Source organism: Humulus lupulus, chromosome 1 (assembly GCF_963169125.1).
Source record: "Humulus lupulus chromosome 1, drHumLupu1.1, whole genome shotgun sequence".
Lineage (NCBI taxonomy): Eukaryota > Viridiplantae > Streptophyta > Magnoliopsida > Rosales > Cannabaceae > Humulus > Humulus lupulus.
In genome coordinates this window covers 237,750,748-237,822,836 of record NC_084793.1, presented here as the reverse complement: position 1 = coordinate 237,822,836, position 72,089 = coordinate 237,750,748, and the positions used below count along the sequence as shown (strand labels likewise).

The window sequence follows — 72,089 nt, the reverse complement described above, 5'->3', positions numbered from 1 at the left end:
CAGAGGGTGCGGCCTAAGTTGTCGGCCCTGATTATTATGTGATATGAATGTTAAAGTGGTTGATTACATCCATGATTCTGAATATATGATAAATGGTTAAAGTGGATTATTTGATGAGAGTTCATGCTTATTGAATTTACTATCTGTTGTTATTGTTTATGTTGCACATCATGTTTTCTTGCTGGGCCTCGGCTCACGGGTGCTACGTGGTGTAGGTAAAGGCAAGGGCAAACTTGATTAGCCTTGATTTGGAGAGCTCTGCAAGCGGAATGTACATGGCCAGCTGCTCAGCCGCCACAATTGAGGTTTAGGCAGGGACGCGAGACCCATAAATTGTTCATTTTGCCTTAGTATGGTTGATAGATGTCTGTAATTTTTTGGGAGTCTGTAATCCAACTATTAAACTCTGTTTCTTTTGGGATCCCATGTATATAACTGCTTAATTTTATAAAATGAAACTTTTGAGACCAAAACCTTTTTAACCCTAGCTCATACATGTTTATTGACACGTTTTTAAATTAATGACTTGATTAACAAGCCTTGCACCTTTATAAGTACACAGTTTAGCGGTCTTGGCTATCCATGGAGTTGCCCGCGGATAGGGCAGCCGCTAGGAAACTTGAGTATCAGGCTCCCAGATACGTCATGATGGACGACAAAATCTATCACAGGGGGTTGTCCATGCCATATCGTTGACGCGTATCCGGAACATAAATGAGTGCAATCATGCACAAAGTGCATGAAGGATTTTGTAGAGATCACACGGTTGGACTCAGCTTGTGCAAAAAGATCCTAAGGCAAGAATATTTATGGCCAACAATGAAGAAGGATTGTGTTGATTATGTCCACAAATGTGAACAGTGCCAAAGGTACGTGAAGATCCCATGAGCCCCTCCAACGGAAATAACCCTGATAACCAGTCCCTGGCCTTTTGCAATATGGGGAATCGATCTAGTAGGATCGCTCCTGACCGGGAAGGGTGGTGTAAAATACGCCATTGTGGCTGTCGACTATTACACCAAGTGGGTTGAAGCAAAAAAAATGAGCACCATCACATCCAAAGGGCCCTGGATTTCATCATCAACAACATTGTGTGCTGATACGACCTCCCTCACAAAATCGTGTCCGACAACGGGAAGCAATTTGATAGTGTTTACCCAAAAATGGCTATTGATGATGTGGCAAAGATTTTTCACACGTGGATTGACACGTGGCGGAATTGAAGGGCAAAGGTGTCGTTCTGCTATCGATCAGAAGCACACCTCATCGTCAGTGTTGATTTTCGATAAGACCAGGCTTCACGATCAGCCTGATTTATTTCCTTATTAAGTTGTAATCTAATATTAATTGCATTTTAATATTTCTTCATAATTATCCTTGATACGCGATTATTAAGGAAAGATAGGACACGTTAGCATGTATAACCCTCCTTGAGCCTATAAATATGCATGAAATAGCTCAAGGAAGGGACTTTTGATTCATTAGCTTTTTTGCTGAATATTGAGAGAGGAAGAGCTATAGTGATTGATCATCATTCTATTGTAATCCTTTCAAGGTTTGTGATACTAAAAGAACCCGAGTTCTTTGATCACAACTTTGAAGTTCAATAATAACAATACACTAAGTGGACGTAGGTTGTTACCAATCATTGGGGCCGAACCACTATAATTCCTTGGTGTTTTTTCCCTTTCCATTAGATTATCTTTTCAAGTGTCGTTCCATATTTTGTCGTATATTTGACTCCGTGTCGTTCCATATTTTGTCGTATATTTGACTCCGTGTCGTTGGCCAATTCGAGGGTCAACATTCTGGTGCTTTCATTGAGAGCTTGTGAAAGAATATAATGGCAAAAACATCCAAGAGGATCGGACAGGCTGCTGGCGCTGCATCATCCCAGCCTCCTCCCCCAAATGTGGCTGAGGACGAACCACATTTGGAGTTTGATGAGGAGGAGTAAGATTCTGAAACATTGAAGGCAACGCTGGGGGTGTTGCAGGATGAGTTGGCCAATCTGAGGGCCAATCAAGAGAATGCTGCAGAGATAATGGCGTCGCAACAAAGAAAAATAGAACGCCAGCGTCAGGAGCTGAGCGAGCGACAAGCTGAGATGGATCGTCGATAGAGGGATGCCATGGCTGCCCTTGAAGCAGGCCTCCTGCTGGCTAGGAATCAGGCTGTGCCAGCCTCCTAGCCAGATCAGCCACCAAACGGGCCGCCTCAAAAGGTTCCCAATCCTAGTCCTCCGCTCCAGCCAGAAAGCCCTCAAAGGCCGAAGCAACCGCCTGTGGTTGAGGATGATGTCCCACCTAGGGATCCTGAGCAGTAGCCTCCGTCTTAGGCTGGTCGAGGAAATCTCCAGTGCTCGAGGCAGAATAGGGGTGGGCAACCGCCCCGCAGCCCTAGACGCCCAGGGGATGAAGAGTCGAATCTACCGAGCATGGGGCAGCGTCCTTCGGCCAACAGGAGGAACTCCAAGATAGGCTCTGCAGTCAGGGTCCTCCCACGACTAACAATGCACAGGGACCCACCGACCAGCGTAGGCCTCCCCCTGACGCTCGAGAAATGCCAGCTCGAGGAGGCAACAAAGTGAATAGCCAGTCACACCGTAGTAAGCCACAATTCAGAGATGGCCACGACTACAATGAAGCCGATTCTGGCAGAAGAAATGCTGGTCGGAGAAACGAACAAAGAGGTGGAGGCAGGAGCCCCCCACCTAGAGAGGACCGACCAACGGGCCATAATGCTAGGGGCAGCCCAAGCAGCAGAACATCTTTAGTCGGCTGGGAGCCAGCGAGCAGAGACGAAGAGACGATGATCTGAGGGACGTACTTAACGACCGCCGTGAAAGGCACGATGAGTACGTTCCCCCGGCACCAGTGGCCCCAGCAATCCCAGAAGCTGTTTAGGCTCAGATCGATGCCCTGAACCAGGCGGTACAGCAGCTGGTCGGGGGGCGAACATTCCACATTGAGTACGATTGAAGGAGAGGCACCCCCTTCGTACAGAGGATTGTTGTGACTGAAACCCCCAGCAAATTCAAGATGCCAACACTGCCAAATTTTGACGAGTATGGAGACCTGGTATCTCACGTTAATAAGTTTGAGATACAAATGGATATACAAAAGGTGTCAGAAGATGCCCACTACTGCATCTTCCCTGCAACACTTTCTGACACCGCCCAGGAGTGGTTCTTCAAGTTCCCTCCTGCTAGTATAGTATCATGGGAAATGTTCGTAAAGGAGTTTTACATACAGTTCTATGCGGGTCGCGTGAACCCCACTGAGGCCAACCAGTTGGTCGAGATACACGAGAAAGAGGGAGAGCCCTTGAAGGAGTATGTTCAGCGCTTCATGCGAGCTGTAGCTGGAGCCAAGCTGTGGGTGATGAAGGTAAGATGATGGCCCTAACTGCTGGGGTTAGGTGCCATTCACCCCTCTGGAGCAGCCTCAGAAAGAATGGGGTAAGGAGCACCCAAGAGTTCTTAGATCGAGCTGATCGGTACATCAAGCTCGAAGATGCGATTGCCAATGAAGGGAAATCACCAACAAAAGACAAGGGGCCCAAGGAAGAACCCGCCAAAGCCGCCAATGGGTCAGAAAACCCAATGGCAACTGCAAAGGCAACAGGAATGGCAATGGTAGAAATGGTGGAAAGTGGGTGAATAATGAACCCTCGACCTCTGAGAGTAAGTGCCCCAAAGGGAATCGGTATGAACCAAGATGCACCAACTACACTGACCTTGTCGAAAGCCGAGCTGAGGTATACCAGGCGACCATCTCAAACGTGCCTTACAAACGACCCGCACCTATAAGGAAAGCTATCTCCAAGAGCGATACAACAAAGTTTTGTCGTTTTCACAACGACTACGGGCACGACACCAACGAGTGTAACCAGCTGAAGGATGAGATTGAGTTCCTGACAAGGCAGGGACATTTAAGAAGATATGAGCGAGCCATAAGAGGTTCTCAGCGAAAGGCTTAAGGTGGCAACGAGTAGGTGCCTGCACGCCAACGCTCGCCACCTTTACAGCCAACTCCTATGGCAGGCACTCTACTCACCATCTGTAGAGGCCCGCATCTTGCAGGAGATAGTGGGAAAGGAAGGGAACGATATGCTCGAACCCTGCGCTACGACCAAGACATCGAGATGATGAGTGTCGAGGATCGAGCACCAAAAAAGGTTCGAACAGAGGAGGGACTTAAAACCTTCTCTGACGACGACGCCCAACACGTACGATTCCCACACTCCGATCCCCTGGTCGTGGACGTACAGATTGCCAACATGATGGTGAAAAGGGTGTTGGTTGATATAGGAAGTTTGGTCAACATCCAATACAAGTCTTCACTCGAAAGAATGAAGTTGTCCATGAAGGACCTGGAGCCATGCAACCAAACCATTTATGGTTTCTTCGGAGAAGGGCTCGCCCCAACAGGGTCAATTAGACTCCCAATTACAGCAGGCACCACACCTGCTAATAGGACATTACTCACTACTTTTATAGTAGTTGATTGTCCTTTGGCATACAATGCTATAATTGGGAGACCAATTTTGGTCGACCTGCGAGCCGTCACCTCGATATGGCACCTCACCATGAAATTTCCAACAGACGCAGGAGTAGGTTGCGTATTGGGAAACCAGAGGGAAGCGAGGGAGTGCTACAATGCCTCGATCACCAAGGCGAAGAAGGGTGTATCGAGAGATGTTCGCGGGAAAGAGTTGCAAATGGCGACTGATGCTCAAGCCCACTCGGGTGATAATGTCACCAAATAGGGTATTTCCCAAAGCGAGGATAGGGATTTAGATCCTCGCTTTGGGGATTTTGAAGAAGAAGTAGGGCCCATCGAGGACCTTGAAGAGGTCCAACTCGATGAAGAAAATCCGACCAGGGTTGTGAAAGTTGATAAAAACTTAGAGACAACAACAAAACAAGCACTGGTGGAGTTCTTAAGGAGGAACCAGGAAGTCTTTGCCTGGTCGCACAAAGACATGGTCGGGATAGATCCTACAGTCATCAGCCATGTCCTAAACATCAACAAGAGTTTTCCACCAGTGCAACAAAAAAGAAGGCTGCTCGACAAAGATAGATCAAGGGCCTTAAAAGAAGAAGTCGAGAAGCTGAAGGAGAATGGGTTCATCAGGGTGGCATTTTATCCATCGTGGGTCTCTAGTCCCGTACTAGTGCCCAAGCCAAATGGCAAGTGGCATACGTGCGTGGATTTTACAGACCTAAATAAAGCTTACCCCAAAGATTGTTTCCCACTCCCAAGGATCGAACAGCTGGTCGATGCCACTGCACAACATGAGATCCTCTCATTCATGGATGCGTACTCTGGGTATAATCAGATTAGTATGCATCCCCCTGATGAGGATCACACTAGCTTTCTGACTGATACAGGGCTCTACTGTTACAAAGTGATGCCCTTCGGTTTGAAAAACGCTGGTGCGACTTACCAGCGACTCGTCAACCACATGTTCAAGGAGCTGATTGGCACAAACATGGAGGTCAACGTCGATGACATGCTGGTCAAGTCAAAGAAAGCAAAAGGGCATGTAAGGGATTTGCAGGAGTGCTTCAACGTCTTGAACAAATATTAGATGAAGCTAAATCCCCTTAAATGCTCCTTCGGAGTAGGATCAGGGAGGTTCTTGGGATTTATAGTTAACTCGAGAGGAATTGAAGCCAATCCCGAGAAATTAAAGCCCTGGTCAATATGAAAATCGCCAGCAAAGATTAAGAAAGTTTAAAGCTTAACCGGAAGAATTGCCACTCTTAGTAGATTCATTTCAAAGTCAACAGATAAGTGCGTCCCATTCTTTAATCTACTTAGGGGCAATAAAAAGTTTGAATGGGCGGAGGAGTGCGAACAGGCATTTCAAGCACTAAAAACACATATGGTGCAATCACCCATCCTGTCAAAGCCGGTCGATAAAGAAACTTTGTTCATCTACCTGGCGATCACGGAATACGCTGCTAGTGCCTTTTTAGTAAGGGTGGAAGAAGGCGTGCTGAAGGTTGTTTGCTATGTAAGTAAAAGGCTAATTGGAGCAGAACAGCGGTACCCGCCTATCGATAAGCTAGCCTATTGCCTAGTTTTGGTCTCCAGGAAGCTGCAGCCTTACTTTCAAGCTCATCCAATTACGGTTTTGACCGACCAGCCTCTTCGACAAGTCCTACAAAAACCAGAGGCTGTAGGTAGATTGTTAAAATGGGCAGTCAAACTTAGGTAGTTCGATATATCTTACTTGCCGCGAGCAGCGATAAAAGGACAAGCCCTGGCTGACTTCATTGAACTTACGAATGGCGAGCAGATTGAAGAACCTAATGAGGCTGAATGTCAAAACCAAGCTCCCACGTGGAAATTATTTACAGATGGTTCTTCTAACGAGTGCCACGATGGGGGCAGGAGTGATATTGATAACGCCGGAGGGGCATCGATTTCACCGCGCAATCAGGTTTGACTTCACTGCTTCTAACAATGAGGCCGAGTATGAAGCACTACTCGCTGGATTGTGGTTAGCCAGGGACATGAATATAAAAGTGCTTGACATCTATAGTGATTCTCAGCTGGTGGTGAATAAGTCATGGGAGAATACCAGGCGCGAGGTTTAAAGATGGTTGCCTATCTAAACAAAAAGAAAGATCTATTGGCTCAGTTCGACAAATACAGTCTCCAGCAAGTACCTCGCAATCAAAATTCCAATGTGGACGCTTTGACCAAATTAGCGAGTGCGAAGGATGTTGATACACTGAATATAGTGCCGGTTGAGCGGCTAACAATGCCAAGCATCAAAGCAGAAGAGACTGCTATGGTGATCCAGATGACGGATGCATGGATGACACCATAGTATCTAACGTAAGGCACATTACCAACAGACAGAAAAAAAAAGCCAGGACCCTTCAGCGACGGGCTGCTGGGTATATCCTGGTCGATGGAATCTTGTACCACAGGGGATATTCAATGCCACTCCTCAGGTGTATTTCAAAAGAGAAGGCCGAAGAGTTGATGAAAGAGGTACACAAAGGCTTTTTTGGAGACCACGCTAGGGGGCAAAGCTTGTCAAAAAAATATACTGAGGCAAGGATACTTTTGGCTCACAATGAATGGAGATTCGATGGAGTTTGTACAGAGGTGCGACAAGTGCCAGAGGTTCTCCAAAGTCCCGCGAGCAGCCCCTAATGAGATTAAACAGATGTAAAGTTCGTGGCCGTTTACAGTTTGGGGCATAGATTTGATCGGATCTTTGCCTATTGGGAAGGGCGCCGTCAAGTATGCCGTGGTTGCTGTCGACTATTTCACTAAATGGGCTGAAGTCGGGCCACTCACAACCATAATGACCAAGAAGGTTTTGGATTTTGTGATCAAAAACATCCTTTGTCGCTATGGATTTCCAAGAAAGATCGTCTCAGATAATGGCACCAAGTTTGATAGTGATTTATTCACGGACTTCTACGAACGACATCGCATTATCAATAGCTTTTCTTCAGTCGCTCATCCCCAAGCGAATGGACAAGTTGAAGCAGTCAACAAAATGTTGAAGGATATAATGAAGAAAAGACTAGAAGAAGCTAAGGGGGCGTGGCCAGAACAATTTCCTGAAGTACTTTGGTCGTACAGAACATCCCACCGAACAACAATGGGTCATACTCCATTCTATTTGGCTTATGTATATGAGGCTATGTTGCCTATTGAATTAGATCCGCCTTCGTATCGCAGAATAATGTACGATCAAGGTTCGAACAGCCAACTATTGATGGAATCCCTGGACTTGATCGATGAGAAATGTGAATAAGCCCAACTCCGAGTGGCTGCATACCAGCAAAAATTCACCCGGTATTTCAACTCTAAAGTGCGAGAAAGAAAGTTCTGCGTTGGAGATCTTGTACTCCGAAGAGTTTTTCTAAACACTCGCGACCAAGCTGCTAGAGTACTCGGACCTAATTGGGAAGGGCCATACCAGATTGAAGAAGTCCTTCACCCAGGCACCTATAAACTTGCTCGTTTAAACGGAGATCTCGTTCCTCGCTATTGGAAAGGAGAACACCTACGCAAGTATTACCAATAAACAATTCTTCTTAAAGAATTGGCTTGTATTAATTTTACTTTTTACAAGTTTTGAAAAAGGGTTGGTCATTTTATGTGACTGATCGCTTATAAGTGTAAGATCTTATTGATCACTCGTACAGACATGTTTTGTCCATTTATTACGAGAAATATAAGGGACTGTGCGTAGCCAGTCATTTCTTGCCAATTATTGTATTTATTACAAGTATTTGCTCATTACGTGTGTTGTTTTGCTGTATTACAATTTCAATTATTTTGCTCCGAGCAGTATTGTTCAAACAGGTTTTGGTCAAGGAAAGTGACCAAGGACTTAAAGCTCCTCGATCACTTGGGGGGCATATAAGGTACAAGTAAGCAAAAAGTATGTAAACACATGAGCAAAATAAGTGAAAGCATGCTAGGGTACTTAGAGTATTTTTCAAAATTTTGTATTTTGTTAAATCAAACCAAAGTGCTATGCTAAGTTCGGTCATGCAAACAGATGTTATAATAAAATGAAAATGTATTATAATATCAAAAACATATTACTTTACACCGCGAGCAGTATTGCTCGGATGTAATTTTTTGATTAAAAGGAAAATAGCTGCCCACGTAGCAATAAAAAATTAAAGTCTTTACATCACGACCAGTAGGTCATGTAATTAAAAGTTTAAAAGATAAAAAGGAAAAAGACTAAGAGGCTGGAGTGTCTTGAGGAGCATCCTGGTCGACAGCTGCGCCAACTTCATTGTCTGCACCATCTATCCCTGTTGCCAGAGAGATCTCCGGGGAAGCAGGTACTTTAGCCCTCTCTTCTTCCTCTAGGCGAATGGCACACTGAGACATTAGAGTCCGCCTCAGGCGTTCTGACAGATAGTTGAAGTTACCCTCCCGGTTGTGCTTCCAGAACTTGTAGAAGCAAAGATGAGTGGCTTCCTTGTACTTCTCCAAGTTCTTGGCTTCAAGTTCCTCAAGGTCTATCACGCGCTTTTCCAGCTCCTCCGTCTCCTACCTGCTCTCAATCAAATCAAGCTAGAGCTGTACGGATTGTTGGTAGTTGGGTTTGGCGCTTTCCCTAATTTTTTCTTTGTCTTCGTTGGATTTCTTCAGGCCGTCACGAACCTCCAGTAGCTCCTCGGTCAGAGTGGCTTTTTGCTTGAGCAGTTCCTCTTTCTGCTTAGACAGCTCCGTACTCTTCTCAAGCAACTCTTCGTTCTGTTTAGTTAGCTCATTGTTCTTCTAGAGCAACTCAACATTTTTCCCTTCGAGCGCTTTCTTAGCCTCAGCAAGCCTGGTGTCGAAATTTTTGGCCCGGGACACCATCGCCCCCGCACGACACCAGCCAGTGGTCATGGTCAGTAATCCATGTAATCAGATAAAAAAGGGTAAGGCGATGGCAGAAAATCAAAAATAAATTATTCTGCATCAGGAGGTAACTTACGCTAAATATCTCATTCAGCCTTCGGTTTAGTATTTGGTCAGGCTCCATGGAAATGGTTTCGGTAATGGCCTCTTGACTGCATTTATGTTTGGAGAGCTTGTATATCCTCTTCCTGGCTGAGCTGACCACGATGCTGGACAGGGAGCCTTCGGGCTGAGTGCGTAGCGTTTGGCTGGTAGGGACCTGAGGAGTAGGGTGTTGGTCGACGGGTGTTGAAGGAGTGGAATGCTGGTCGACCGGAGGAGTTGAGGCCGTCTGCTCGAGTGGCGATGGAGGTGGTGTGTTCTCCTTCGAAGGGACAGTGGCTAGAGGGTCCTCGGTTCGGGCCTTCTTTGAGGCGGTTTTGCTGCTCTTCCCTCAAGACCTCTTGTTGTCCTTTTTCTTACCAGAAGATGCAATGGCAGCCTTGTAATGCTCGAACACGTCTTCAGATGACATATCTGCACAAAAGGAAACAACACGAGCAATGAGACAAGATATTTCTACGGGGCTAAAAATGAAAGTGAATAGATTATAAGTAAAGTACACGCGCTACAACTACTGGTCGCTACATTACTTACTGAACTACTTACTGCCTGGAAGAAATCTAAACTTAAGATTGGAGTATACTTAAAGTTGCCGTCCCCGTCAAATAAGTGACAGGGAATTGGCAAACTATATAAGAGTGAAAGATCAGCACCGTTCTCATCTGAAGATTCGTCGATGAGAGCGGGGGGTTCAGTGGCCTTCTTTTTTCCTTTTCCCTTTGGGGTAGGGGGAGTAGTAGTCCGCGAGTGCTAGAAGGTTCCCTGATTGTTACTCCAGTGGCCCTCCTCGGAAGGGGTTGTTCGACGTCTGGGTGCTGCTCGGCAACCTCTTCGCCAGTAGCACTCCCCGTTGTTGACTCCCTCACATCCTGATGAGGGGCCAAAAGGCCGACCAGCCTAAGGTTAGCCTCTGTGACCAGATGCTTGACGCTTTTCTCCACGTCATTCATACTGGCCAAGAGGGCTGATCTTAACTCCATGTTTGGAGTGGGGTCTAGTCGCAACCGTGGGCCTGAAAGGCACTAAAAATCTAAGAAAATGTAGAGAAAAAATTAAAGAAAGATTAACGAACAGTGGTACAAAGGTGTTACCTCCTTGAGTTAAGGCCAGATTGTTCGCGACCATGTTAGTCATGAGGAAATACTCCTGGTAGTACCTCCCCACGTTCGATATGTGAGTGGTGTCGGTCAGGAAGGTGCACCCTATTTCTTGATGACAAAAATGAAAAAACCTCGTACCTTCTTGGTTGGGGTTAGACTTGAGGTCGAACAGATAATTAACCACATGGGGTGTTGGCACATGCCATTTTTTGTGGGTATAAAGGATATAGAGTACTGCAAGCATTCTATACCCATTGGGAGTTATTTGGAAAGGGGCGACCTCGAAGTAGTTGGCCACCCCTTGGAAGAATTGATGAAGAGGCAAGGTAGCCCCTCCTTCAATATAATATCTCGACCAGGCGCTGAAAGTGCCTCTGGGCAAGTTCGCCCATTGGTCTTGATTGGGCCAAACTAATGTCACCCCGGGAGTCCATATTTTCTAATGTAGTTGGCGATCATCCTGATCGTCACCCAGCTTTCAGGTACAACATACCATTCACCATCTGGTTGAATGGAATTTCAGGGCTGAGCATGAGTTTGGATATTAGGGTCCGAAATATTTTCTGCTCGACCACTAGTTGAGGCAATTTCAGCCCGAGGAACAGGCTAATTTGAAGGATTAGCAGTTTTCTTTTTCTGGGCTGTAGTTTCTGCTCGAGCCATATTTTGGATGAGGATGGATGGAGTGTTTGAAGTGGCACGAGAAAAGGGAATTTTTGGTATTAGCGATAACAGTTGCTCCTCGTCCTCAAGCAGCTGAGCAAGTAGGTCGTCGTCGATGGATCTTTCTCCTCCCCACGGTTCTTGCATAAAAGCTGCGAACAGAGAAAGGGGGAGATAAGACTTAAAGCTTAGAAGCTTGTATTGAACGTTGTAATAACGTTGCTCGCGTATACGACCAGTAGCATTCTAACAGAAACACTAAGTTCTATACGAGCATTTTGAAAAACAGATTGAAAAGCGAAAGTAAAAAGTTTTTCAAGAAAAAGCTTTTTCGACTCCGAAGGGGCGGGAAAAACCCAGTTTTTCACCTAGCTTAAAAATAGAATTTTTACTTCGATTTTACGCCCTAAATCTACAATCTCGACTACCAAACTGGCTCCTAACTCCTACGGAACAATATTTTACTACCCTATCAATCATTTGTCAACATGCAAACAATCCCCATACATTTTCAGCCAAGAACACAAAAGGGTTCAGAGATGAAAGCAAGCATAAGGCAGTTTCGTATGGTAACTCAAAAGACAAGAAAGTTCGTGAAACTTACTCAGATAAGGATTGAAGTCCGAAGATGAAAGCTTTTGAACGTCCGAAACGTAGAATTTCTGGGCTCTGGAGCACGAGTTCCTCAATATTCTTCAAGAAGTCAAAAATAGGTAAAAGATAAAAATGATAACTTGGGGGTTATTTATAAAGACTAAGGCACGTTAAGAGAGGTAATCATGAGTTTCTTTTTCTGAGCATGGGGAAGTGAAATGGTCGTCGGACACATTCTTGGGAAACCGAAAAGACCTGATTAGATATGATTGGTCACCTTTTTCGAGAAAGCATGTGCAGTTCTGACATATTTCGTGGGGTATTCGAAGAGTCGGTTTCCTAAGTTTACTTATTGCTGGTCGCGATAAATAAACTTGGGGGGCAAATGTTTTCCCAAAAATGGCTATTGATGACATGGTAAAGATTTCTCACACGTGGATTGACACGTGGAAGAATTGAAGGGCAAAGGTGTTGTTCGGCTATCGACCAGAAGCACACCTCATCGTCAATGTTGATTTTCAATACGACCAGGCTGATCGTGAAGCCTGATATATTTCCTTCTTAAGTTGTAATCTAATATTAACTGCATTTGAATATTTCTTCATAATTATCCTTGATACGCAATTATTAAGGAAAGATAGGAAACATTAGCATGTGCAACCCTCCTTGAGCCTATAAATATGCGTGAAATAGCTCAAGGAAGGGACTTTTGATTCATTAGCTTTTTTGCTGAATATTGAGAAAGAAAGAGCTATAGTGATTGTTCATCATTCTATTGTAATCCTTTCAAGGTTTGTAAAACTCAAATAACCCTAGTTCTTTGATCACGACTTTGAAGCTCAATAATAACAATACACTAAGTGGACGTAGGTTGTTACCAATCATTGGGGTCGAACCACTATAATTCCTTGGTGTTTTTTCCCTTTCCATTAGATTATCTTTTCAAGTGTCGTTCCATATTTTGTCGTATATTTGACTCCATGTCGTTGGCCAATTCGAGGGTCAACTGATAGTGTCCACTTCACCGATTTTTGTGAAAGACATGGCATCATCAAAAGCTTCTCCACGGTCGCAAGGCCTCAAGTAAATGGGAAAACAGAGGCCGTGAACAAGATTTTAAAGGGGACATTAAAGAAAAAACTACAAGCCTGCAAGAGCAAGTAGCCAGAAGAATTACCCCGCGTCCTATGGGCCTACCAGACCACAGAAAGAACGTCGACGAGACATACTACCTATTCGATGGTGTACAGATGTGAAGCAGTCATCCCAGTAGAAACAACGGTCCAGTTTCACTGACAGGACAAATATGATCCAGTCTAGAACCACGCCTTACTCCAAGAATCTTTAGATCTCATTGAAGAAATCCCAGAAGAATCACAGGTGCAGTTGAAGATGTACCAGGGAAAGATCGCCAGACACTGTAACTCTAAATTTAAGAGCCAGGCATTCAAAACCAGCGATCTAGTCCTTAGAAGAGTCTTCCCTGCAACCCAAGATCCAGGAGTGGGGGTTCTAGGACAAAACTGGGAAGGAACCTATTAAGTCCAAAATGAAGTATGTCTGGGAACTTATTGCTTAAGGCGACTAGACGGAACGGAGGTCCCAAGGTCCTGGAACGCAGAACACCTCTGCCAGTACTATCAGTAGTCGGGAGGATCTGATTCTGTTTTTCCTTCCTAATTTTTCTTTTTTTTAACAATGTATGCCCCGGGGCGATCTCTTATTTAAAAAAAATGGTGTGTACAAAACATCATAATAAATGTTGTAAGGAAAGAAAAAGTTCACACCCATCTCAATTTTTTACACAAACAAGTGACCTAAGACTACACTCTTCAATCACTTGGGGGGTATGGCCATCTATACAAGTAAGTCCAGGAATAAAGACAAAACATGATGCAAAGCTCAAAGCTTAGTCCTTATCCGGGCTCGTATAGACCAGGGGTGCAAAACCCAACTCCCCAACAAAATAGGATGAAAGGCTAAAAGCCTGGTCCTAACCAGGATGTACATGGTCTGGGGGGTTCAAAAACCAATAGGACGCAAGGCTCAAAGCCCAGTCCTTACTCGGACGTATGGTTCGGTGGTTCAAAACACAATTCCTAAAAATTAGTTGACCTAACGTGGTCTCAAATAACCAAATCCATATTCATGTTTCCTTTATAATGGCCCAGAACCATTAGAACATGAGTCTTAGGTTTAAGTTGTTTAAAATTAGTCTTATAAACGACGCATGCCGTTGGAACCTGATCCTTAGTTTCGAAATATGCTAATCAACTAATCTCCGATGGTCTAGACCGTTGGAACCTGAACACCATAGTCATGACAAATAAATTAGACGATAGTTATTAGCTCCTTAACGGTCCAGGCCATTGGAACCTGGACATCAGGTTTAGAATGAGTTAAATAATTAAGCCATATCTAAAAGAAATCTCTAATGTTCTAGGTCGTTGGAGCCTGAACTATAAAGTTAGGGTAAATAATTAAATTTATATTGATAAGTCCAAAATGGTCCAGGTCGTCAAGACCCAAAAATGGGTCTCAGGACAGGCTAAATACCTTCTACAACATTTCCCTAGTGGTCCCGGCCATTGGAACCAGGACCTAACATTCGACCCAGATTCATGCAGAGTGATAAAACACATAGTGAAATTTGAGGCAAGATAGACGAATGTAAAATGGAAATCCAACTCCCCAACAAAATAGGATGAAAGGCTAAAAGCCCAGTCCTAACCAGGATGTACATGGTCTGGGGGGTTCAAAAACCAATAGGACGCAAGGCTCAAAGCCCAGTCCTAACTCGGACGTATGGTTCGATGGTTCAAAACACAATTCCTAAAAATTGGTTGACCTAACGTGGTCTCAAATAACCAAATCCATATTCATGTTTCCTTTATAATGGCCCAGAACCATTAGAACATGAGTCCTAGGTTTAAGTTGTTTAAAATTAGTCTTATAAATGACGCATGTTGTTGGAACCTGATCCTTAGTTTCAAAATATGTTAATCAACTAATCTCTGATGGTCTAGACCGTTGGAACCTGAACACCATAGTCATGACAAATAAATTAGACGATAGTTATTAACTCCTTAACGGTCTAGGCCATTGGAACCTGGACATCAGGTTTAGAATGAGTTAAATAATTAAGCCATATCTAAAAGAAATCTCTAATGTTCTAGGTCGTTGGAGCCTGAACTATAAAGTTAGGGTAAATAATTAAAGTTATATTGATAAGTCTAAAACGGTCCAGGTCGTCAAGACAAAAAAATGGGTCTCAGGACAGGCTAAATACCTTCTACAACATTTCCCTAGTGGCCCCGTCCATTGGAACCAGGACCTAACATTCAACCCAGATTCATGCAGAGTGATAAAACACATAGTGAATTTTGAGGCAAGATAGACGAATGTAAAATGGAAATCATAGTACAGAAAGTAAAATCAATATATAAATACGAACGATAAAAAATTTATTGGACGCATCCGCTTCCATAAAATAATACAATTACAAAAAACAGGAAGGAAGCCCTAACTAAAATACAAAGGCCCAGACCTAGGCTTCGTCCTGAACCGGGACATCTGGAGTATTCTGACATTCTTCATCCACAGCTAGAAGCTTTGCATCAGCTTTCTCCTTGGCCTCAAATTCAGCCATTTTTACAGCTGGATCCAGATAGACGAGGAGATTCATTCTTTTCATGGAGTCAGGCCATGTAAATGGCCTCATCAAAAGTGGCCTCTAGTAATGCATCAGCTTGCTCCTTTGCTTGGCAAGCCTCCTCGCTCCGCTTCATCTTTTGTTGAACCATGCCATCCAAGGCTTGGTTCCGGGACTCAAGGTGTGCCAACTTCTCCCGCTCCTAGAAAATTTGGGCCTCAGCTGCTTCCAAAAGCACCTTGATTGAAGCCTCTAAGCCACGAACAGGATGCAACTGCGCCTCCAAGTCGTCCACCAAATTTTTATGGTCGACGTCCTTCCTGGAAAAAACTTCCTCATGCTGGGCTTGAATCCAAGCAGCCTCCTCACAGTCATCCTTAATACGGGCAGCTTCCTTGGCCAAGGCCTCCTTAGCAGCTTCCTGCTAGTTAACGACCCCCTCCAGCTCCATCTGAGCCGTCTCCAGCTTCATCTCCATCTCTGCCACCAGATCCGCATTCCTATGGGCCATTAGGGCATCCTGGAACAAACCAAAGTTAGAAAACATACAGGCAATAAGTATGGTAAAACCGTCGTGGCCTAGTGACGAATGGCCTGGGAGACAAACAGGATATCTTGGCTGGCCAAGGTAGCGTACCGCTTTAGCTGGAGGGTGGACATGGTAGTTCCCACCTTGGTCGACAAATCTGCAGCAAGGGGAGCCGTATCCTGCCCTAACTTAGGCCGGAACCCGATCTCAGCTAGAAATTGTTCCATGATTTGTTGGGGAGCATTGAAGGCCTCCGGGCATTCAGTGAACTCCACCTTCTGCTGGATGGTCAGGGCATGGTACACCTCATTCCGTTTGTCCTGACCATCGTCCCAAGACCGGGACACCATCTTCGTCCTCTACCCCTGGAGGATCAGATCCCTTTCTTCATGAAGGGCTGGGTTGATGGGAAGCTCGGGCGCATCTGGAAACTACTACGTGACAATCAGGCTCTCCCATGTGGAATGTTCCTCGGCTAAGGGAAGATCCTTGGTCCTGGCCCACTTCAGGGACTCTGCAACAGTAGAGTTGGCTTTCCTCTCGGTTACCACTTCTTCCCCGGAAGGCTCCTGATCCAAATTGATAACTTGGAGAGGAGTAGACGGGGGCAGGACCGTTTCTGCGGGCGCTGCCGGGAGGGAACTCGCAGCTGGAGCGCACTCAAAAATTTCGGGACTGGCCTTAAATCCCCGAAGATCAGCTATATGACCCTTTTTTGGGTCGGGCCCTTGGCGGCCCTCTTCGCCGAAGCCTTGGCTGCAACCACCCTGGCCTTGATCATCTCCTTCATCTTGGCCATGGGGTTGGACATCTCCGGATCACCTGAAATAAACAAACAAAGAAACTGATCAGCTAAATATACGAATGGGGATAAAAGTCAAAAAATAAGGAAAACATTAATATAAAGTCCTTCGGGACAAACCCTTATCTAAAGAATGGGTACGACTCAACTCCCCTAAGGCAAAAGAGTGAATTCGGTCTCCCATGTCATCTAGGTCCATAAAGTTACTGTATTGTAATAACCAGGATGAGTACATGAGGGTCAGTGTATCTATGAAAATGGGGTAAGGAAGCCCCACTTTATTGATGACCCCGGTAAAATAGTCCCGGTACTGTTGCCTATTCCTAACTTAGTCCTCAAAATAAGGAGCATAAGTTAAAATTGGAGGCGAGTTACCTTGCCCCAAAATGCTAGCTTCGGGAATTCCAATGTTTGGCTGCCTCCCGTCGAGAATGGCGTCCAGTTCTTTGGATGTGGCCCACTCCACTTGTCGCGCCTGCTCTTTCTTCTTCTTCTCCGCGGCCTCCACAACCTCGATATGAACCAGGGCCAGCTCCTCCCTCAGGGTGGGATCCCTCTCACATTGTAGCCCCCGGAAGTTAGGGGTATCTATTAACAGGTTGGTGGCAAGCATCCTGACCAGCCGAAGGTTGTCCGTAGTCACAAAACCCCCAACGTCCAGTTCCTCAGAGCTAAGGGTGGCGTAGTATTTCTTGCGGTCCAGGATGGACTTACTGAGTAGAGTCTGGGCGTATGGACCTGTTTTCCAAGAACGTGAGTGGGGAGCAGACAAAACTAAGAAACTAAGTAAACAAGCAAGAAAAACGACTTACCCACACCTTGGAAGTCCAGCACCAATGAGGAGTTCTTCTCCAGAAGGAACCCAGTTGTCATAAACCAATAATATCTGACATGTGAGGGGTGCTTCCAGGTGTTGAATGGAGCTAGATAGTTACCACGATATTTCAATTTGTAAAATCCGTCCCTAGTCTTGTCCTTAGAGTTAAGTTGCGGCTCCAGCTTGTAAAAATACAGCATCTCTGCGGGGGCAGGCGCTAGGATCTCCTTCAATACGCAGAATATGCACCATCCTGTGAGCAACTTATATGCTTGGGGCCGAAGTTGGAATGGCATGATCCCCACGAACTTAAGGAAACACACGAAGTAATTATGGAGCAGGAGAATAGCTCTCGCACTGATGTGGCCTATGCTCCAGGCCCCGAACTCACCCACGCCAGTATGGGCCTTCTTCTCCTTCTAGGCCAGTCGGTTGTAGAAGAGTCCTGGAGTCGATTCCACTCCCAGATGTTTCTCCAGAGCATCCAACATCTGGTAGTTTTGGAACTCGTTCTTCTCCCCATCCATTTCCCATACATTGCCTGTGGAAGCTTGTGACCTTCCAGGACTATGGGGCCCAAATGAACGTAATCTTCCGGATGTAGAATGACACCATGACTCATGATCAGGGACCTGGAAGCGACAAAGAAAACAAAAACCAAGCAGTTAGCACCAAAATTGAAGAAAATTGGTTAAGGTACATGGGTTCTCCTAAAACTGCTTGGAGAAGTCCCCTTTGGACCCAGATCCAGGACTAATAAAGATCCCAACATCTTTAGTCCAGAACTAAAAATCAGAGGTTTTTTATAACTCTCCCAAGTCAACCTTGGGACGCCTGAATTGATCCGGGACAACTAGACAGGAATTATCTCCTAGAAAATCTACAATTCAAACCTACACTATCCTACCTAGAACCACCATACACAGTGGTCACAACCCTAACAGTTTTATGGTCACAAGAATAACATTACAATAAAAAATAATAAGTAGAGAAAGAAAAAACGACCAGAAAACTTACTGAGAGGTGCTGGGTTTGAAATTTTTAAAGTCTCAAGCGACAAAGTCGGTAGAATCTTAGCCTTAAATCTGAGAAGGTGATACATCAATTCGTCAGCTGGCTGAACCAGAACTAAACTGTCGGATGGCTGAACAGCAAGAGGTCTGGTCGAAAACATACGAACACGAAAATGAACTAATCACCTGAAAAGTTTGTTGGAAAATTGGGACCTAAAAAGCTCTCTTTTTTGCTCTGAATATATAGATCGTGTAAAGTTCGAAATGAAATTGTCGAGGTATTTATAGGGCAGAAATCCACTATTTGATCCAACAGTCCATAGTGGGGATCCCAAGAGTTTCCTCATCCAACGGTCCCAGATGAAGTAGAGGCTTTAATTAGCCAAATCGAACACTGGATCGTGTATTCATCAATCCACGATCCACACCTACCTGATCCAACAGTCTATGTTGAAAATCTCAAGGCTATCCCTATCCGACGGTCCCAAATGGTGCAGAGGCATTAAACAGCCCACTCAAGTACCCTATCAACCTTGCACGTGCAGACGGGACACCTCAGAAATTACGCTGACACCCATCAGTCACTTGGACAATAAAAATATTTTTTTCCAGATCTAGGAGGCGCGAGTGGTATAGACGCACTAGCTACTTGAAGACACGTGTGTAAAATGTTGTGAATTTGAAAGGACGGGGATCGCCCAAGTGGCCCCCAAGTAAATGAACCCATCTTCTAGGAAACAAACCGGGATATTTGGATTAGATCCGGGAGAGTAAGGAAAGTGTCCACCCTGCAAACACGGATGAAGACTTGGGGGGTAAATGTTATCCCTGTTTTCCCCTCGAGATGTGTGGCATGACGCAATGGGTCCATGGGCTCCCTTGAAAAGATCCGGGTCCATCCTGAGTCTGAGGAATAGGGAAGAAGAAAGTCCTAATGGCCCGATCGTTGAAGAGCCCAACAACATTCGATGGACGCGACCATAACAAGGGAAATGGGACCAAGACGCAGGCCCGAACCATATTCCCACTCCTAACCTACTTGTATCCCCCAGATTGCCAATAGAGGTGGCAGGCTCACTAGTCTGGAAATACAACCTTGTCAAGAATGAACCCAAGCCTTGGTGAACGAACTAGGACCCTGGTAAGTGAACCGGGAAATTAGTAAAAGAACTCGAACTAGACGTCCGGATAGGGTAAGTTTGATCTTCCCTGATGCTGCCACGTCCCCAAGAAACATGGAAGTTGGTCTCCTCAACTTACCTACAGAAGAGGTTACGAACAGAACGTACGTTGTTCCTAGGAAACAGTACTGCCACTACTCTGACAGATCTTGTCCCCAGGATCTCCTTAGAAGCCCACACGAACTAGTCGGAGGTTACATACTATTGGCAGCTGTAAGACTTGGCTATGCCTAAGCCGGCCCACTGGGCCCTGATTACTATGTTTTATTAAGAAATATCCTTTGTATTATGCCTCCATTAGTGAGTAAACCATGATTAAATCCCTATTGGGCTCGGATTAGTCTGGCCCAAGCCCATAGCACCTGATTGCCTATAAATAGGATTAGTTGTGCACTATAGCGGGGATCTGAGATTTTCTCTTGTAAGCAATTACTCTACTCAAATTTGCAATAAACTCCATTGTCAAAAGCTCTCTAAAACTTAATACAATAGACTCGTGGACTAAGCCTCATTAACTCCCCAACCACGTAAAAACTCTATTCGTTTATCTTTGATCCTTTCTTTCTAGCTCTTATTTCTCATTATATTTCTAGTTTCTGAAAAACTCGGTAAACATAATTCATTTGTGCTCTAAGGTTTTTAATGCTCTTGTTCCCTTAATGTTATTATAGCTTTATTATCTAAATTTTTGAGACATCTATTTCTTATGTTGGTTTTTATATTTATAAAGAAACTCATCGATTAGTTTAGTATACTTTTAGGTTAGACATTTAATGAATGAAATCACTTCACCTCATAGTATTATTATTTTTTTTCGTTTAATTCATATTAGTTATACAGTCTTTCTAATAAAAAAATGTCTAATATCTTATTATTTAATTAATATCAATAAATAAGCCTTTTAAATTATACTATTTTATTTTGATCAATTTTACTTACAGTATAAATACCCCAATTTGATTAATTGAAATTTGTTATACATGTAAAATATGTTTATTAAAATTTTATAAAATGACCAAAAATCAAAATAAAAATTGACATTGCTAAACACTCTCTTCCTACCTCCTTTCTTCACGGACAATGCAATTCTTCCTTAATAGAGATCATCGTTAGTCACAACTTGATCCGAAACTTCTAGAGGATATAACTTTTAATAGGAAACAAATGTCTATACTTCTGTTTGGAAGTGGGTTCTGTTAATATAAGAGATGTAATGTTATACAAGATAAGAAAGAATGTTGAAACTAAGATAATTGCTTTCCAATTGATTGATTCATTCAATTTACAACATGAGTTTATATACATGTCTACTTACTTAAAATAGAATAAGGATATTAAGTAAATAGTTTTTAAACCATTAACATCTAATAGTTTATAAACATTTACTAATGCATATATATATATATAATTAGTTATAAACCATTAATCTCGGATGGCTTATAATCAATTACTAATTTAGATATATATAATTAACTAATTTATACATATATACGAATATATAAATATAATTAATTAATTATAACCATTACTAATAAATGGTGTATATGTTTTAAGTATATTAATTATATATGGATTATATATAATTAAGTAATATTATTATAATTAATTATTAGTAAAGATCCTACTGGATCATGCCTCCCCCTGTTATGAACCTTGAGCTCCTGCTCAAGGGATGTTCAAATGAGGAGGGAAGTTGACCTTTTCTACCAATATGAAAAATACTCGTACTTTCCATGTCGAGTTTCATGAACCTTTTGCTCCAATATACAATCCTCATGAAAGGGATATTCTTACTCTACCTTCAAGTCATCAATAAAGGGAAGACCAGTGTCCTCATCATGATCATTATCGAATAGAGATGGTTCAAAAAGTTTTAAATTCTCGGCATTAATGATAGAGTACATACGCATGTATGGCGACAGATTGAGTTTAAAGGAATTATCACCCATTTGCTTATGGATCTTGAATGATCCATATCTGATAGGTTTGAGTTTTTTACCTTCTCCAGATAATCGATCTTTCCCAAGGTACAACCACACTAAGTCACCTTCTTTAAAGTTACAAGGCTTACGATGTTTGCCATGCCAAGTTTTATATCATTGTTGGGAGCGTTGTAGTTGTGTTCCAACTTCTAAATGAATCTTTCTAACTCGTACGAGAAATTTATGTTCTCGAACATGTTTTTCTTCTTCCTTTCCACTTAGTGGTTTGTCACTAGTTGTGAATACCATATCAAAAGGACTTTGGGGTAAGTAACCCAAACAAACCTCGAAGGGAGATTTTAGTGTGGAACCATGAATTTCTCGGTTAAAAGCAAATTGCAAGTATGGAAGACTTTCATCCTAGTGTTTTGGATGCTTGGAATTTTATCCTCTTAATAGATGTACCATAGTCTGGTTCACGAATTCTGTTTGTCCATTGGTCTATGGATGAAGAGCAGTACTACGTTTCAACCTGGTGTCCATCATTCCCCACAGTGACTGCCAAAAGTGCCATATGAATTGATTATCTCTATCTAATATAATCGATGTTGGGAAGCCAAAATGTTTCCAAACTTGTTGGAAAAATAACATTGCAGCTCCTTCTCCTGTCACAGTCTTCTTGCATGGAATGAGGATCATCATTTTGATGAATCGATCTACTATAACAAACAAGTAGTGTGATCCATACTTTGTCCTAGGTAATCCACCGAGGAAATCCATTGAAATGCTTTCCCATGGTCGATTAGGTACTGGTAATGGAAGATACAACCCTAACTTCCTATTTGAAGGCTTTGATGTGTTACACAAAACACTACCCCGAACATATCTTGCAACATCAAGTTGCATCTTTGGCCAGTATACATACATACGAAGATTTAATAACGTCTTCTCTACCCCAAAATGCTCTGCTATTTTGGAAGTATGAGCTTCTCAAATCCATTGCATTCTGTCACCACCTTCTAGTATGCATAATTGTGCACCTTTTTAGATCAACCCATCCTTCAGTTGAAACTCTCAAGTCTTTCCTTGTTGCAGCTTAGCATGTATTGAACTAAAATCAGCGTCTATGTCATACTCTTTTGTATACTCAGAATGAACTATAGGTTGGACTGGCATAGCCACCAATAATGCGGAACTTACTGGTGTTGGAGGTCGAGACAACATATCTCTCAACTTATTAGTTACTCCTTTTTTGTACTTAATTACACTATTTAATTGTTGTAAGTAAGACATCCATTTCATATGCCGAGCTTGCTGTAACTTAGATTGTGTAGTTAAATATTGAAGAGGTTTGTGATCAGAGTGAACCACAATTTCCTTCCTAAACAAGTAAGCTCGCCAATGCTTCACTACTTGATGCAAGGCATATAACTCATTGTCGTAAGTTGGATAGTTCAATACTGAACCACTAAACATCTCAGAATGGTATGCAACTTGTTTACCATCCTGCAGTAATACAACTCCCATTGCGTAGTTAGATGTATCTGTTTCAACTTCAAATGCTTTTTGCAAGTTTTTCAATGCTAACAATGGGGCCTCAGTGATCTTTTGTTTAAGCAACTGAAAAGATTCTTCATGTTTCTCTAACCAGTCAAATTTCTAATTGACTTTTGTAAGAGAGTGTAATGGTGTTGCAATTATAGAGAAATGTCTAATAAACTTTCTCAAATATTGGCAAGCACCAATAAAACTTTGAACTTCGGTCACTGAATGGGGTATGGGTCACTGAGTGATAACTTGCACCTTTTCTTGATCTACTTTGAGCTCTCCAGCACCAACAATGAACCCTAGGTATATAAGTTGTTGTTTCCCAAATTCACATTTCTTATCATTCAAACGAAGTTGATTTGCTTGTAAGACTTTTATGACTTGAGTAATATGTTGAAGATGGTCCTCCCATGTGACACTGTATATAAGGATATCATCCAAATAAACAATGACAAAGTCATCAATGAAAGGACGAAGTACTTCATTCATCAGCCGCATAAATGTGGCAGGAGCATTACATAGTCCAAAAGGCATAACCAACCATTCAAACAGTACCTACTTAGTCTAAAAAGCAGTTTTCGAAGTGTCTTCTTCATGAATGGCACTTCATGGTAACCATATTTGAGATCGAGTTTGGTAAAGTAATGAGCACCATGCAACTGATCTAAGAGATCATCAATCCTTCGTAAAGGATATCGGTTCTTAATGGTAATCTTATTGATCGCCCTGTAGTCTACACACATACGACATCCTCCATCCTTCTTTGGTACAAGGAGTACCAGTGAACCACATGGTGAGCAGCTAGGCTTTATAACTTCTTGTTTAAGAAGTCCTTGTACTTGCTTCTTGATTTCTTCACTCTCTATCAAAGAAGTGTGATATAAACCCATGTTTGGTAGAGGGGAATCTCTTACCAACTAAATTTCATGTTCTATAGTTCTCTGTGGTGGTAGCCCCTGCACATTCTCAAAAAGATCAAAGAATTCCCTGCAATTCTCCAATGTCGGAATTTTGTGAAGGTGTTAGAGTCACTACTGACAAAGTGACTAGATTTGAATCATGAGTAAGACAAATCATCCACAAGAGTTGACCAACCGCTTGGCTTGGTTAGCTATCAGTAATTCTTCTGTAGTTTGGGGCCTGCAAGCATTAATATAGTACTCTTTTCCATCCTTCATGAAATGATACTTGCGAAGCCTTCTGTAATGAATTGCATCACGATCCCATAGATATGAGCTTCCACATATAACTTGGCATACATCTAATGGAACCACATCACATGTCACTTCTTCAATAAAATGACTAGAGATTACAAATTTGAAAGTACATTGCTTTGTTATTTGCATGTCAATGTCTTTCTGAATCCAGCCTAGTGGATAAGGTTTAGGGTGTGGCACTATTTCTAACCCTACCTTTCTTTCTAGAGCCTCTGAAATTAGATTCTTCTGACTTCTAGGATCAACAATTGCTTGTACAACACTTTGTTTCACTTGGATATTCAAATGAAACTGTTCTTCACGGTTGTTCGTATTTGCAACAGTTATTGGCGTTGTCATTAAGGCAAGTGTAGTGTCAGGTTGCTTCAACTCTAGAAGCTTTTCAATCTATTGCACTGTAAGTGTGGCCTTCCTATCATTCCTTCCATGGTTATTCCTCTGGTTCTTGGGTTTCAACTCGAGATGAAATACCCAGCACTTGTCTTTGACATGTCCGTTGATCTGGCAGTGACCACAGAAATTCTTAGGTTTTTGGCCATCTTTTGTCTGCTTGCCTTTGTTCTTTAAATTAGAACTACTTGCAGTTAATTGTTTTTTATCCTTCTTTTCAAGTCTTCTATACTTGGCCTCGATTACAATAGTCTTAATGGTAGCTTCTTCAATTGACTCCACAGTGAACAATTGTAGTTCTTTTCGTATGTAGTCAGCAAAACCTCTAATATATTTCATGAAAACATTGTAATCATCAACATCTATATCCAACACCAAAGCTTGGTTATGGTATTCAGATGTATAATCTTTTACTGATTGGGCAGACCTTTGGTTGAAGTGCTACCATTTGTACCATCTTTCTTCCTTGTAACCAACATGATAGAACTGCTTTCTTAGAACCTTCTTGAACTTACTCCAAGTCAACTCTGAAACATTGTATCATTTTTTATATGACTTCCACCATATAACAGCATGGCTCGAGAATTTAAGGCTTGCAAACTGGATCTTTTCAACATTAGAATACTTAAGTATAGTAAAATAAGTTTCTAATGTGTCTATCCAATGATCTAATTAGTCAGCATCTATAACACCATTGTAGGTAGGAATTTCAACCTTAAAATCAAATTTTAAGGCACTTTTATGATTACCTACTTCCTTGAATGTATCTTCTTGGATGGTTTCCTCCTCGTCTTCGCTGTCATTTTTGACATTTCCCTTTAAAGGGGAAGAATTTGAAAATTTTGAGGTTTTCAAATTTTTTACAAGCTCTGAAAAAGAAGCTGACAATAATTGCAGCTGTTGTTCAAGCTTTGTGATGCGATCACCATCACCATTCTTTCCAGTTACTTCTTCTGCCATAGCTCCTCTCTTTAACCTTGGCTTTTGATGAATAAGCAAAGGACCTACAAGATCTTCTTTAGAAGTTTTTGCATTGGTCGTGTGTTAAGAGCATAAACAACCTTTACCCTTTTTTGGATATGTTTCTCTGATACCTCTTGATCCAAAACTTCTAGAGGGTAGAACTTTTAATAGGAAACAGATGTTGATACTTCTCTTCAGAAGTGGGTTCTGTTAATATAAGAGAGGTAATGTTATACAAGATAAGAAAGAATGTTGAAACTAAGATAATTGCTTTCCAATTATTGATTCATTCAATTTACAACATAAGCTTTATATACATGTCTACTTACTTAAAATAGAATAAGTATATTAAATAAATAGTTTTTAAACCATTAACATCTAAGGGTTTATAAACATTTACTAATGTATATATATATAATTAGTTATAAACCATTAATCTCTGATGACTTATAATCAATTACTAATCTAGATATATATAATTAACTAATTTATACATATATACGAATATATAAATATAATTAATTTATTATAACCATTATTAATAAATGGTGTATATGTTTTAAGTATATTAATTATATATGGATTATATATAATTAAGTAATATTATTATAATTAATTAATAGTAAAGATCCTCCTCGATTACAACCTTCTTCCTCAACGACCCCCTTCATCACTCACCACCTTCATTCTTACCCTAAAAGGATTCAAGTTATTAGAGTGTCCCATATGAAAATTGTGTGGGCATATGCAACAATATATGAGAGCATGAGTTACTCCCCTCATCACCAATTGGTTTAAATATAGAACCCCATACCTTTTAGACCTTTCACCCGATGCTTGTACTTTCTACCATTATTGTCTATATCTATTGTCTCAACACCTTTATTGTTGTTCCTTTCACATCTAACTGTCTAAACTGCATTCCATTATATATTCTAGCACATGTGACATTTCAAGAGTTCTAGGGTACAATTTTTTTGTTTTTTATTTACTTGGATTCTCATCTTTGAATCATTTTAAGAAAATCATATCACAGCATAATTGACTCAAATTTTAAAGGGGCTTTAGATAAAAATAAAGTAAAATAAATATTAGTTTAATATAAATTAGAATTTATTTATATATTTTGTTTGTTATTGATTAAGATTTTATTTTATATTTATATTATATTAATTTTATTTAAAAATATTTAAGAAATTACATGATTTGATCTATTATATAGACTTTCAATTTTTTAAGTATTACTACAGAAATAAAAAAATTGAACGTATAATTTACGATCGGGCTTGCCAAGATCCAGAAATTTGCATGTATGTATCTAGCTTAGAATGTTTAGTTCAGTCAACTAATGTAATAAATGAAATAATCACTAGCAACCACACCATCCATCTCCATCTTCTTGTCCACTATCAATCCTGAATCAATTATTGCAACATAAAAAGACATCAAACATAATGGAGCACGAATAAAATTAGTGTACCATTAAAATAGCTATACTTGAATTGTGATATAAGGTCGGAAAACTCAAAGTGTATTATAAAAACTTGATAGATAGAATTTATGAAAAGCTTGAAAAAAAAAAAGAGTGTAGAACAATAACAATGGAGGAAAACACGTATATTGCTTAACTGCCTGTGTATACAATGAATTTTCCAACCCCGTAGTATAAGGGGTGGAAGCCTATTTATAGTTGGGCTCTAAAGGCCCTTGATACAAGGTGGTCCTAGGGGACAAGAATGTACATAGGTACATTGTCAGGGTAGTGGTGTCAGACGTAGGGGTGCAGTGGGGTGTGGTGTCGGCCCTAGTACATGGCTAGGGGTATGCAGATCATGTAACCACTTATCGTAATAAGTCGCACCACCACTACTTGTCGGATATGGATGTCAGGGCAACCCCTCTGACCTCTTAAGTCCAATCCCTTCTGTACCCGTACATTATGGTTGATCTTGTTCCTCCAAGATATGCTATGGCTCCAAGTTGGGTTTGGGAGACAATGGCCTCGCAAAGCGGTCTCCGGGGCCGAGTCCTAACGGGTCTCTAATGGTCTCACCTACAAGGGCGAGTTGTGAGGGCGTCTCGCATGGTCTCGTTAGGCTTCGCGGCATGATGTGAGGATTAGCTATACGAGCATCTCGTAGGGCCACACAGGTGAAATGGCTCTCATGTTCATGCAAGGCATCTGACAGGGCCACCTAAGAGAGACGCAAGGGGGTCTTGCATAAGGACAGCCTCGCATAGCAAGGCCCTTAAGTTCATCGCGATTTTTGCGTAGGGATGACCTCGCATAGTGAGGCTCTTAATGCCCTTGTGGCCTGTGCATAGGGACAACCTCGCATAGCGAGGCCCTTGATTCCCTTGTGTTCTTTGCATAGGTAGGACCTTGCATAGCAAGGCCCTTAAATCCCTCTTGTTCTTTGCATAGGGATGACCTCGCATAGCATGGCCCTTAGGCGTAGCATGGTTGAACTTTGCGGATTTGTGTGTGATGCTTTATGGGATAATTTTCCCATATTCACACTTGCCCCTGAGTCTATGAGCATACTTTCAAGTGTGTTTGTAGACTCTTTCATATGTTTTCTGTGTGATATGTATGGCAGTCATGCTTCGTTTTTTTTGAAAGGGCATGGAAGGCTCGCCTTTGAGTGATATCTTGTAGTGAATGAAGAAACACAAAATGCACCTTGGTGGTGTGTTTCTTTCTAGTTTATAAAGAAACACAAAATCCAACTAGCTTTGGTAGTTATCCAAGTGTGTCCTTAAGATTGAATGATAGCCAACAATTCCATGTGCGGATCCCAAGGTTGTTAATACCTGTAACGTCCCAAATTACCTAATAAGGCTTAGGGTCTTTATTAGGGGGCCAGGATGGAAAATTATGAAAAATTATGTGATTTAATTATGAAATATGTGTTTATGTGATATATATGTGTATCATTGTATGATTACGTGAGCTATATGATAATATGACTAGATATGCATGTTTAAGTGTATTAAATATGCATGTTGGCCCGTTTCTTATTAGAAGGGCAATTTTCGTAATTTGGCCCGTCACGTGTATATTTGGAATATATGTGCATATATGTGATATATGTGTGGACCACATTATTATGTGGATATACTTAGGTTACTCGGCATGAGGCGATCCTAGCGAGCAAGTTAGCGGGAAAGTCACAACGGGACTGAATACCCGACTTGAGGTGAGTCAAGGGGTATTTGGGTATTTAGTGTATCACTGGGATATCAGGTAATGAGAATAAATATTCGAGGATATAATTGGAGTTGGTGAGATTAGGAGGGAATTTCAGGGATTTTGACCATTTTACCCTCGAGGACGTTTTCGGGTACCCCGAGCCTCGGGATTTACTTCGAGTTACTTGAACTCTAAGTAACTTCACATAAACATAAAAACACGTCCAACCTCTCTCTCTCTCTCTCTCTCTCTCTCTCTCCCTCTCTCTCTCTCTCTCTCGTTCACACACTCTCTCAATTTCCTTTGGAATTCTTGTGCTTTAGGAGGAATCATACCTAGCTTAGGCTCGGGATTGCTCGGGGAAAAGCTTGGCATAGTGTTGGGCAGCAAAGGTAACGATTTCTAGCCTCAAATCTCTGTGATTTATCTAGTTTTGGCTGAGTTTTAGAACTCTAAAATCTCAATTCTGAGTTGGAGATTTGGTGAGGTTTTGGCCAAGTTTTAGCTTGGGTTTTGTGGGTAGTGAGGTGTTGGACGAATTGGGAACTTAACTTTTGGGATTTATCTATGTTTGGATAGATTTTTGGTGAGAATTGGCTTGAAGAAACGAGGGAAAATTCTGGGTTTTCATGTCAAGCCGCGATCCTGTTCTTGGGGTGTCGCAACTCTCGTGAACCCAGGGAGAAGCAGGTGCTGAAAACCCATTTGAGTCATGACGCTTGTAGTGGTGCGCCACAGTGCATGTGATCCAGAGGAGAGCATTAGGCTCTCTGACTTGGGGCGGGTCACGACTCTTTTCCTTAGGCCACGACGCTTAAAAATCCTTTGAGCCTCGAGAAGGTTTTGAGTGCGGGAACTCAAACCTAAGGGCTCGAAATCGATCCTACTACCCGGTTTAGTAGAATTCGACGTTCTAGAAGCTAGGACTTGGTCCAGAAGTCTTTATTCACTCATTTTTCACGAGATTCTATATTATGGTTGTGACTGGGTTATCTCTAGGGGCTGGGAACTAGGATCGTGCTCGAGGGTCATTCTTAATATACATTGGACTCAAACTTGAGGAAAGAAAATTGCACCCAATACGTGATATATGTGGTTAAGGCTTGACCTGGTTGTTGATTATAACTATGAATATGGCTCGAGCCCTTGAGAATGAGCGTGATTAAGTTATGTGTGTGCGCGTTGATTAAACATGGTTGAATGATCCGTGTTTGGATAATTGTTTAATGATTGTTTGTATTGTCTGTGTAGTTAGGGCTTGGCCCCATTAAGGAACATGGTTATTACTATGTTTGCATTTAATTGACTGAGATATATGATTAATATGTATGCATACTTGTATTGTCTGAAGTATGCTTATTTGTATCTATATTTGTATCAGAATATCTCGCTAAGGCCTTGACTTATTAGTCAAGGGCGGCAATAGCATGTTGGTCGAGAGGCTTAGGCTTAATCAGGGACACACTATTATGTTGGTTGACCCTATGGTCGTTGGAAAATAAAGTGCTTGGCTAGCTCTATGGCTAGTTACTCAGAGCTAAGGGCAAGGGCCCCAAGTGACTCTATGGTCACATAACTAAGGCATAGGGCCTCGGGTTGACTTTATAGTCATCAATTCAAGGCAGCGGGCCCCAAAACTATCCTATGGTCATTTATTTGTAATTGTATGAATGCATGAGTAGGTTATTACTGCTGGGCATGCTAGATATGTATCTGGAATCTGTATTTACTTTTCATGCACATGTTTAAGTTTTCTTATTGAGCCTTGCCTCACGGGTGCTATGTGGTGCAGGTAAGGGAAAAGGAAAGCTAGACCAGCCACGAGTTGGAGAGCCTCAGTGGCGGTGTGTACATATGCGGCTGCTCAACCACCACTGCCGAGGATATCTCAGAGGAACTAGGGTTGTATCCCTTATTTTTCCGCTTAGGCCAGCTGGTTGTAACTTTTGACTCGTATATACCATTTTAAACATTTGTTTGTATCATTTTGGGATCCCATGTATGTACTAAACTTTTAAATGAAAAGTCAACATTCCATTTGACCAAAAAATTTAACCCTAACCCTTGCCACTAACCTTAGTTACACATTTATAACCAAGGGAATTGATTAGCAAGTCTAACACTATTTAAAGTACACAGTGTAACGGACCTAGATTAGGAGGATGTTACAAACCTTTGATCCCTACTCTCCATTTTGAATTTGATCCAAGGGCTAAGGAGCTTTGGCTCTTCGTATAAATACCAAGACTTGGACTTGTTTTCTCACACTAAAGATTACATATCCTAGTGGAAATTCTTTGAAGTCACTTCTAAGAGCTCCAAGGTTCCATCCTCCGTAGAAGCACTTTGTGAGGTAATTTTTGCCACTATGAAATCCCTTTTTTTTTTTAACCATCTATTCGCATTACAGGGGTGTAAGGTGTTCTCACATTTCTAAAGGTTCACTCTTGCCTATCGCTTGACCCCTCTTCACACGCCCAAAAGCTTGTCCTCAGACATCTACGAACTTGCATACATGCACCCACGTATACCTTCCTCCCCCAGTGATATGCATGTCTCTTTTATCTTTTATACGAGGGTAGAGCCATAGATTAGTATGTTAATGTTCCTTAAGAGTTCTTTGTTCCCATGGCATGTTAGGCGCATATACATGGGGAATATTTCTGAAGGCGAATAGGGGTCTATGTATGACATTCTAGATGCCGAGTTGGGTGAGGCTTATATGCAAGCCTCTATGTAGGTGCTTGTCAAAACATTTAATGTATTTTTGTTTTTTTATATCGTCTGATCATTAATGTTTTGTGTTGTTTCTGTGTTTTTACTTAGGCTTCCATCTTGGGTCACCATTTTGTCACCTCGAGCTCCTCATCCACGTAACTGTTACAGTTCGAGATTGAGGGGGCGATGAAGGACCTCTCCTTGGCCAACGCATAAAAAGGTCAGTTGACTGTACGGTTCAGTGACTTGGAGGGCTAGCTTGCTGAGGCAGTCTGCCAGAGGGGTGCTGCACTAGCCCAGGCCGCGTCAACCTCTTTATCTAACACCAAGCTCAAAGCCAATATTCATACATTCGAATGAGAAGATTAATGCTCTTGAGGTTGAATTGGTAAACATTGAGAATGGAATAGTCAAGCACACATTGCATGTCATATGGAGGACTAATCCTGATGTCAACCTATCCCCCTTTGGAGAGTATGCAACTGAGAAGATTGCCGAGTGGAAAAGTCAGGTGGGAACCCATAGGCCCCTCTCTAATCCTTATTATTATATTTTTCTTTTCTATTTTGTAACCCTATATGTTTTTTCTTTTGCATGGAACTTCTTTTGGTTATATGTGGAATTATTTACATTAGAGGTCCTTTTAAGTTCGCCTTTGTGTGCGAAACTTTTATATTTGAGACCTTTGCTTATCTTTGTACTGACTATGGGATGTATTGGCCTTCTGAGCCTTTGTCATCCTATTTTGGTTATCATGCTTAAGGGGATTTGATAAGTCCATCTTCTTTGATGAATTCTTTATGTCTTCCTTGGATTGATGATCATAGTCTTTCTGGTGCGCCTTGACTATACTGGTAAGGACATGTCAACCCTTTTAGTTCTTGGCATCCTTTTATATTATTTGCACTTGCTTCTTATTTTGTGCGAGAAGCGTCCTTCTCGTCATTATGCATACTACTATTTTTACAAGGGTCTCTTTTAGGACCTTTTTTGGCTAGACGACTTGGTGGCCGCTCTAGGCTTATTGATGGATGCTCTCCTTGAGGCCTTACTCCTCATAGTTGTATTAGCCTTTATGAGGAGGTTGTCTTTGTGAAATAATTCGACTTCTTTTCACAAAAGTCTCTTGTCAGACACTTTTTGGCTAGACGGCTTGGGGGTCACTCTAGGCTTATTGGTGGATGTCCTCCTTGAGGCCTTAAACCCCCCCCCCCCCCCCCGTGGAGGTATTAGCCTATCATGAGGTTGTCCTTGTAGAACTTTTTGGCTCCCTTGGCATCCATTAGGGTAGATAATCCTTATGAATTCAAGAAATGCTCTAGTCTTATCAGCAGATGTCCTCATTGAGACCGTACCCCTTGTGAAGGTATCTAGCCTTTGCCGCAAGGTTATCCCTGTAGAACCTTTTGGCTCTATTGATATCCATAAGGGTATCTAACCCTCATGAACTAAGAGATGCCTTGCAAGGTTTTTTTTTTTTTTTTTGCAATATATATGCCGCCTGTCCTGCCCCCAAAGTGCTTGGTGGGATTCACTCCATTGAGCACTTTGATAATTTTGCTCCCCTATAGACTTTGACCATGTGTGTATGTTTGTTATGTAAGTGTTTGCATATAGAAATAATGTAATATGCGAGATAGGAAACACTTGCATTAATAGAAAGAAGATTACAAAGGCACGTATGGCAACATTGCTTCTACTATGAGGTTATCTGGGCAACCTCTTTGATTTTTAACTACTGAAATTAACATAAGGCAAACAAACAAGGTACGAATATTCCTACATTAGAAGCGAAAGTCTTACTTGTAATAATTATTGAGATGTTTTGCCTTTCATGCTCGGTGTATGATAGTTTCATCAACCCACAAGTGTGAATGTGGGTATGTGCCTCCATGTATCACCATAGCCATGGATTCTTGTGGCTTGGCAGCTATACGGAGAGAGATGTTATAACACTCTCTTGCTTCCTTTTGTTCTCCTCTTATGTTTGCTATCCCCCCAGGAGTTGGGAATTTAATAGACATGTGATATATCGATGTCACCACTTTCAATTCTCTTTGGGAGGGTCTCCCTAATACCGCATTGAATGTCGAAGCACAATCTACTACAACAAAGTCCACCATGATAGTGGTTTGTCTGGGTTATTTCCCCATGGTGAGGGCTAACTCGATGGCTCCTAAAGGTTGTAGTGAGTTCCCAATGAATCCATATAAGGAGGTATGGAGGGTTTCAAGTTCCTGATTCCCAAGCCCATCTTCTCCAATGCGGTGCGATATAAGATATTTACAAAACTACCATTGTCCACGAGGACTCGATGCACTCTCATATTGGCCAGTTGAACGGTCAGCACCAGGGGGTTGATGTGGGGGAAATGCACCCCTTGCGCATCTTCCTCTGTGAAGGTTATCGAATCATTTTCCCCCTTAAAGTTCTTTGGGGGTTGCTGCTTCAAGCTCATAGTACACGGGGGTGGACTTCGTCTTACTTCCCTGGCATATCTATCTGGTCCCTTCCTCGATTCTCCTCCGAATCCTGGACCTCCGAACACCATTCTTACTTCTCCCTGCACCTTCGAGGCTTGCTTTTGAGCTTGCAAGTAGGATAGTTGATCCTCTAGTCTTACATTTTCCCTTCTGACATACCTGCTTAGGTGCCCCCTGCGTATGACTTCCTTGATTTCTAATTTCAAATGGGCACACTATGTCGTGGTGTGGACAATATCCTTGTGGTACTGGCAATACTTACTGGGGTCCCTTTTATATTGGTGTCTGTTCATCTATGGGGGTCTCTTGAAGGGGACTTGATTTTCTTTTGTGAGGAAGATATGGTCCCTGGTATATGTTAGGTCTGTATAGAAGGTGCATGGCGTTTTCCTAGGTTCACCTCCGCGTACGTGTTTTCTCTGGTGGTCATCCCTTGGCCCTTCATACACTTTCTTCTACTTTGTACAATTTGTGTCTTCATGGGCTAAGGGCTTGAAAAGTGGTTCACTTTTTCCTGCCTTAAGATTCCGTGGCCATCCTTGACGCGGATGTATTTTTGTGCTCTTTCATAGAAGTCATATAAGTCAGTGACCTCTCTTTTAAGCATATTGTCCCATAGTTTGCTTCCTGGGCGTACTCCAACGGTGATAGCCATTTTTAGTTCTCCTCGATTCAAGCTTCCCACCTTAGCCGCCTCCATGTTGAATCTATGAATGTAATTTTTTAAGTTTTAGCCTTCACCCTACTTTACGGTAGCGAGGTTGGTGCCCAACATGGTGTAATCACGTACTGCATGGTGCTACTGGAGAAATTCGTCGGAAAAATGCTGCCATGATCTGATGAATCCTGGCCCTATCCTCTTTAACCATTTGTATGCAGCCCCCTTCAACGTGACAGAGAAGCAATGGCACCTTGCTCTACTATTGATTCCCCTCAACTTCATCAAGTCGTTGAAGGCATCAATATGGTACTTGGGGTCTGTAATGCCTTCATAAGGGTTCATGTGGGGCTCTTTGAAGTTGGCCCGGAGTTATTCAGCCTGAATCTCTCTTGTGAAAGGTGACTCGTACTCGAACTCGCCATCAATAATATGACCCCCAGACGTAGTAATTATTTTTCTTCGAAGACTCCTCATCTCGGTGTCTAGCTCTTGCCTCCTTCTATTCAAGGAGTATCTCAAATCTGAAGGTTTGGCCTTCCCTTTCCCCTTGTCCTCTAGTGGGGCCATAGGAGGTGTTGTCCTTATTCCTACCCTTTTATTGAGTTTTTCTCTTAGGTCAAGGGGTGTCTCCTTAGATGTGACCTTGGATTCATCTCTATGACTAGCGTTGTCCCTCCACCTTTGCCCTCGGGAGTACTTCGCTGGCTTAGGGCTTTCGTGGTGCTTTGTCCGAGGAGTATGGCTAGTGTAAAGTCAGGTTTTTCTGTCATCCACGAGGACAATGGTTTCTCCTCTCCCATGTTTTTCCTCCCTATGCTTGGGAATGGGCATGCTTGACTTCCCTTGCAGTAGGTCATTCAGCACCTCCTGCATGTTCTCTAAAGTGGTCTCCAGCCTTTGATTTTTTTGTGCAACTATCGGATTTCTAAAAACGAGTTTTGGAGCTGGAGCTCATGAAGAGTACCCGAGGACAATTTTTGGGCCTGTGCATAGAGGCACCAGGATCACAGTGACTAGAGCACGGAGCAGTCGATGGTCGAGGAAGAGGGTGTGTACCCGGGCCACCCTCAAGGGCGACTAAAGTTTCTGGAGTGTCTGTGTTAGGTTGATCAGCCAAGGATGATGCCTCCTTTTCCACTTCAGGGGCTGGATGTTCCTCTGGTGCACCTCCATTCTCATGTGGTAGAGGGTTTCTCCTGGAGTCCTTTAGTTGGTCTCCATCCAGGTGGATCTCCATAGCTTGTGATTCTCATAGGCGTCTTGAACGCCTTGGAATTTCTTCTTATCGGAATGGAGGGAAGAACAGCGACTTAATACTTGTTCTTCCCACAGACACCTCCAAACTGTTGACGGTGATAGCTCGTCAACGATAGAAGGGGAAAACTCAAAGCGTATTATAAAAACTATGTAGATAGAATTTATGAAAAGCTTGAAAAAGAAGAGTGTAGAATAGTAACAATGGAGGAAAACATGTATATTGCTTAACTACCTGTGTATACAATGAATTTTCCAACCCCTTAGTCTGAGGGGTGGAAGCCTATTTATAGCTGGGCTCTAATGGCCCCTAATACAAGCTGGTCCGAGGGGACAAGAACATACATAGGTACATTGTCAGGGTAGTGGTGCAGTGGGGCATGGTGTTGGCCCTGGTACATGTCCAAGGGTATGCATATCATGTCACCACTTCTCATACTAAGTCCTACCACCACTACTTGTCGGATACGGATGTCAGGGCCACGCCTCTGACCTCTTTAGTCTAGTACATTATGTACCCGTACATGATGGTTGTTCTTGTTCTTCCAAGATATACCTTGGCTCCAAGTTGGATTTGGGAGATAATGGCCTCGCGAGGCGGTCTCTAGGGCCGAGTCGTGACGGGTCTCTAATTGTCTCACCTACAAGGACGAGGTGCGAGGGTGTCTCGCATGGCCTCGCGAGTCTTCGAGACATGATGCGAGGATTAGCGAGACGGGCATCTCATGGGGCCACACATATGAAGGGGTTCTCATGGTCATGCGAGGCATCCCACGGGGCCACCTAGGAGAGACACAAGGGGGTCTCACATAAGGACATCCTCACATAGCGAGGCCATTAAGTCTGTCGTGGCCTTTGCCTTGGCATAGGCCATTAAGTCTCTCATGGTCTCGTGAGGCTTCACAGCATGACGCAAGGAATGCAGACAGGCATCTCACGAGGCCACATAGGCGAAGGGGCTGTCATGTTCATACAAGGAATCCCAAGGGCCACCTAGGAGAGATGCGACGGGGTCTCATATAAGGACAGCCTCGCATAGTGAGGCCAATATGTCCTTTGTGTCCTTTGCATAGGGATAGCCTCGCATAGCAAGTCCCTTGTGTTCTTTGCATAGGGACAACCTCACACAGAAAGGCCCTTAAGTCCCTTGTGTTCTTTGCATAGGAACGACCTCGAATAGCAAGGCCCTTATGCATAGCACGGTCGAACTTCGCAACTCTGTGTGTGATGCTTTATGGGATAATTTTCCCATATTCACAGCATATAACCTAAGAATTCATATTTCCATAATTCTTTTCATTCATTCTAGTTGTCGACACTTACAATAGTTTCATAATTTCTATAACGCCCTCCTAATCAGGGACCGTTACACTGTGTAATTAAAATTGTGTCAGACCTGCTAATCAGGTCTTTTGGCTTAAAACATGTAACTAAGGTTAATGACAAGAGTTAGGGTTAAAAAATTTTTGTTAAAGAACCGTTGACTTTTATTCCAAAAGTTTTATATAACATGGGATCCCAAAATATTACAACTCATTATTAAAAAAAGTAAATACATATCAAAAGTTACATCACCCGGCCTAAGTGGCAAAACAATGCTGTAACCCTAGTTCCTCTGAGATAATCCTGGTCGTGATGGTCGAGCAGCTACATATGTACATGCCGCCACCGAAGCTCTCCAACTCATGGTTGATCAAGCTTTCCCTTTCCCTTACCTGCACCACAAAGCACCCGTGAGCCGAGGCTCAACAAGAAAACAGAACATGAAACAATAGAAAACATAACTTAAAATAATCATTCGATAGAAACCAGTAACATTAATTCATAGCGATTAACATTTAAGTTCAATCACATGATCATTGGATCAACCTGGGGCTGCTTCCCTATTCAGTTGGCTATTAAGCCACTACCCGAGCCTATGCCCTAGCTACGTGACCATAGAGTCACCTGGGGCCTCGCTCTTAGCTCTGTCTCACTAGCCATAGAGCTAGCCCAACCCCTGTGGTTTACCATCGACTATAGAGTCGATCAACGTAATAATACATTGTTGGTTTAGGCCAATGCCTCTCGACTAGCGCCCAGCATGCTATTGCTACCCTTGACTCATAAGTCAAGCCCTGATCCAGGATTACATACCTTACTTATAAGAAACAGATGTGGATAGGTACATCCTGACAAATTAAGCACATATTCATGCTAATCATATAATCCCATAGAATAACCATTTTCATAATACTAACATATTCAAATAACAGGGCCACATGCCTTAATCATAGAATTCATGTAACGAATATAAGCACTTAAGCATTTATTGACAAGCATTTAAAGCAATAGCCTAACAAATCAAATCCTGGGGCCCAAGCCCTAATCATATACAACACGTTCTGGGTGTAGTTTTCTTAGCTTAGGTCCAAGCAAGCGCAAATAAGAATGACCCTCGAGCACGATCCCAGTTTCGAGCCCCTGGTGATACCCTAAGTCACATCAAAAAAATAGGATTCTAGTAATATCGAACAATCAAAGGCTTCTGGACCAAGTCCTAACCTCTGAGGCCTCAAGTTCCATAAAATCGGGTAGTGGAAACAGTCCCGAGCCCCTAAGGTTGAGTTACCATGCTCAAAACCTTCTCAGGATCCAAAACCCCCCTAAGAGTAGCGTCCCCATCCCCTTATGCCCAACCTACCTCCAACCCAAGGGTCAGCCTCCCCAACAATCAGACACGTGTCGCGGCCCAGCCATGGTGGCATCGCGGCTCGCCCTTGTAGCAGAGCCCACCTTAGCTCCCAAAAGTTCTAGAGGGCCGCGACACACCAAGAACAGAGCTGCGGCACGACCCCTTCGAACCCATAAAAACATCCATTTTCAGCGGCCAAATCCCATCCACTTTAACCCAAAATCATCCCAATAACATAATTAAATCAATACGACAGCTCTAATATGATCCCAGCAGCAAAACCCAACAAAACTTAGTCCTGAAACCTCATCAAAACTCCAATTCATTCTTTAAACTTCAAAGGCTCAAGAACACTAAAACCCAGCCAAGAAACACATAATTTAAATGCTAGAAATCATAATTTAAAGCTTACCTGTGATAAAGATTAATTCCCTCAAGTTGCTACTGAGTTAATTCCCAAATCCTTAGCTTCAATTCAAGTGATCCTAGCCCAAAATTCTCCTTAGTTTCAATGAACAACTCGAAGAAATCTTAGAGAAGGAGAGAGAGAAAGGGAGGAGGTCAGTTTAGGCAGCTTCCAAGTGTTTCTATTGTTTTGTCTTTTATTTTCTAACTTAATTCACTTAAGTTAATCCCAAGGCTCGGGGTACCCAAAAACGTCCTCGAGGAAAAAATGGTAAATTTCCCCATCATTCATTCCTAAACACTCTAACTCCAAATCTATCTCCAAATATTTATTTCCATAATCCGATAACCCAATTAAATGACTATTACCCAAAATACCCCTTGACTCGCCCTGAGTCAGGTATTGGGTCCCGTTGTGACTTTCCCGCTAGCTTGCTCCCTAGGATCGCCTCATGCCGAGTAACCCGAATAACACCCACATAATAATGTGGTCTCTCACATATAACACATATATGCACATAAATACACATTTATGCCAGCAACGGGCCAAATTATGAAAATTACCCTTCTAATAAAAAGCAGGCCCACATGCATATTTAATACCCCTAAATATGCACATCTAGTCATATTATTATGTAATTCTCATAATTACATTTAACATAGCAATTAAACACGTATTTTCACATATTGCCATCACGTCCCCCTAATCAAGGCCCTAAGCCTTATTAGGTAATTTTGGGACGTTACAATTTCATTCCTAAAAAAGCTATTGACGTTGGGCGAAAAGAGGGTACCCGATTTTTTATTCCTACATCTAGATCTACCTCGACTATTCTTTAAATTTTTGTATGCACAGGTAGCTTCTTTTTCATTTGCCCTCCCCAACAAAATGGTGTCATCGACAAACATTTAGTTGGATATGAGCGGAACACTTCTTGAGATTAAACTCTTCTCTCATTACCTTTTGATAAGATTTTGTAAGAACACCATAATCTATTTACTTTGTAAAAACTTCGCTCAACTCATATTTATTATAAAAATACCATTTTAAAGAAAATGTTCAGTGGGGCCTTGAAATAACATGCAATTTGGGACCAAAGCTTTTAAAATAAAATATAGTGTCTTTATGCGGTCTTTAAAGATAAAATGAAATAATAAGTCCCACTGACGTAAATAAAACATAATCCAAAACATATAAGTCATAATCTTTCTTGGTGCTCATCTTGATCGTTAATCGCTCATCGGACACCCCGCGTCATACATGCCTAGACATCGAAACTTCCCACATCACTGTGCGTGCTAAGGAGAACCCTATTGCCTACCTGAAATTGGGAAAGTAAGGGGGTGTGCTAAAAGCCCATTAAGGAAGTACAAACAAATGTAACAAGGAAAGGCTACATACGTATCGTAAAACTCATAACATAACCATACCACATCCATCTCATTATCATGTCGTATCATATTCATAATCATATTGTATCGTTTTCATAGTCATAACGTATCATATTCATAATCATAATCATAATCATAATCATACCTCATACTTCATGTGAGCATATCACTCCTATTGTCCAAGTCACATCATGAGGTAATCAGCAAAAGCATAAACCGGTAAGACCTCCTGTACGAGGTAAACAGGAACTATGGTCCTCGAATAACCTCGGCGTGTCCGCCCTACGAGTTACGTCATATCCTTAGTAACTCATTTCTTGTGTAGCGGTCAACATGCTAACAACCTACTATTTTTTTCAAACAACATACAAGCAGCCATACAACAATTCATAGCATAACATAGTAACTCTTACTTTTAATAACACTTTAACTTACCATAACTTATACTTTCCATAACACTATATTTTGAAACATAATAGTTCATACCTTTAATAACATAATTCATAGAAATTCTAGCTAACTTCCTTACCTCAAGTCCAAGAAAAAAATAAAGTGTGTGGTACTTCACAACGAGCATAAAATCACAATCAAACGTTCGTCTTAAAATCATGTAAGATTACACATGGTCAACATACATACCCCACGTGTGCATGGGCCAAGCACACGTGGCACAAGTTGCACCATCCATCTATTCATACAACAACGTCACATAAAATCATAAAAGAATAATGCCAATTCTACTAAATAATTCTTCATAGTTACGAAACATAAATCATATCTTTGATTAATAGGCTTACGCTTGCATGTAACATGCATATGTGGGAAGGTCCTTAAAATTAGTATTGAAGTTGATAAATTCTACTTGCTCATTTTATTACCACCTTCTTAAAAATTCAGCAAGAATTAGTTTACCAATTTGTTAACATTTTCATATTACCTCCTTAGGTTATAGGGTTTTATTCTAGATTTTATTTCACAAATAAATTATTTAATTAGCACCTAAGTCACATTTGTTTAAAATAATGAAATCCTAATTATTATAAAGATAAAATATGACAACTTTTCTATTACTCACAAAATAATTAAATTAACATAATAAATTAATTCAAAGAAAATATGCTCACTCGCTTTATCATAATGACTAAAGTGATCAAATAATTTAACCTTTAACAATTTAAGTTCTCAAAGTCACCAAATTTTACATCCAAGTCATAAAATTTTAAAATAAGTTGGAAAACTCAAACTATCAACCCATTTACTTAAATAAATTTATTAGTCCCATTTTAAAATAGTTTTACTTAATTAATTATTTACAAATAATAAATAAATAAAAACTACATTAACAAGAATGAGAAATTACATTTTTTAATGGAAAAATGCATTTGTCATATATAAAGTCTAAGGCCTAAATAAATCAAACATATATTTTATATCTTTTATTTTAAAAGAGACCTTTCCCATGAACCTAAAAATTTCCGCAAGCATTATATTTACATTAATTCTAAGGCATGAGTTTTCAAAATATAGTTTTACTATCCATTTGATTAAAACCAATTTACCACAATACTTAGCAAAATCCAGGAAGCAATAATATTCATAACTCACATTTTTTGTATTAAACCATTTTAACATATTAATCTAGTATGCTTGACCAAAGACTCTCAACATGTACATGTTTTTAAAATAAAATTTCAGCACATGTTATATTTAACTTCCTTATCCTTTAAAACATGCATTCTCACATAAAATCATAGGGTTTCTCAAACAAGTGCAAGAATACATATAAAAAATTTATTACGTTTCTTATTTTAATATATAGCATGACTCATGGCATAATTTAATCTCCTTTAAACCAGTTTTGCAATTTAACATTCTAAAACATTAAAATTTAGCAAGCATAAAAATAATTTAATATTCCAAAAATGCTCTTAATTAAATAAAAGAAAGGAACCCTAAACTTAACATGCCATAGCCGAACCCTATATGTTCACACAACAACTCAAACTTATTTTGCATGTTTAAGACTTAGAAAAAGAAAACATTCACATAAAATAGACCAAAACCAAAACTTAAGCCCTAGCATGCACCTATTAACATCTTTGCATACTTTTACATAAATCATTAGATTCAAAATGATCATAGCAACATAAACATAAAATCTCCACATAAATCTCTTCAAACTCATAATCTCCCCAATATTCTCATGGATCTTATTAACAAAACAATATACTCTTCATGTGAAACAAAACAATCACCACCATTCGAATATGCCTTTCAAGAAATCCAAAAATTTAACCAAGAACCAAAACATAACAACACCATTAAAATAACCAAACATTAAGATCTCCATAGGTTATAACCATACTAATCAAACAAAACCAAGACATGACCCAAGAGATTACAATCACCAAGACAACAAGATATTGGGGAAAAATTCTATTACCTTCCTTGATTGTGTTCAAGAACACAAGAGCACAGCAACCTTGGGCATCCTAGAGGGGTTTCAAATACCTCTAAAAAGAAACAAAAATTGCTTAGAATGAGAAGGAGGACTATCATTAAAGAATCACAACAAAAACACAATCAAAGCATACCTTATGATTTTCGAACCCTATCCTCCTTCTCCTTCCTCTCTTTCTTTCTCTCTTTCTTTCTTTTTTTTCTTTCTCTCTTTCTTTCTCTAGGTCGAGCTCTCTCTCTCTCCTTCTTCTCCTCTATGCAGTCGTCTAGCACTCCAATTGAGCAAGAGAATTCGCTCTCTTTCTTTTTATCACCTATAGTCGAACCCTAGGGGATAATCTCCTAATAATTTCTTGATTTTTCTTTCCTTAATTCCCTCACCAAAATCAAGTACATGGTTCGAAGAAAAGGGAAAGTTTCCTCCCTAGTTGGCCGGCCTCCCCTTAGCCTCTCTCTCTCTCTCTCCTCGCATCCAACACACACACACACACACACATTAACTCTTCCAAATCTGCTTACTCAAAATGGCCCTAGACAACCCATAGGGAAAAATCAAATCCCACATTTCCCCACCATTATTTATTTTTCTTAAATTTAAAATAGTAAAATTTGATCTAGGAAAAAAGGTAATTTATTTCTTCCCTTTTCCCCTCTCTCCCACTCCACTCTCTCTATTTCTTCTTCTTGAATTTTTTCCAATTATTTCCTTTTCTAAATTAACTTAAAAAAATAAATAATTAGTTAATATAAAAATATACACTATGCATGGAAACTAATGCATGCTCACAATCCACATGTACACACACAAGAACTAGAGTGCATTTCTACTAACCATGCACCTTGGTGCCCACAACCAAATCTCAAAAATTCACAAACCTAAAACAATTAACAATTTTAATTTACATAATTTCTACCAAACAATTAAAACAACTAAAAGTAAATTCCTAACACTTAACAATTAATAATAAAAGTCAGCACAAAATTAAATAAATAAAAAAAATTGTGCGCTACAATATACCCTCCTTAAAAGGAATTTCATCCTGAAATTTTTTCTTACCAAATAACTCGATGTATCTTTCTCTCATGTCTTACTCCAACTCCCATGTTGCTTCTCTTGCAGTGGTATTCTTCTTCCACAGGACCTTAACTGATGGAATAATTTTCAATATCAGTTCCTTGATTCCTTTTTCGATGATACACTTATGTAGCATCGAGATATGAAAGACGTTATGCATTTCGGCTAGTGCTGGGGGCAGTGCTAAACAGTACGCAACTTTCCCAATTCTTTCCAAAATCTCAAATGGACCTATAAATCTTAGGCTCAATTTTCCTTTCTTCTCAAAATACATAACACCCTTCATTGGTGAGAGTCTCAAGAACACAAACTCGCCAACTAAAAATTCGATGTCCCTTCTCTTAAGGTCTGCGTAGCTCTTTTGTCTACTTTCAGCAGTAAGCATCCTCTGGAAAATTTTCTCAATAGCCTCACTGGCTTCCCTAACAGCCTCGAGGCCTAAAATCTTCTTTTCCCCAACCTCATCCCAGTGCAAGGGAGATCTACATTTTTTCCCATAAAGCATCTCATAGGGAGCCATCCTAATAGTGGACTGATAACTATTGTTATATGAGAACTTCATCAGGGGTAAGTATCAGCTCCAAGACTTCGAAAAGTCCAAAGCACAACATCTCAACATATCTTCTAGAATTTGAATAGTCCTCTCAAACGGCCCATTGGTCTGGTGATGAAAAGCGGTATTGAACTTCAACTTTGTACCCATAGCTTTATGCAATCCCTTCCAAAAGTTTGATGTGAACACTGACCCTCTTTCAGATATAATCGACTTTGGAACCCCATGAAGTCTCACTATCTCGCTACCATATAATTATGCATACTGATCTGCCGAGTAGGTGGTCTTAACTGGAAAGAATTGGGCAAACTTAGCGAGTCTGTCTACTATTACCCAAGCATAATCATGTTGTTTTGTGGTCCTTGGTAACCCTACCACAAAATCCATGTCTATGCCTTCCCATTTCCATTATGGAACGTAAAGTGGCTGAAGTAGCCCTCCTGGCCTTTGGTATTATGCTTTCACTTGCTGACATGTCAAACATCTGGCAACAAACTCAGCAACATCTTTCTTCATTCCAGGCCACCAATACAATGCTTTAAGGTCTTGGTACATCTTTGTCGACCTTGGTTGAAAGGAATAGGGCGTTGTATGTGCCACTTTCATAATACTTGCCTTAATCTCATAATTGTAAGGCACATAGTTCCTATCCTTATATCGCAATAATCAACCATTAGACATAGTGAAGTCATTGCTACCACTTTCCTATACCAAAGCCTATTTCTTCATTAGGGCTTCATCTACCTTCTGCCCTTCTCTGATTTGTTCTAATAGGGAGAACTGTAGAGTGAGGTTTGCTAGGCCTCATGTTACTAACTCAATATCATAGTTAATAATTTCTTTCTGCAGTGGTGTCTCTATTATGCTCAGGGTTGAGACACTTCCATGTCCTCGCCTAATAAATGCATCGACCACCACATTGACCTTGCCTGGGTGGTATAGAATATCACAATTGTAGTCCTTTACTAATTCTAACCACCTCTGTTGTCTCATATTCAGCTCTTTTTGGGTGAAGAAGTAGTTCAAACTTTTATGATCAGTGTATATCTCACACTTAACTCCATAAAGGTGGTGCCTCCATTTTTTAATGAGAACACCACTCCTGCTAATTCAAGATCATGGGTGGGGTATCTCTGCTCATAGTCCTTGAGCTATCTCGAGGCATAGGCTACCACTTTCCAATTCTTCACCAACACACACCCTAAGCCATTCGGGGATGCATCACAATACACCATGAACTTTCCGCCCTCTGTGGGAACACAAAGGATCAATGCAGAGATCAACTTGTCCTTCGTAGTCTAAAATCTTTCTTCACACTTCTGAGTCCATGTGAAATTTTGGTGTTTGCGAGTCAAGGTGGTCAAGGGTGTGGAAATCTTAGAGAAACCCTCGAAAAACTTCCGGTAGAACTCGCTAATCCTAAGAAGCTTCGAACATCTGAGGCATTCTTGGGTTGGGGCCAGTCTCTAATGGCCTTGATCTTTGCTCGATCCAATGCTACTCCATTATTGGACACTGTATGCCCTAGGAAAGTCACTTGTTCCAGCAAAAATTAACACTTATAGAATTTAGCATAAATTTGGTGTTCTCATAGTCTATTAAGCGTCAACCTCAGGTGCTCTTCATGCTCCTTCTCAATCTTTTAGTAGATAAGGATATCGTCTATAAACACCACTATGAATTTATCCAAGTAATCTTTAAACACCATGTTCATCATGTCCATAAATGTCGTTGGGGTGTTAATAAGTCCAAAGGACATCACTAAAAATTCATAATGCCCATAGCAGCATCTGAATGTTGTTTTAGGAATATCTCCTTCCTTCACTTTCAGCTGATGGTACCTAGATCGCAGATCAATCTCTGAGAACACTGTTGCCCCTTGCATTTGATCAAAGAGGTCACCTATCCTAGGCAAAGGATATTTGTTCTTAATCATGACCTTATTGAGTTCTCGATAATCGATGCACATCCTCATACTCCCGTCTTTCTTTTTCACAAATAGAGCTGGTGCTCCCCATGGAGAATGACTAGGTCGTATAAATCCCTTGTCCAACAATTCCTGTAGCTTGGTTTTGAGTTCCTTTAACTCTACAGGTGGCATTTGGTAGGGTGCTTTGGATATTGGTGTTGTTTCTGTTGCAAGTTTGATTACAAATTTGATTTCTCTGTCTGGGGGTAAACCTGGTAAGTCTCGGGAAACACCTCCGAGAACTCACAAACAATGTAAATATTCTCAGGTTTTAGCTCAGTCTCTCTAGACTTATCCAAAATATTTTCCAAAAATGTTGAATACCCATGCTGCATCATTTTCTGAGCTTCTAATGTGGATATGATAGGTGTGTGAAATCTCATCACTTCTCCCTTAAAAGAAAAGAGTTCTCCTTCCTCAGGTCTGAACTCTACTGTCTTTCTCTGACAGTCTATCGTTGCTCCATATTTGGTTAACCAATCCATGCCAAGAATGACGTTATAATTTTGTATCTCTAACTCTATGAAGTTTGTTGGGCACTCTTTTCCCTCAACTACTATGGAAGCTGACTATGACCACCTCGTTGATGACATAATCTCTCCTGATGGTAACATGGCACTAAAACTATGCTTAAATAGTTCACAAGGCAATCACAGTTTATCAATTACGTTCATAGCAACATAAGAATGAGTCGCTCCATAATCAATGAGGACTCTACATATCATACCAGAAATAGGAAGCTGACCTGTGACAACGGTGTTACTGTTGGTTGCTTCCTTTTGAGTCAAAGCAAAGACTCTTTCTGGCACTAGATTGCAATTGTTTCCTTACCCTGCCCATGCTCTCCACTGTGGGCAATCTTTCTTCAGATGGCATGTCTGACCGCACTTGTAACACGTGTTTATGCCTGCCTGACATTCCCCCAAATGTCGACGTGAGCATTTAGGACAGCTGGGGTACTCAACTTTGTGGTTCTGGTAGTTTCTGCGATTATAATTATTGTTGTGAGTGTTATGGTTGTTGTGGTGATTATAGTTGTTATGGTTATTTCCATTTTGGGATGGGGGTCTAGATCTCTTTTCATTGCCACTACTCTGTCCTTTTGTAACGACCCAACTATCTATGAGACTTAGGTCATTAAACCTATTAGACATAACTACAACTTTGGAGAGAACATACATAAGAAAATTCATAACTTTATTGAAAACTTTAAAAATAATATTTGTAATACATAAATGAGCTCATTGTTTTAAAATAAAACATAACTTTAAATAAAATTGTTTACAAAGCTAAATGCAGAAAAATACATAAAAACGTAATTTAAAGAGACTAAAACAAAAAAATGTTGTCCTCGAATCGACACGCAGCCCATCCACTCCATTCACGTCCATACACACACCAAGCTTCCAAGAATCCTTCCCCCTTTGTATCTACTTTCCTGCATCACACTAAAAGAATAGGAGTGAGCCTAATGCCCAGCAAGGAAAAACTACTAACAACATAAATCATATACATAAAATTATATCATAAATAGATATTATAATATATCATAACATATACTATAAACATATGACTATAAAAACGTATACCATATAGGACTATACTATTAATGGCCATTATGACATGTGATAAACCATCTACGTCCCCTGTCTAATATTTGAGGTAGGTTAGATCACATGTAGTGTATGATAACCCATCTAGGTCCCTTGTCTAATATTTGAGGTTGGGTAAATCATAACATAACATATTAAAACATAAACTTATCATAACATATTATACATAAACATAACATATAAGCATAACATATCGTACAAACACACAAGATCTATCCTATTTTCCTTACCAAAATTAGGATATGAGAACAAATGCGGGACTTGGAACACTCCTAAACCAACAATAAGAATAGTGATTATTTCTTAAAAGAAAAAGATGAAAATAATAGAACTAAACCACCAAGAGAAAACTTACCAAAAAGATACCTTAAGTTCAAAGAAGTTAAAAACCTAACCACAAAACCATAACAAAAGTTAGAAGCTGAATGAAAACTAAAGAAACTAAGGAATCAAATAGGATTGAACTTAAGAATAAGGGTACCTTAATTGACCTTATGGATTGGTCTAACCCCAATACCGAAATGCACTAATCTCACTTGCCAAAGTGTTTTATAAAGCTTAAGAATGGCAAAGCTTTTTCCCAACCCAAGTGTTTATCACTCTTATGGTCTCACTAGCACCTTGGAGTCTGATCACAGCTGAAGAGTAAGTGAAAGGGCTGGGTCCTAAGTCCTATTTATAGAGTTCTAGGAATAAAAATCTTCTTTTTGGCTTTGAATAAAAATAATGAATTTAATTGAAGATATTTGAATATTCGTCAATCAGAGGCTGAAGACTCGGTCAAAACTATCAGAGGTAGGTCTAAGGGCTCAAAGTTATTTTTAAAAAAAAATTAAAAACAAAAATAAATTTGAATATTTATTCAAATAATTAATTATATTTGATAATTAATTAAAAAGATAATTAATTTGAATTGAAATTTGAATTAGTTATCAGGTTGTTAGATCTTATCTGACAAAGTAATTTGAATAAATAATTAAATAAAAATTGAAAAACCAATATCCCTAAAAATTAGGAAGCTACACGTTCACACACAGTCCATGGACTGTGTGTGGCGTGTAGGGCATTTTCAGGGATGGGTTTTTTTTTTCATTTTTATTTATTTAATTAATTAATTAATGGATAATTCAAAAATTGGTTTTTGAATTTTTTCATTAATAGAATAATTAATTAATTAAAAAGTAAATTGTAAAATGGTTACAGATTTATTTTTTTAAATTTGAATATTTTCTTTTAAGTATGACTAATCAGAAAATTATTCAAATAAGTGAGTGAGACATCTCTGAACATTCGCTCTGTGAAAAATAGAACGATAGTTTTCTCTCCCTAAAAATAAAGAACCAATTCTCAGGCCTATTCTCTTGATCTCATGTGTTGAGTACATCAAGTAGAATCACAAATAAAATATCCTTCATTCTCTAAGTGCCCACACATTTCTTGAGGTGTAGAGAACGCTTTGGAAGATCTTGGTGTGAGTACGTGGGAGCGGCTTGGATAGGAAGATCATTTTAAATACGAAAAGATAGCGAGGATACTTGATAGGCTTCAAGAGGTATGAATTCTATCCTTATCTTGTTTATGATTAATGTATGTATATTAATGGATCCGCATATTTAAAGGTAGTTTAAATATGTTACAAAATTTTTGTTGTACACTGGGCCAACCACACCACCATTCTGCTGCGTATTAGGAAACTCGTTCCTAACAATTCTAAGTCACCAAAAGAAAATCATAAGAAAGGATAATTTGCATAGTGTTTTGGTTACTTAAGAGCTAGACATAAAGGTTGTCATACATATTCATATCCACACAACTTTTAAAGTTTGCAAGAGAGATAAAAAGATAAAAACTTATAATATCCAAAGTTTTCTCAAAAGTACCCCATAAATCAAACATCCAACAAAAAGTTACACATAAACATAATGATCCATAAGTTTCAAGGGTCTTTTAAGGAAGTCCCATTTTATTTAAGTAGAATTTACTTGGTGGAATTGAAACAAATTCTAGTCCTTGATTGTGGACTCATCCCATGAATTGTAATCGAAGATGTCTTCCGAGATGTGGAAGTAGTCATGGGCGCTAGCCATCGTCCTCAGCCTAAAGTAACTTTTGGTATGGCGTGTAATGCTTCTTGACACGCTATTTCCCCTTCTAAGTGGTGTACTATGTCGAAACATTCCTCCAAACCTCCATTCTCATTCTTAATTAGGATTGCCTCCAATCGGTGGAACTCATAGTTGTCCACCGAGGTCATAAATGGTGTACTTGATAGTATCAAAATCCAAGTCATCCTAGATGACACCATGCCACACTGCGGTCAACTTGAGAAGAGCTTTGGGGTATATTTCCGGTGACTCTGTCAGCACCTAGTATTGCTCAATAGGCCAAAGCAATGCTCCTCTCTTATTAATCATTTCTTATATACGCTCACAAACTACTGCGTTCATCTTGAGTACGGCAATCGTCCAGTCCTCGTTGTCTTCATCGAGTTGCAGCTTAGGTATATCACAAATCTCTTTAAGTATTTGTTTGTTAGTGGTCCTAATGGTAGGAGGCATCTTTTCTATATTGTCGCTACAAAACTAGTTATTTAAAATAAGAAAAGCAAATCATTACAACACGGTGAGGTGAGATTTTCCAGCCTTTAGCATGTATGCAGAGGGTCCTTGAAAACATGAACAAATTTTCTTTAATACCATTTGTAAGAACATCGTAGCCTATTTACTTTGTAAAAACGTCGCTCAACTCATATTTATTAGAAAAATATCATTTTAGAGAAAAAGTTTAGTGGGGCCTTGATAAAACATGCAATTTGGGCCCAATGGTTTTAAAATAAAATGTAGTGTCTTTATGTAGTCTTTAAAGATAAAATAAAATAATAAGTCCCACTAACGTAAATAAAACATAATCCATAACATAGAAGTTCATAATCTTTCTTGGCGCTCATCTTGATCGTTAATCGCTCATAGGACACCCCGCGGCATACATGCCCAAACATCGAAACTTCCCACATCACTGTGCGTGCCAAGGAGAAACCCTATAGCCTACCTGAAAGGGGGAAAGTAAGGGGATGAGCTAAAAGCCTAGTAAGGAAGTACAAATAAATGCAATAATTTCAAGAAATAACAAGTAAATACTAAATACGTATCATAAAACTCATAACATAACCATACCACATCCATCTCATTATCATATCGTATCATATTCATAGTCATAGTCATAACATATCATATTCATAGTCATATCGTATCATACTTCATTCTTCATTTGAGCATGGCACCCCTAGTGTCAATGTCACATCATGAGGAAACTAGAAAAAACATAAGCCGATAAGACCTCATTTATGAGGTAAAGAAGAACTCTAGTCCTCGAATAACCTCGGCGCGTCCACCTTATGAGTTATGTCATATCCTTAGTAACTCATTTTTTGAACTAACAACCTACTGCTTTTTCATACAACATATAAGCACACATACAACAATTCATAACAGAACATAGTAACTCATACAGTTCATAACACTTTAGCTTACCATAACTTATATTTTCCATAACATAGCAACTCATACTTTTCATAACGCATGCCCAACATATGTACCCCACGTGTGCATGGGCCATGCACATATGGCACAAGTTGCACCAGAACTCTATTTATACAACAACGTCACATAAAATCATAAAAGAATAATGCCAATTCTACTAAATAATTCTACATAGTTACAAAACTGAAATCACATGTTTGTTTAATAGGCATACACTTGAACGTAAATAACAAACTTGCATGTAACATGCAGACGTGGGAAGGTCCTCAAAATTACCATTGATGTTGATAAATTCCACTTCCTCATTTTATTGCCACCTTCTTAAAAATGCAGTAAGAATTAGTTTACCAATTTGTTAAAATTTTCATATTACCTCCTTAGGTTATATGGTTTTATTCTAGATTTTATTTCACAGATTATTTATTTAATTAGCACCTAAGTCACATTTGTTTAAAATAATAAAATCCTAATTATTATAAAGAAAAAATATGACAACTTTTTTATTCCTCACAAAATTGATTTAACACGAACATAATCCTTAACCAACTCCAACCACCACCTCTGGCGCATATTTAGGTCTTTCTGAGTAAAGAAATACTTTAGGCTCTTATGGTCGGTGTATATCTCGCACTTCTCACCATAAAGATAATGTCTCCAAATCTTAAGTGCGAACACCACCGCTGCCAACTCCAGATCATGCGTGGGATATCTCTGCTCATACTCCTTTAGCTGTCTCGATGCATAGGCTATCACCTTACCAGCTTGCATCAGCACGCACCCCAAACCCTGTCCGGATGCATCACAGTAAACCACAAACTTTTTATTCTCTGTCGGCAAGCTTAACACTGGTGCAGTGATCAATCGCCGCTTCAACTCCTTAAAACTGTTTTCACATTTTTCCGTCCATACATACCTTGTCTTCTTCTTTGTCAATTCTGTCGATGGCGTAGCTATTATGGAGAACCCCTCAACAAACCGCCGATAATACCCTGCTAAACCCAGAAAGCTTCTCACTTTAGGAACATTGCTCAGTCTAGTCCAATCTCTGACCGCCTCAATCTTACTTGGGTCAACCAGAATCCCCTCCTTACTGACAATATGGCCCAGAAATGTAACTTGTGGCAAGCAGAACTCACACTTACTGAACTTAGCATATAACTTATGCTCCCTCAACCGCTGTAAAATCAACCGCAGATGTTGTTCATGCTCTGCCTCTGACTGAGAATACACCAAGATGTCATCGATGAACACAATTACAAACTTATCCAGATAATCCTTGAAAACCTTATTCATCAAGTCCGTGAAGGCTGCTGGGGCATTGGTTAATCCAAAGGACATAACCAGGAATTCATAGTGTCCATACCTCGTTCGGAAAGCAATCTTTGGTATGTCCTCCTCTTTAATCCTTAACTGATGGTAACCTGATTGGAGGTCCATCTTGGAAAACACTGTTCTTCCCTGTAGCTGATCAAATAAATCGTCGATCCTAGGCAGTGGATACTTATTCTTAATAGTTAACTTGTTTAGCTCCCTGTAATTAATACACATCCTAAGGGATCCATCCTTCTTCTTAACAAACAATACCGGAGCACCCCATGGCGAGAAACTCGGTCTGATAAACCCCAATTCAAGTAACTCCTGCAACTGAATCTTCAACTCCTTTAACTCTACTGGAGTCATTCTATAAGGTGTCCTAGATACTGGCTCCGCTCCTGGTACCAACTTTATAACAAAGTCAATCTCCCGTTGCGGCGGCAACCCTAGCAAATCTGCTGGAAACAAATCTGGAAACTCACACACCAATCTAGTCTCACCCGGTCCAACCGACACCACTCTAGAGGTATCCACAACGCTCGCCAAAAATCCCATGCAACCTTCCTGCATCAGGTCTCTAGCCTTCAATGCTGAAATCATTGGTACTCGTGGTCCACTAGCTGTCCCCATAAACACAAAGGGTACCTCCCCTTCTGGTTCAAAAGTCACCATTCTGCGCTTGCAGTCAATCGTTGCCCCATACTTTGATAACCAATCCATCCCTAAAATCATATCAAAGTCATCCATCTCTAACTCAATCAAATCAACAGACAGTTCCCTACCATCTACCTCTACTGGCAATGCTTTAATCCATTTCCTAGAGACTACCAGTTCTCCTATTGGCAACAAAGACTGAAATCCCCTAGCATACACACCACTAGGTCTACAAAGCTGGTCTATCACTCTAGCAGATACAAATGAATGGGTAGCCACTGAATCAAACAATGCAGTATACAGAGAACCAACACTAGAGATCTAACCTGTCACAACTGAGGGGCTAGCCTCTGCCTTGGTCTGTGTCAAAGTAAATACCCTGACAGGAGCAAGTCTGTCACTCTGCTTCTGCTCCTCCTTTTTAACTTGAGGGCAATCCCTCTTTAGATGACTGGCACTTCCACAAATAAAGCAGGCCCTAATCCTGCACTCACCCTGATGTCTTCGCCTGCACCACGGACACACTGGAAAACTCCTCCAGTTGTCACTGCACCCTGACGGTCAGTGGAAGCACCCCGTGCCCTCCTATCTGAACTGGGAGGAACAAAGGAATCTGGGGCCTTCCTCTTCTACTCACTAGAACCACCACCACGACTGAATCCAAAAAAAGGAGGCATTGTCCTCCTGGCATCGTGCCTAACAGCGCTTTCCCTCCAAATTTGATCTTCGGCCCTCTCAGCAATAAGGGCCTTGTCCACTACCTAGCCATAAGTGGTGTCTCTAGATCCAAGGTAATATTCACATCGCGGGCGATCATAACATTTAACCCCCGCACAAACCTATCCCTTCTTGCCGCATTAGTTGGCACTAAATCTGGCGCAAACTTCGCCAATCTGTCAAACTTATAGCATACTCTGTCACTGTCGATCGGTTCTGAGTCAGGTTGACAAACTCATCAACCTTCGCAGCTCGAACTGCCACACTTTAATTCTTCTCGTTAAATAAGTTTCTGAATTCTTCCTAGGTCATAACTGATACATCCCTCCTCTAAACCACCACGTCCCACCAGATGCAGGCGTCCTCTCTAAACATGTAGCTAGCACAAGCTACCCTCTCATTCCCCTGAACTCTCATAAAATCCAGAATCGAGATCATATTCATCCACTGCTCTACCCGCAGTGGGTCTGGTCCACCCTCGAAAGTGGGAGGATGATGCTTCCTGAACCTCTCAAACAAAGGTTCCCACTTACTCTCCATAGCAGACTGAACAGGCACTGGCGCTGCAACCTGCTGCACTGGCAGCCTAGTAACCTGAGGTGAGGTCTACTGCCTCAACAGTCGCAACTCTTCCTCTGTTCGCTGCAGTCTCGCTTCCATCTCGGCAAACATCTCTTTCCAATTCTATGGGGCAGATGGAGGGTCCTGGCCCTGGTTGTCATCCTCGGCCCTACTACCGCGGAGTCTAGCTGATTGTCGAGGCATCTCAACAAATATGCCTGCAACCAACGACGCCGCTCATCGAGCATGATAACAACTTCCAAAAACCACCTCCCAAACACATTAGCAATCCACAAGTAATAACTCATGTAGCATATAACACACAATGGGCCATGCCCTAGCATCATGCATATGTTAACTCATTCATCATGCTCTATATAAGATAAGTAGGAAAACAGGGCATTCAAACACATATTCAAAGATATTAGTCAATCTTACCAACCAACCCTGAGTCAAGCTTGTCACTGACAGCGAGTGTACATGTTCAGTCAATCTCCAAAACCAATAACCTTGGCTCGCTCTGATACCAAGTTGTAACGCCCTACTTCCTTAGAGTCGTTACTAAGTGAGTTTAAAAACGTGCATTCAACTCGCTAATCGAGGTTTTAGGTCAAATAGTGTAATTAAGCCATAAACAGAGGAAAAACTTTAGAAATAATTCCATTTCATTGAAAATCGTAAAAATTTAACACCTAGGATCCCAAAATACAATTTAGAAACATTTACAACATATAAATTGAACCAAGTCGACTAAACGACAAAATCAAGGTTTATTTACAAACATCTCCCAAAATCCACTGGCTGTGGCAGCCAGGCCGGCCAAACATGTACACGCTGCTTCATGCCTGCTACACTCATGGTTGGTTGGCTTTCTCCTTGCCTTTACCTGCACCACAGAGCATCTGTGAGTCGAAGCCTAGCAAGAAAACCCACAAACATATAACACATGCAAAACATACACCAAGTATATAAACTGGCCATCAATAGGCTAAACACATACGGCCTAGCCGACCCAGGCGCTTTACCAGGCCCTAGGTTCGCGGTCCACACCGTGAGGATATCACTACAAGAAAAAATAGTATTCATAACACTTAAAAACTGCTAACCAGAAGTATTCATAACACTTTTCAAAATGCTAACGTAGCCCCTGTTATTAAAAGTCCCGTCTTTTCTATAACAGTTTTTGAATGTTATGTTCGATGTTATCTTAAAGTATTCAATAACACATTTTTTGTTGCTATCATATTAAAATAATAACATTTAGTTAGAGTAATTGGTTATAAATTTGAAATTTAATCTTAAACTTTTTGCATAACACTTTTCAACTGTTATAATTGATTATTTTTATAGCATTTTTAGTTTGTTATATTATATAAATCATAACGTTTTTTTATACTTATAATATGTATCCAAAACAGCCATAAATGTCATATTAAAGGTCCAGTAATAAAATTTTGTTATTTTAGTCTAGATAATAGATTTTTAATTGTGTTGTATAAGGATAATCATAAGTTTTTTTTAAAATGAAAAGGTTTTTATTATCGTATTTGGATAAAAAAAAGTATCAAAATTAATCGCAAAATGTAATATTAAATAGATTGATAAACTATAAGTATTACATTAAAATTCAAACCATAATTGTGGCTACTTCATGAGATCTTAGTTCTAAATTAAGTTTGAAAACATACATAATAAAGTTCTATAATCTTAAACATCTCTTACGTCAAAAATGAAAAACAAAAACATAGCAAGATACACAAAAAATAAACCATGAAATTTGCTCCATCCTTCAATTCGCCATCCATTGTGCACTTGTCTTTGTTGTGGGTTGATTTGCTTGAACATTGTTTGATTTCTCCTCACTCTTAGCAGATGTATTCTATTTACAAGTAAGATAGCAAAACATGAATTCAGCATCAAAATTAAAAGAAGAAAATACAAAAGTAAAGACAAACCTAAACATTAAACATGAATCTTAGTTATTATATGAAGAGAATAAACAATACTTTCAATCACCAATGTAACAAAAATATCCCAAAAAAATTAAAGAATGAACATAACCTTACCACTAATTCAGCCACATGAAAATTAAAAGAAGGAATTGCAATTCAACCTACACTAACTTAGCCACAATACTTTCAGTCACTATCTCTTATTTTGGAGTACCAACAAATGATTGTTTCTTTCTATTCCTAAATTTCCATGAAAAACAATATATATATATATATATATAACCATTAAACAGGTAAGCAGTCACAAATATTAAAAATAATATTTAGAGACAAAGATGCTATAAAAAATTATATCAATAAGTTTACACTAAGAGATAAGCTTCAAAGAGGATAAAATGAAGAAGAAGGTGAGGCCATCAAGAAATAAGTTTTGGGTTTGCTATATTAGAATAGTTACAAAAAAAGAGATGACAAAATATAATATTCTTTAATTTTTAAACTTAAAAATAATGACATTCAAAATTTTAAAAATAGACTCCAAAGAGAAGACAGTAGAAATCGCAAAATACAACATTGAGAGTCACTAAAGATGGACAAGTCACTGTCATGGCAACCAAATAATAATCTCACTACACTTAATTCATAGTAATTACTCTTGAAAAGTTCCAAACAACTGTCTTTATATAATTTGCATTGTCTTAATTTGAATTTATATTTGTAAAGACAACCAATGAACATGGACAGAGACGTTTTGATGCATAATTAAGTTGTCTAGATATATTTTCAACCATTTACAATAATATTTTTTTTGTATATATTAATCATCAAAGTTTAACTTTTTAAGAAAAGTGATAAATATCATATTTTAAAACAAAATGCCTTGTATTAATTTATAAAATATACAAGGATGTGGAAAAACCACAAATAACAACAGTAGAAAATTACATATATAAATATTCTCATTTTTTTAATTCTCATGCTAACTAAACAATAAAAAGAACAGCCAAGCCTATACATGGAAAAAAAAGTTCAAACAAAAAACCAAAAAACAAGAGTTACAGGATACCCTTCCAATTTTGATAGAGATCTAAGAAGAAGATGATAAATATGAAAGTTGATTTACATGATTAAGGAATTTACAACAAGGCAATCAATTTGAGAAATGAAAAAATAAAACTAGGAATTTCAAAATCTTAGTTACATGGTAGTTTTCATGTAAAGTAAAAATTGCTAGTATACAGTAAGAATCATCAAATTAATCCATCAATATAAATGAAAATTAATTACTCAAACTCCAAACAATTTCAAATAAATTTTTCTTCCAATTTGAAATTTAATTGAGCCACTAAAATGAATTTAATTGAGCCACTAACATGAAAGTAGAATTACATTCATAATTTTTCTTATGTGTCTGTGAAAACTTAAAAGAAAAATCAAAATAAATAAACATAAAAGTGTATGCTTTTAACAATCTAATTAATCTACCAATAACCAAGCCAATCAACCAAACACAAGTTAATTACAAGATAATAATAGATAATTCTACATAAAATCAGAAAACATTCCTCCCATATTATCAACCAACCATCTACTATTATCAATTCAAAATATTCAAACAACACACAAGTTTTCTTCCTTATCTCATCGTAGCACACAAATTTCTCAGATCCTACTTCACTAAGACACACAAGTTCTCAACCTTCCGTTATCACCACAACACACAATAATAATCTCAGGACCTACTTCACTATGGATGAATATCTAAGATATTCAAACTCTTCTAACATTTGCATAATATTATAACAAAAACAAAAGTACGAGAAGATACCTCTTGCAAAATGTTGGAAATAAAATTTCCTTCCAATTTAAAATCCAATGACGCCACTAAAATGAAAGCAAAATTACATACCAATTAATAAACTATCAACATCAATAGACAAATTAATTGAGATAATGTGTTAAGAAAAAAAAATCAAACTCTAAATTTTTATATTATATTCTATGGTGGAGGAATACATGGTAACAATTTTATGGACTGTCTTGACTCTTGAGACCAATTTTATTCCCATATAAGCCTTTCAATGAATGCTAATAATAGCCAAGTAGAAAAGAAAATGCAGAGAACGCCTCTTTGATTAAACAGACCAACAATCAAATTCAACAAGAGTGGGATGGAGTGAAGAAAAGAGAAGCCCTTAGATGGTTTAGCAGCAAAAACTCATATCAAAACAAATGTAGATTGCTTTATTTATTTTCAACTATTAGAACAGTTCATGTATATGCATAGCTAAGAAAATACACTATATATTATCTTAATCAATAAAGAAAATCAGTAGAACAAGAAACCTTATGACTACAATTAAAATGTAACTGAACATGTTATATATGCAGCAATTATATACAATCACTATTGTAAACATCAATCATAACTCAGACAACTACAGCTGAAATCCTCAACCTTAAAAGGAATAATCTCAAGACATTGCATCAACTTATAAAAAAGAAAATGCTAACATTACTTGTACACGTATATTCCATAAAAAAATTAAAAAAAAAGGCACATGGGACAAGAATAAACCACCACCCCACAAGAGAACCCTATTGGCATCCTCCAACTAATTACTACGAACCAATTCCTCTGCCTCAACTAAGTAAGCATAAATCATACTAAAGCCCCACCAATATTAGTTTTCAAATTCTCTTATAACATAAAATATAGTTTTCAATACATTTAAGTTATTTACCATATCAATCTATGCAAATAATAAGATTTTTGAACAATTTTAAATCTAACACGCATCTTTAAATAAAACTCACTTGCTAGAATGCTGCTAAGACTCTTCTCAACTGCTTTTCCAAGAATATCACTGTTTGCATAATCCATTTCCACTCTTTTCATCTCCCAAAATCTATTTTAAAAATAATAAGAAAAAAGAAATCATTCCTTTTAAATCGAAGTCAATAATATTAAGTGAACTGATCTAAAAGCATGTTGCTTCATGCATTTTAATTTCTCATTAAGACCTGGCTAAAAGCAATCAATACAAAATATTATATAACCACTATGTCAAAAAGCAATCAGTTGAATATTTATATTAGATGAAATTAACGCATAAATGATCAACTCTTAATAATGGACCCATTCTAAAGATACTTTCATCTTTTACCAAAACATTGTCGGAATCACAAATTGTTAAGTGCTTATAGTAACTCTTAAAAAACCATATTAATTATCAAAAGTATCAAAGAAAGAAGCCTAAATAATATAAATTTGCATAAAAATATAGACCTATTTTGTAAAATTATTACTAGGCAGCCATAGAAACGCTCAATGGATTCCTTCCATCCTTGTTATTAATATAAATTAAATTATAAAATAAAGTTGCTAAATACCTACTCATCTCTCTTAGTTCAAAAACAACTTCAGAATACAGGAAAAGCTGGAAGGAATAAAAGAACTCAAGAAAATAAAAGGTCAAGCAAGAAACTAGAATACACTGAAGCCATATATTATATTAACTCAATGACTAAGAAACAAAAGAAAAAACTGAGTTGAGTACATACCATGTTGAGTAATTGGAGATAAGCACTTGGTCATTATCAAATGAGAATGGCAGGTTTCAATAATTTCATTATTTGCTTGCATATGGAAGCAAATTTTCAATTATCAAATGGCCAAAATCTCACAATCCAATTTGGTTGTATCCTCAATTAGACAAGTGCCAATGATCTCCATTTCATCATTACAAAAAAACACATAAAGGTAGTGTGCAAAAAATAGTATTTCAGGCAAAAACATAACTAATAAAATAGAAGAACAAATTTACTAAACATAAAAATGAAAGGATCAAGCAGAGTACATACCTCTGTTTCTTTTTGAAGAGACATGAAAGAAGTGACAAGAGACTTTGCATTTGGTCTCTCACGTGATTCATACTGCAAACAGCGGGAAGCTAAACGCACAAGTTCAGTTCCATCATCATTTGAAAAATTACCCTCTAGAGCAGAATCCATAAGCATCAGAAAATTCTTGCCACGAATTAGATCAAGTGCCTGCAAACAATATAAACCAACAATGTTGATCCAACTTATTATCCAGTTAAAACCAAAGATATGTGCTTATGAACTGATGTACATATATTTACTCTTCATGTGTTCCTGTCTCAACAACTAGTCCTTGTTGTATAACAGCAATACTGTCAACATTTCTTATGGTGGATAGTCTATGAGCCACAACTACGGTTGTTCTTCCAACCATGAGCCTGTCTAGAGCCTCTTGAACAATGCTCTCTGACCCCGCATCAAGCGCACTGGTTGCTTCATCAAGGAGAAGGATTTTGGGATCTTTCAACATAGCTCTTGCAATTGCAATTCTCTGTTTTTGGCCACCAGAAAGTTGGTTCCTCGTTCTCCCACCTGGTTTTTGAAATAAGAAGTACACACGATTAACATTCACTCTCACAGTACTTATATTATTAAGGTTGAAAACTAAATAGGATATCTAGAAAATTTTCCCTCCTAAATGACTAGGAAACAATAATAAGAAAAAGAGATTAAAACAGAACCCTGAGTCGTAAGCTACCCAAATAATTTAAGAATTTGAAGTTCGATAACAAATACTTGCCTGAGTGTTGTAACCATTAGGCAGCAAAGTAATGAAACTATGAGTATTTGATGCACAAGTTGTAGCTTCTACTTCCGCCATTGTTGCATCCGGCTTTCCATAGAGTATGTTTTCCAATATGGTGGTCACAAAGAGTGCAGGCTCTTGGTTCACTAGCCCAATTTGATCGCGTAACCATTTCAATTGCAATGTTTTTATGTCTACATTATCTAGCAAAACCTGTCCTGCTCACCCACGATAAAACATCAATACAACAAGTTAGATAAGGACAACTTTATTTTCAATCTATCCACAAGAGCAGAGTTTTTTAATTACCCTAATTAGGATCGTAGAATCTTTCGATGAGAGAGACAACAGTGCTCTTTCCTGATCCACTTCCACCAACAACAGCAACAGTTTTCCCAGCAGGGAAGAAGATTGAAAAGTTTCGGAAAATCAAAACATCTGGCCTTGATGGGTAGCTGAAAGATACTTCCTTGAATTCTATATTGCCATTAACCCCGTCCAAGCATTTTCCATCTAATGTGTCTTGAGTTATGGTTGGATTTTGATTGATAATCTCCATCAACTTGTATCCAGCTATTTTACCTTTGCTGAATGCCCCAAGGTTTGAGAATGACTGACCCAAGGTCCTGTTAGATTTATTATTGTACGTTAATCAAGAATTTATTCAATTAAAATGGAAATTTATAAACCTAAGCTTGAATTCTTACATGCCACCAACAATGGCAGAGAATATAGTAGTGAAAGCTTTCCCCCCATCACTCTGGCCATTTCTGATGAACACGCCCGCCTACCAGAAAACAAGGGCCCACGACATGCAAGCAATACCATAGGTACATCCTAATCCCAAACCTTCGGCCATTCCCGCCTTGTAGCCAAGCTTCAACGTATTTTGAATGGCATCTGGATAGGAATTTAGGGCCTTGCTTTCGCCAACATACGAGTAGACTGTCCGTACTTGTGCAATAGCCTAAGACAGAAAACAATTATGAAAAAACCCAGAACAATTAGTCAGTCACTAAGGTGAAACATAACATGTGATATAGCTACAAGAAGGAAATGAAAACCGTCTAGTTACTTACACTATTTGGATTCTCTTCTCATTTGGCCAAAAGAGTACTAAAAACTAACTTAGCTAACAGTGTGTTGCACATGGGATATCACCAACTAGAAAATGAAAATTGTCAAGTTACACTATTTGAATTATCCTATCAGGTAGGCCAAAAGAGTCCAAATCCAACTTAGGAATTAGTCGTTTTGCTTAAAACGCAATCATCATTGTCATTTTCCCAAACAGTAAACCTTCGCACACTTTTGAAGTTTTCTTCTTTTTTTATCTAATATTCATACCAAAAAAAAAATGGAAAGGAGAGTCTAGTGGAACAAACAACTTTCATTTCATGCGTGGTTGGTTTCACATGTCAAAACTCATCATTTCACACACAAATAAAGGTAACAGAGACTACACAAAATTTAAACCGAATACTAAAAGTAACAAAACATAGCAAAGAAAAACGACACTAAATGAAAGATTGTCGTTTTGATATAAGCCAAAGAGAAAAAGTTGAACCCAAACTCACTTGCTCGGCGATTACTCCGGCGTTTGCATAAGACTGTCGACTCTTGGAGGTTAAACTAGTGAGCGTATAGGCATATAAGCCTCCGGCAAAGGCAATCCCGGGAATCACCGCCACACTCAGTAGAGCTAACCGCCATGCCGAAACAAAACCCATCACCAGTCCAGCCAGAAACGTTGACAGATAATGTATGAAGTTTCCCACCTAAAAAAACAAAACAAAACAAACAAACAAAACGAAATGACATCAATTCGACAACATTTCATTATTGCCTCGTGGTGCCATGAAGATCACACATTGCTCCATCCATGGAATATAGAGCAAAAACAAAGGCGAGAGGTAACAGCGCACGTTAACCAAGTACTTTCTAACGTGCGCCTCGATGAGAAGAATGAAATTGTGGGCCCCCCATTAATGTATTAGCCAACTACCGCCGTACCCAGATAAGCATATCTCGATCTAAGGCCACTCCATTGACTAGTCTAATCCACTCTCTTTTCCTTCTTCTCTCTCTCTCTCTTTTTTTAATTTTTTTTTATTGTTCTGGGTGAAGATGAGTCAAGTGAGAATACTAGCAAGTAATAACTACATGCATGTGTGAGAGTGAGAGAATGTAATTAATGAATATGGGAGAGTATACAAAACCAACCTTCTCACTAATGGCGTCTTGGACTAGAAGAGTGTCCGTAGAGACACTGAAGACTATATCCCCTGTTCTAGCGTCTGTATCAAAAAAGCCCACGTCTTGTTTCAGCACAGCGTCCAAATATTTCTTTCTCAGAGTCCCCACTTGTCTTTCTCCGGTGTACATCCAACATGCAATCTCTGAATAATTTTTTTTAATTTTCCAAGATAAGAAGAAAAAAAAGTCTCAAAATTTTGATCTTTGAGCTTATCTACAAATTAAAAACAGTATTATTTGAACAACGTAAGAGAAGATGATGAGTGAGATTGACTAGTTAAAGAGGAAAAAGACTATTGCATTAGTTGATGAACCCATTTGGGCTCGGCACCAACCAGTCTAAGCAAGCCTATATGGTCCAAACTAGGTAGTGTATCATCTTTCAGGATCAACAAAGAGACTAAAACTAAGCCAAGAAGAAGAAAAAGTTGCAAAAATAATTTAATTTTCACATACCTGCATAGGATGATACGCACACAATGAGGCCTAGGTAGAAAAAATATAGTGAATACTGCAAAAATGGAAGAAAGAACCAAAAAGAGAAAATTAATGTATCAGATCTCAGATCTAAGTTCAATCAAAAGTATCATTCTTTTGAAGAATATTATTATTTGAAGTGAGTGCCATTGCCAACCTTTGACACTTCATCAGTCATTTTCTTTAAATCCATTTGGTTTTTGCCAAAACCATTGACCATTTCACCGAACAAGAGGAAGAAAATGGGCATGGAGGAGCCATGGATAACGGCTCCTATACTACCAGTTGTCATGAGAAGCCAATCATACTTGTCTGCAAAACAGAAAAGTTGGTAAAAGGGAAGGGTTTGCTCCTTCTTCTTCTCAGCTTCTGGCACTCCGCAAAGTCGTAAGACCATGTATGGGGGCGATAAACAAGCAAGTACTTGGGCAATCAAGGCAATTAAATACCAATATTTCACTTTTAAGTCCCATGAAAAACCTTTTAATAACAAAGATCTTGAATGAAACATCAATTTTATTCAGTCTTAGTCATTTTGAACAAGTCAAAAACCTACAATGCATTTTTCAGCCAAACAATAACCAAATACATCTTACCAGCTTCACTTTCAGTCATTTTAGCTTTATTTGATAAATTATCACCCACAAAAAGGAAACGAAACGGAAGTATGTACAAACATATACATATAAATATATATATAAAGAAATAAAGTAACTTACAGTGAAAAAGATGCTTAGCCAGAGTTTCATGGGGCATAAAATCGGCCACCAGCAACCTCTCATCTCCTTCGCAGCAACACCCAATCAGATTGGCTAATCGCTCACTTCTGAGACTCCCAACTGACCTAGCTTCTTAAATAAAACATATGAGATGATTGAGAAAAAGAAACCCTTTACCACGCCACCTCACATGAACCCAATGGCCCAGAAAAATGGCACGATAGATGACCCCAATGTAAGACAGCACCTGTGAACACAGACTCCTCACCCACGGAGAGCAGGAACCCAAGGGCTGCAAATTGGAGGGCAGAGGGATGAATCATATGGTATCGTTCCTTAAAAAAGATGTAAGCCGAGGAGAGAAACGAACCTGAGATAGTGGGCGTGAGGCAGAGATAGATCTCTGGAAGGCGTGACTTCATGAGGCGTGACTTCTTGAGGCAGAGAAAGAACTCGTGAGGTAGAGAAGCTCCACTCTGGAGCGTGACTTTGTGAGGCGGAGAAAGAGCTCCACTCTAGAGCGTGTCTTCGTGAGGCAGAGATGAGTTGAGAAGACTTCGTGAGGCAGAGAGACAAGACGAGAGTGAGACTTCGTGAGGCGGAGAGGGCGGAGAGACGAGACAAGAGTGAGAGATGGAGGCTGAGAGAAATTTTTGGGGTAACTTAGATTTAGGGAATTTGGCAGATGAGACTAAAAAAAAAAATTTCATTTTGGCGCCTGAGGTTTATTCATATGGCGCCAAAATATAATGTTCCGTGTGTTTTTAATCACCCACCATTAATAGCACTTTTAAATATATGCTATTTTTTAATGTAATATATACTACAAATTGTTGTAGTGTATCCCAGGTATCCTTTAGGGACTCGCCCTGGAAACTCGCACTCCACGTGCTCAACGCTGCTCCTGGCCCCTTGCCATACTCGGCCTTGCACTCAACGTGCCTAACGCCGTTTCTGGCCCTTTTCCATTCCCAGCCCCTGTCGACCTTGGCCTACACCATTCCCGACTCCTGCCGATCATTCACATAATTGCATTCATAGCATAATAAACAAGTACAGAATACTAGCAAATTCAATCAAAGGGCTACGCCCTGCAATTCAAACACATTGGGCTCAGCCCTGCATACAAGCTCTATGGGAACAAGGGTTTTCTTACCTAAGTCCCGAGCTCTCCGAGCACCGATGTCCAGAGCACAGTCCTCTAACTTGAGCCTTGTCGAAACCCTAGTCACAACACATTAAAAATATCCATCCATCAAGTTCTAATCCATTAAATAACTTTGAGCCATAACTCCAACCTTCGGGACCTTGAATTCTATCAATCCGGGTGATAAAATCCATCTCGATCCTTAACCATTGAGTTCCCAAGCCTAATGTAACGACCCAAAATCTCTAATAAGGCTTAAGGGCCTTGATTAGTGTGCCTGGAGGGCATAATGGGATTTTGTGTGTGACTTTAATGAGTTAAATGCATGATTATGATTTACGCATGTTATATGACTATTTGACTATTTGAGATGCATGACTATGTGTATTAGTATGCATGTAGACCTGATTGTCTTAGAAAGAGCATAATTGTAATTTGGCCATTTTGGGCATGACTGTGTTGATATCTGTGATCTGTGACTCGAGACGATCCTAGAATGAGCGGGTTAGCGAAAAAGTCAAAGCGGGAATTTATACCCGGCTTGGGTTAAGCCTGGGGAGTTTAAATGGGAATTTGGAAAATATATTGAGGTTAATCTTGATGATGAGGATTTTATATTTGGTGATTAATCAGGTATTGGGTAGCAAGCGGGAAATTATTAGAGACACTCGAGGAATTAGTGGGAATTGGGTAAAATGACTAAAATGGCCCTACTTGGACAAAAAGGTTTAGAATTAATAGGGAGGGAATTTTGGTCTTTAGGCTTTTAGAGATAAGTTAAAGGGAGCTTTATACTTAGTGGAATTGGTAGAAAAAGAGTTATAAGGCTGAAAAAGAAAGAAAGAAGGAAGAAAAAGGAAAAGAGAGAAAAACAGAGGGGTTTTGTTTCAAAGGAACGGTTTGTGGTTCTCCCACCATTTCCCTTCATTTTTCTTGGATCTAAGCTCAGTGGTGAGCTAGGGTAAGCTGAGCATCAAGGATCCTAAGCTAGACTTGAAGATTGGCTAGGGATTAGCAAGAACACATCAGAAATTTGAGGTAAGTTTTTAGAAGTTTCAGTTTTAGGGTTTGACTGGTTTGAGCTGTGTATTTAAGCTAAATAGATGGGGATTTTTGGGGAAATCAGGCCAAGGTTGAGAAGGAGCAAGCTAAGGAGGTCTAGGGTTCAACTTAAGGCCGAATTTCCATCCACGGTATGATTTCTAAGTCCTTAACTTTGATGTTTGACTGAATTTCTGGGTTTAGGGTTCATTATGGTAGATCTTGAGTTTTGGGTTGTTTGAACTTGGGTTATGAGTTCTTGGGATGATTGGGATGAGTGTGAGGTGTTGATAAGTTTGTTTTTGGGTTTGGGAAAGATTTGGACAAGTTTGGGGTTGAAATGGTTGAAAGAAATCGCAGAAAATGATTTTTGGTGTTGCCAGTCTGCAACTAGCGCTACAGCGCTAGTCTTTGGGCGTTGTAGCGCTAGGCCCTGTTTCTGGGGATGTGTTGTTCTGCTTGTAGCGCTACAGCGCCCTCTTAAGAGCGTTGTAGCGCTGTACTGTTCACAGAAAGGGGTTTTTGGGCTTTTGTTGAGGGATTTTGACCTAGGGTTCGGGGCTCGATTCCACCACCTTGTTTTGGGGATCTAGGACTTCCCGGGGGCTCGTGATTGGTCCCGAGGCTAGGTTTTGGACTTGAGGTTTGGTAATGACTTTGACTTATGGATTTTGTTTAGGTGAGCGCTAGGGCTCGAGTAGGATCGTGCTCGAGGAGTCAGGTGATCAAACCTATCGAATTGAAAGGTAAGAAAACCGTAACACCCGAGAACAGGGCATGGGCCCACAGTGTTATTGCAGGGCATGGCCCTAGATTGTATTGTGTGCGAATGTATAACCTTAAATGAATTATTATATGCTTGAATGATTATTTCGAAATGTACTATATGTGTGATTATAATGAAATGAACGGCTAAGGCCGAGAGCAGCGAAGGCCGAGAACGGCCTTGGGGCCGGAAGTAACACTTAGCACATGGAGTGCTTATAGCCAGGGTGGGACCCAATGGATACATGAGTTATCCTTACGGTAAGGACCGAGACCCCAGGCTTTGGTAAGGCCTCTGGGGCGGCATGGCCGTGCTTGTTCAGTCTGATGGTTTTCCTATTTATCAGTGGATTATATGTCAGCTATATTCTATGCATATGTTATATACTGTATGAGTTTTCTTGCTGGGCTTCGGCTCATGGGTGCTCTGTGTGGCAGGTAAAAGCAAGGAGTCAGTCAACCGGCCATGAGTATGGAGAGCGTGGGGGCGGCGCGTACATGTTCGGCCTGCCCGACTGCTTTGGTTGGGGGCATTTTGTATATGGCTGTATTAACTTATTCTTTTGATAGTTAACCAGGTGTAAATCTATTTTTGAGTTGTAAATATTTTGCAAACCTTATTTTTGGGATCACAGATGTTTGACACTTAATGTTTTCAATGAAACTAAGGATTTTCAAAGATTTCAGCCTTAACCTCTGGTTTAGTCACACTTTTGGTTTTAGAAACCTCGAAGAGTCAGTTAGATGCACAATTTCCGTTTTAAACTCACTTAGTAACGGCTCTAAGGTAGTAGGGCGTTACACCTAAACACCCTTAAAAACACAAGCTGGCACTAAGAGTCGCGGCCCTACCCATAAGCGTCGCAGCTAGCCTCAAAACAGAGGCTAGCACCCCTCTGTAACCCACACGGGCCGCGGCGTGCCTCAAGCTTCTCGGACTCCCATGGCCGCGTGCGCACACGGGCCGTAGCATGCCCCTCCTAGGGTCGCGGCCCCAGCCTCCAACCCAGAAATCTTCATTATTTTTCTGCTTTTTCTTCAAACCAACTCATCTTATAATCAAGCTAACAATCCTAGATAATCAACACAAAGATTCTAGCCTAGTTTCAACATCAAAACCTGCTCCAAAACTCAACTTAAATACCCAAGAATAGATCAAGTTCCAATCACATGCATATCCTAAAAACACAGTAGAAATTCAAGCTTAATTCCCATGGTTAGAGCTTACCTTTGCTGAGTTTAGTCTCTAAATTTGATCCTTAATCCTCGAGCTTTTAGCTCCTAAGACTTCCCAGCCCAATTCCTGGTTTTAACTAGCTTCCACCAAAATTCTCCTTTGATATGCCTTAGAGAGTGAAAGAGAGAGAGATGAGAACATATCTTCAGCTGAAAAGGAAAGTGGGTGTCAGTTTCTACAAGCCTCTAAATGGTTCTTCCCTTTGTTTTATTTAACTTAATCTATGTGGTTACCTCAAGGCTTGGGGTACCAAAACGTCCCCGAGGGAAAAATGGTAAATTTCCCCAATATTCCCTCCTAGACATTTTATCCTCAAATATATCTCCAAATATTTGTTTTCACAACCCGATAATCCCATAACACATCTAATACCCAAATTACCCCTCGACTCGCCCCGAGTCGGAATCTCAACCCTGTTGTGACTTTCTGGCTAACCGCTCCCCAGGACTATCTCGGATCGTGCTGCACAGACATATCACATATATATAGCATTTATCACATTTATACACCTAATATCCAGACGGGGCCCACATGCACATTTAACTCAACTAAACATGCATCATTATCATATATTCACATAAATCCACATATTAACATATTAAATCATTTATTGCCCACCCGACACACTAATCAAAGCCCTAAGCCCTATTAGCAAATTCGGGTCGTTACAAAGATGTTATGTTTTGCCCTGATTTACGATACATGTTCTTCTTGTGTTTTTCCTTGATATTGTTGTACTATCTTATTGGGCTTTTAGCTTTCCCCCCTTACTTTCCCCCATTAAGGTAAACAATAGGGTTTCTCCTTGGCACATGCTGTGATGTGGGGAGTTATGACGTCTGAGTATGTATGGCGTGGGGTGTCCTATGAATGTACAACGATCAATATGAGTGCCAAGAATAAAAGAACCTATAATATGAATTTTATTTTTAATTATGTCAGTGCAACTTAAACTTTTTATTTATATTTCTGAATATTGCATAAAGACACATTATTTTATTTTTCAACTATTGGGCCCAATATGCATGTTTTACCAAGGCCCCACTAAGTTGTCCTTAAAGTGGTATTTTTCTATTAACTATGAGTTGTGTGACGTTTTATAAAATAATAGAATTAGGGTGCTTCACACAATCACCAAGAAAACAAGAGATCGGGGAAAAGTTCTATTACTTTCCTTGATTGTGTTTAAGAACACAAGAGCATAACAACCTTGGGAACCCTAGGGTATCGAATACCTCTAAAAAGAAAGATCAATTTCTTAGAATGAGAAGGATGACTATCATTAAAGAATCAAAACAAGAACACAATCAAAGCATACATGATGATTTTCGAACCCTATCCTCCATCTCCTTCCTCTCTTTCTTTCTTTCTTTCTCTCTTTCTTTCTTTCTCTAGGTCGAGCTCTCTCTCTCTCTCTCTCTCTCTCCCTCTTCTCCTCTAAGTTGTAGGCTAGCACTCCAATTGAGCTAGAGAATTTTCTCTTTCTTTTTATCACCTATAGTCGAACCCTAGGGGATAATCTCCTAATAATTTCTTTATTTTTCTTTCCTTAATTCCCTCACCAAAATCAAGTACATGGTTCAAAGAAAAGGGAATGCTTCCTCCCTAGTTGACCAACCCCCCCCCCCCCCCCCCTTAGCATCTCTCTCTTCTCATGTCCACTACACACATTAACTCTTCCAAATATACTTACTCAAAATGACCCAAAACAACCCATTGGGAAAAATCAAATCCCACATTTCCCCACCATTATTTAATTTTCTTAAATTTAAAATAATAAAAATTGATCTAGGATAAAATGGCTATTTCTCTCTTCCCTTTTCCCCTCTCTCCCATGCCACTCTCTCTATTTCTTCTTCTTGGAATTTTTCCAATTATTTCCATTTCTAAATTTACTAAAAATTTAATAAATAATTACTTAATAGAAAAATATACACTATGGATGGAAACTAATGCATGCTCGCCATGCACATGCACATACACAAGTGCTAGGGTGCATTTATACTAACCATGCACCTTGGTACACACAACCAAATCTCAAAAATTCACAAACTTAAAAAAATTAACAATTTTAATTTACATAATTTCTACCAAACAATTCAAACAATTAATAGTAAATTCCTAACACATAACATTTGATAATAAAATGAGGCTTAAAATTAATTAAATAAATAAATAACTTTGTACGCTACAGTTTTGATAGTACTTCATTGCACATTTTAAAAAGGAATAGAAATAGAAGATCGCCTTAACGAAGACCTATCATTGGTTTATACTTCTGCAAAGGCATATGCATCGCTTAGTTGACTTGACAAACTCACTACATAACAAGTTTGCAAAAGTGTTACCTAAATATGTTGGCTTTGAGAACTCGCTCCAAGAAAGGCCATCCACACAATCAAATGCTTTCTTCAAATCTATTTTGATCACCATATGACCTCCTTTTCAAGTTTGTATGCTCTTATTTATGAGTATGAATTGAGGATTCAACTATCCACCTCACTAGAATAAATGCAAATTGAAGCAAGGATATGATGTTGCTCATGATTGGCCGAAGATGGTTCGAGATTAATCTGGCAATGATCTTGTAGGTAAAGTGCATAATCCTATTGGTCTTAACTTGTCCACTACTTTTACATTCACAACTTTGTGTATCAAACATATGAAAGTGTGGATTAGTATAGCTTCAAAACTCCTTATTTTAAAGAAATCTATTATCATTTGTGTGAT

At 39.7% G+C, this 72,089-nt stretch overlaps 1 protein-coding gene and 1 pseudogene across 1 annotated transcript; both read right to left on the bottom strand.

The window, feature by feature from the left end:
• Positions 1-26,048: 26,048 nt before the first annotated feature.
• On the bottom strand, positions 26,049-61,792 carry LOC133831199 (ABC transporter B family member 4-like). The gene is made up of 8 exons (XM_062261406.1): positions 61,708-61,792; positions 61,259-61,503; positions 60,952-61,140; positions 60,481-60,527; positions 59,905-59,996; positions 27,278-27,315; positions 26,715-26,811; positions 26,049-26,107 (listed from the first exon to the last, which is right to left on the bottom strand). The coding sequence occupies exons 1-8, from the start codon at positions 61,790-61,792 to the stop codon at positions 26,049-26,051; spliced, it is 852 nt and encodes a 283-aa protein (XP_062117390.1).
• A 235-nt stretch (positions 61,793-62,027) lies between these two features.
• On the bottom strand, positions 62,028-64,818 carry LOC133831189 (ABC transporter B family member 19-like; annotated as a pseudogene).
• Between the last annotated feature and the right edge of the window lie 7,271 nt (positions 64,819-72,089).

Excerpts from the sequence above, each read along its gene's own strand:
- LOC133831199 (XM_062261406.1), bottom strand. The coding sequence starts at position 61,792 with ATGGCGGAAGTAGAAGCTACAACTTGTGCATCAAATACTCATAGTTTC. Across the intron at positions 61,504-61,707 it reads TGGTTACAACACTCAGGCAA|GTGGGAGAACGAGGAACCAA; the intron begins GTATTTGTTATC and ends TTCAAAAACCAG. Across the intron at positions 26,108-26,714 it reads TCGGGTGAAAGGTCTAAAAG|AACCCACTTCTGAAGAGAAG; the intron begins GTATGGGGTTCT and ends TTATATTAACAG.